Source organism: Humulus lupulus, chromosome 3 (genome assembly GCF_963169125.1).
Source record: "Humulus lupulus chromosome 3, drHumLupu1.1, whole genome shotgun sequence".
Taxonomy (NCBI): domain Eukaryota; kingdom Viridiplantae; phylum Streptophyta; class Magnoliopsida; order Rosales; family Cannabaceae; genus Humulus; species Humulus lupulus.
Window position 1 is genome coordinate 21,160,709 of NC_084795.1, and position 72,089 is coordinate 21,232,797.

The 72,089-nt window shown below is 38.4% G+C and overlaps 2 protein-coding genes and 2 long non-coding RNA genes across 6 annotated transcripts; 1 reads left to right on the forward strand and 3 right to left on the reverse strand.

Moving 5' to 3' along the window:
* Nucleotides 1–29,196: 29,196 nt before the first annotated feature.
* Nucleotides 29,197–30,073, reverse strand: LOC133820991 (ubiquitin carboxyl-terminal hydrolase 9-like). Its single transcript, XM_062253535.1, has 2 exons — nt 29,985–30,073; nt 29,197–29,622 (listed from the first exon to the last, which is right to left on the reverse strand). Exons 1-2 carry the CDS (start codon nt 30,056–30,058, stop codon nt 29,337–29,339), a joined length of 360 nt encoding a protein of 119 aa, XP_062109519.1. The 5' UTR covers nt 30,059–30,073; the 3' UTR covers nt 29,197–29,336.
* Nucleotides 30,074–30,205: 132 nt separating this feature from the next.
* Nucleotides 30,206–31,510, reverse strand: LOC133822295 (uncharacterized). The gene is made up of 5 exons (XR_009887841.1): nt 31,441–31,510; nt 31,264–31,323; nt 31,095–31,166; nt 30,611–30,689; nt 30,206–30,479 (listed from the first exon to the last, which is right to left on the reverse strand). It is a non-coding gene; the product is annotated as an uncharacterized LOC133822295 (long non-coding RNA).
* Nucleotides 31,511–32,144: 634 nt separating this feature from the next.
* On the reverse strand, nt 32,145–35,886 carry LOC133822294 (protein farnesyltransferase subunit beta-like). Its single transcript, XM_062254574.1, has 14 exons — nt 35,789–35,886; nt 35,639–35,692; nt 35,143–35,194; nt 34,903–34,967; nt 34,570–34,626; nt 34,237–34,309; nt 34,047–34,133; nt 33,852–33,969; nt 33,623–33,747; nt 33,287–33,330; nt 33,118–33,195; nt 32,668–32,733; nt 32,461–32,567; nt 32,145–32,253 (listed from the first exon to the last, which is right to left on the reverse strand). Exons 1-11 carry the CDS (start codon nt 35,869–35,871, stop codon nt 33,168–33,170), a joined length of 786 nt encoding a protein of 261 aa, XP_062110558.1. The 5' UTR covers nt 35,872–35,886; the 3' UTR covers nt 32,145–32,253; nt 32,461–32,567; nt 32,668–32,733; nt 33,118–33,167.
* Nucleotides 35,887–38,926: 3,040 nt separating this feature from the next.
* On the forward strand, nt 38,927–43,366 carry LOC133822296 (uncharacterized). 3 transcript variants are annotated; one of them, XR_009887843.1, is made up of 4 exons: nt 38,927–39,256; nt 39,480–39,600; nt 39,741–39,771; nt 40,385–43,366. It is a non-coding gene; the product is annotated as an uncharacterized LOC133822296 (long non-coding RNA). The 3 variants fall into 3 exon arrangements; XR_009887844.1 differs by lacking the exon at nt 39,741–39,771 and having other exon boundaries at nt 40,385–41,115; nt 41,186–43,365; XR_009887842.1 differs by lacking the exon at nt 39,741–39,771 and having other exon boundaries at nt 38,929–39,256; nt 40,385–43,365.
* Nucleotides 43,367–72,089: the final 28,723 nt, after the last annotated feature.

Here is a 72,089-nt window from a genome sequence, read left to right on the forward strand (position 1 = left end):
CAAGAAAACTCATATGCTCATAAACAGTCATATCATGATATCAAATCATATCTAGCATGCCTAGCAAACATAGCTTTATTCAAGCATGCAAATGAATTCAAACAATGCTGGGGTATCCAGGATAAGAAATCCTGCCCTTCTGATTGGAGGACTATCAAGTCAACCCTAATCAGATAAGTGTTTCGACACTTGAGGTTCTTGTAGACCATACTGAGTGACCAACAAGCGAGTCACCACGGGGCTCAGCACCCAAATCCATGCATATGATGATCAAAATGATCATACAGAGCTCATAGCTCTGATCAGATGAGTGAATATCACTTTGAGGTCCTGTTAAACCATAATGAGTGACTGCCAAAAAAGTCACTAAGGGGCTCAGTGCCCATAGCCGTGTAACGACACCGTTACCTGGGCTTTCCTGCAATGGCTCTAACCAAATGAGTGACTGATGGGTAGTCACTAGCTTAAACAGAAGAGTGGCTGCTGGGTAAGCCACTAGCCTAAAACAGATGAGAGACTGATGGGTAAGTCTCTAACTTAACAGATGAGTGACTGATGGGTAAGTCACACAAGCGCTTTTAGTTTTCATCGAACTTGAGGTCGGTCCGGCATTAATTCTCTTGTTGAGTCATCTAATGCAGATGTCGATTAGATCTAATCTTTGTTGGCTTGCGTGGAACACGCTAAGGCCGTCCTGACTTATGAGTTAGTACTGTGTGACCAGTGCCTAGTACCACTGCCGAACCTGACTAATAAGTCACAACTTCACAGTTGATACTAACACCTTTGCCAATTCTGACTAATGAGTTAGTACCATGCACAAGTAAGCGATGCTACCAAGCATATGTCATATGTCGAATATTCAAACGTCAGGCATTCAGCATGCTTACTTAACAGTTGCTAGCACAATTATGATCATGCACAGAGACTCAAGCTCTGATCAATCTCACAGTCAATATTCATGGCATGCCCTAATCACATGTTTCTCGTGCTTCACATGCATCACACTTAATCATCCAGCATGCCTCAACAATAACCATATGCAAATGAGCAAGATTTCTAAGCATTCAATATGCTATCAATGTTTACATTTAAACATCCAACATGCATCAAACATAACCATGCATGTCACATATGGGGTGCAGTTTTCTTACCTTTGGTCCAAGCATGGGTTACCAATAAATAAGCCACAAGCACGACCCTTAGGCAAAACAGAACCTCCACCTGTTTCTTCAAGCCTGGGCCGCGGCGCCCAAGAACAGGGCCGCGACCTGTTGACCCAGGATTTGGTCAACTGACACGGAGTCAGAATATGCTTGATATGAATGACTGAGTTGAAAAGAACATAATGACGAAAAGAATAAGAACACGATGTTTTATAGTGGTTCGGCCCCAGGATCTGGTAATGACCTAGGTCCACTTAGATTGTTATTGATATAAGAATCAAAGGGGTGATCAGAGAACTAGAGTTCAATGAGTTTCACTGACCTTTGAAGGACAATACAATATTCCAAGGAGAATTACTCTAGTCTAAAATAATTCAAAAGCCAAAAGTCCCTTCCTTGAGCTATCTTTCTCTATTTATAGGCTCAAAGGGGGATTACATGAATTAGTTGCCGATATTCTCTCCTAAATAACCGGATATCCAGGAGATTGTGTGAGTTAAATTTGGGATCTACAAAGATCTTTATAGTAATATTACATTGTATGCGGAACTATCGACCAGACTGGTCGCAGGTAAGACTGGGTTGCTTACTGCTTCTAATACGTCTTCTGGTCGATACGATAGCAGAGCTCTTCCAAGTGTCAGCCACGTGTCCAGGGATCACTTGCCACGTCATCAATGCCAATTTTTTGGATAACATTTGCCCCCCAAGTTTATTTATTACGAGCAATAAATAAACTTTTGAGCGAACGACTCTTCGGTAACCCCACCATACGTGTCAGAACCCTTCGTGTGTTCTTGGAGAAAGCAACCTACTCCTGTCTAATCATGACTTTTCGGCTCCCCAGTAATAATTCGACGGCCATTCCGCTTCCCCATACTTCGAAAAAAGGAAACTGATGATTACACCTTTTTAATTCCACAGACAAACTTATATAATACCTCAGAAATCTTCCTTTTCTTTTTACGCACGCCATTGTCTTCTCAAGAAACCCTAAAAACCAGAGCTTTAATCTTCTCCGGATACCGTTCTTCTGCATTTTCAAGATTTAGTCCGAGAGTTCCTTGATCTCCGAAGACCCTTTTCCCATCTCCACGATCATTTTCTTGGTAAGTTTTCGAATCCTTATGCTTCAAATTTTCATGATGCATGCTTTTGTATGTTGACTGTTTGAGTTCATCTGCTTCTGGTTTGAGATGCTTGTGAGTAGAATGTCTTGTAGGCAAAAAAGGGTTACGAGTTAGTTTAATAGCCAGGATCATATTTTTAGGACGTAAAATCGAAGTAAAATTTCGATCTTTAGGCCAGTTGGAAAATAGGTTTTTCCCGCCCTAAGGGGAGTTGAAAAAGCGTTTTTGAAAAACTTTTTACTTTCACCCTTTGATCCGTTTTTCAAACTGTTCGTGTGGAAAAATTTAGCTTTTTGTTAGAATGATGTTGTATAAAAGCTTGACTTTTATACTCGACCAGCGTTATTCTAAAAAGCCTTTAAAAATTCTTCATCCTCACCTCCCCATTCTTCTGTTTTTAGACATTGATGCCAGATTTGTGGGGAGGTGAATGGCCCATTGACGACGATCTTCTTGCCCAGTTGCTCGAAGGCGAAGAACAACCGGCCGACCGAATCCACGAGATTCCCTTCTCACGATCCTCTTCCAGATCTCGTCCTTCTCCATCACAAATGGCTCGTTCCAAATCTCTAGGCAAGAAAAGACCTGAATCCGACAATAGTCCAAACCTTCCTGCCTAGCCTGATTCGCAGGCTAGGGCCCCCTCGACCAGCGGTCGAGACAATCCTGTTCCTGACCCTAACATCCAAATTAGAGCCCGCCCTTGCCATCAGAATTTGCCTAATGTCGAGTGGTATACCTCCCCGACCAGCGTAGTGACCCTTCGAATGGTTGCTAACTATTTCAGGAAGTACCCTCTCACAGGGGTTTCCATTACAATTCCTACCGCACACCAAAGGGCTAACCTCCCCGGAGGTATATATAGCGCCTGGTCTCAGTATCACATAGAGGCAGAGGCTTTCCTCCCTCTACATCCTTTTTATCAGGGGGTGGCAAATTATTCCGACGTCGCCTCTTTCCAAATTACTCCAAACAGATATAGAATGCTGGGCGCACTCTATATCCTATACAAACTTAAAAAATGGCCAGAACCTACTCCCCACGAGGTCAATTATCTTTTTGACCTTAAATCCAACCCGCAACAATATGGAACGGGTTTCTTCCATCTTTGTCACCAGGAGACAAACCGGACATTCCTGAGTGACACTATGAACATATCCAACGCGGGGCAGTACAATAAGGAGTACTTCCTTACGCCGGAAATAACCAGCAACAACCTGGCCTTCGCTCGAGGAGGTAAGTGCTGTCTTTTACTGGTCGATACTTTAAATCAAAGAGTCTTCTTTCATTTTTCTCAAACTGTACTTTGTCTTTCAGGCCCATGGTTACGTTCGACCCCAACACCAGACATGGTGTTGAGGTCCAATACATTGGCCGGGATGACAGACATAGAAAATAGCGTCAAGTCCCTAGTTACTGATGAAAACTTGAGGTTGTCTGGCCTTTTGGCTCCTCACCATGAAACAAGAGGGTCCGTGGTAGCTGATGCCACTGCCGAGGGGGTTCCCGAGCAGCAACTATAGAGTCCAAGAACTTTACTTAGCTAATTGTTTAGTAGTATTATAGTATGTTTAGTATTATCTTTGTTACTGTGGATTTTTGGTTCAGATCGGGAATTATTTGGACACTCATAGTAGTACTTATAGATTTTCTAAGTTTAACCTATAGTTCAAGAATATTAAGTATAACCTAAGGTTTGATTATATGACTGATAATTAAGGATTATATTTATTATACTATAAGGTTTAGATATCAACCAATAGGATTTTAAGCACATGTTATGAATGGGTAATTAAGGATTAAGTATTTTTGAGGATTAAATTAAATAAGGGTAAAGTTTGAATGTTATAGGGTCAGTCAGCAGCTTTGAATATGTTGAAGGCTTAGTCAAGGCTGTTTACTCCATTCAAACTTAGCTAAAAATGTGTAATTTCGTGTTTAAATATTCAGCGTGTGCTGATATATCGCAGCTATAGGGGGCGATATATCGCAGCACGTAGATACGGAAAACACGAGACAATGCACGGTCGCCTCGGGCATACTGGCCCAGGCGATATATCGCCTACAGGGGACGATATATCGCCTCCTCCAGCATAAATTCAAACATTTTTGAATTCTTTTCCTTTCAGCCATTCAAACTTCTTCAAAAGTCCAGCATCTTTTGAACGAGTCTTCAGCCTCTGCTGAACGATTATTCAAATGATTTTCACCTAAAAAGCCATTATTTTTATTCAAGTAAAATCAAGATACTTTCATTCCCAAACTCTATAAATAGGACCTAGTACCCAGCCATTATTCACCTTTTGCTCTAAGTTCAGAAGCTGCTAGTGTTAAGTGAGTGTGAGAGTGTAAACACCTGGTTTGGGAAAATCATAAGCTTAAACATCATAAGCTTATCAAACACTTTGGGAAGTGAGGTTCTATAGTATTTCGGTTGTGGTGTAATTTGATCTTACAAGTATTTGAGGTAACCAAAACTCTAGTTCATTTGTTTTAAGTTATTTTCCCTTCTCTTAATCTTCTACTCAGTCTCCTAACCCCATTTTATTTTGGTTAGGAAATCTAAGCTCTTGAGCACATAAGTTTTGGTAAGTGTAACTTTCAATGGTTTAGTCTTTCCATCCCTTTCATTTCATCTCTTTTCTTCTTTAGACTCACTCTTTTTAATGGTTATTAGGAGTGTTCCAAAAAGTCCCAACTCAGTCCACATATTCCGGTAACTTTGGTAAGGAAAATAGGCTAGAATCAATATGTTATATGCTTATGTTATCTTATGTTTTATGTTATTAAATGTGTTATGAATATGTATGTTTGTAGGCTTGGGCTTATGCCCTATTTGACTAACAAGACCCCAAAAAGATTATGGGCATAAGCTTTTTTAGTCTATGGGACCCCAAGTAATAATGGCCATTATAATAAGTGTATGTATTAAGTGTTATGATATGTCTTTACGTTTATTATGAAATTTATGTGTATGACTATGTGTTAGATTTTCCTTGCTGGGCATTAGGCTCATTCCTTTTTGTTTTATGTGCAGGAAAATAGCTTTAGAGGCGGTAAGATTCGTGACGCTTAGAGGATGTGTATCGATGATGAATGGAGTCAAGGGGTCGAGCGTTATTCGATTTGAGGATGTAGTCTCATTTTACTTTTTTTTTTTTATGGTTTTACATGTATTTTCCGCATTTTCTATGTAACTCTTTTCATTTTAAGTTATTTTTTTTTAAAGACAATGGGTACCCATATCCTACTTATTTTTTTATGAAAGTAACTTTTGTTTCTACAAGTTTATAATAAATTATGGTATTTTCGCAAATGTATGTTTTAGTAAGAATTTGTATGTATAGTTCGATAATGGTCCATGAGTCTAGATTAGTGGGTCATTACAGCAACCTCCTGCATCTCCTCCTCGAAGGAGGACGACGGGGGTTACAATCAGGGAGGCCACGGGCAATCCTTCCGTAGAAAGGCTTTCTGCCCCCCAAGGCAAGGGGAAACAAAAGGCCAAAGAGCCGGTTGTGGACTTGGGGGAATCCTCTGATGAGAATGGTAAAATTATTTTACTTTTAAATAGCTTGCCAATTCCCTGTCACTTGTTTGACGGGGAGGGAAACTTTACATATACTCCAAATCTAGGGCCAGACTTCTTCATGCCAGATAGTGAGTGTGTGATTAATAGAGTCAATAGTATAGCGACCAGTAGTTGTAGCTCGGGTACTAACTTTGTGACCTTCTTTTTCGTTTTGATAAAGAGTCTTCATCTGCTTTTTATCTTTACCCTTTGCATGTTTTTACTTGTGTGCAGATATGGCCACTCCCAACGTCTTCGACTTATACTAGGCTGAGGAGGAAGAGGAAGTTCCTCAGCTTCGGCGAAAGTCGTCACAGAGACACAACGGCGAGATGAGCCAGGGGCCTACCAAAAAGAGTCGAACAGAAGACCCTCCTAGGGGCGTGCCAACTGGGAAAACTTCTGCTCATCCTCCGGCCCCTACTGAGAGGGAGACTCCTCCTGCTCCAATGAACCCTCCTCCGGCTGCGCCCAACAGGGAACAAGACAAGCGGGACGAAACTCTTGGGGCCAAACTCTCGAGTCGTGTCGTATGAGCAGCCAAAGACCGTATTGCACACATCGGGAAAAACGACCGCGTCAAGGATGCAATGGTTGAGGCAGAGAGTATGACGGTCGACCTAATTCTGAACAGGACCCTGAACGAAATAGCCAGCGTAAGTACTTCTTTATCTTTTTGTCCTCAGTTTTTTAGTCTTTGCCACAGGTTCTAACTTTATCCTCTATCCTCAGGCTTTGCTGTCTGCCACCACTGCTCGTATCCGCACCCAAGCCACCATCGAACAGGCTCGGGCAAAGGCTATCGTGAGGCACCAGGTGAAAGCGGCTGAGGAACTTTCGACTGTAGAGGCCAGGCATGCAAAGGAGTTGGAGGCGATGGCTCAGCAGAGGGATGCCGCAGTGACAAAGCTATCAGAGGTTGAAGCTATGAAGGTAGCTATAATAAAGTAGAGGGAGGAGTATTAAGATGCCAGCCGAACTCAGTTTCGCGAAGTCAAGAGGTTGGAAGGGGTGCTTAAGTCCAAGGACGATGCCATCGCTACTCTTGAGGGAAAAGTGGAGCAGCTGAAGCTCGACAACTCCAAGAATCTGGAAAGGTATAAGAAGACGACGCTCCGGTGTTTTTATAACTTCTGGAAACACAATCAGGGCGCCGATTTCAGCTATCTTTCAGAAGATGTCAGGACTGCTGAGCTGGCTCGCTGCACTGCTCAACTGGCTGATGAGGAGGCAAGAGCAAGGATCCCTGCTTCCCCAAGCCTGGCCGGTGCTGAAGAAGAAGGGGTCGTTGAGGACGCGACCAATCAGAATGCTGATAAAGACCCTCCTGCTCCCAACGCCTCTTGAGCTTTTTTATGTTTTTCTCTTTCTTTTGATTACACGACCCACGGGTCGTGATGTAAAGACAATATCTTTTATTTTAAACTTTGCTGCATGGGCAGCAAACTTTTCCTTTTATTTGAACAGTTACATCCAAGCAGTGATGCTTGCGGTGTAAAAGATTGCTTCATGATGCTATAACATTTTCATTTATTATAACATTTGTCCGTATGACCGAACTTAGCATAGTACTTTGGCTTGATTTAACAAAATATAAATTTTGAAAAAGACTCTAAGTACCTTAGCATGCTTTCACTCATTTTGTTCATGTGTTTACATACCTCATGGTACGCTTTGCTAATGATGTGCCTTATATGCCCCCCAAGTGATCGAGGAGCTTTAGGTCCTTGGTCACTTGCTTTGACCATGACCTGTTCGAACATTCCTGTTCGGGTGAAAAAATAATACTTGTAATACAGCAAAATAACACACGTAATGAACAAATACTTGTAAATATAAATTCACAAAGGTTGGCAAGAATGAATGGCTGCGCACAATCCCTTATAATCTCGTATTAAAAATGGACTAAACATGTCTTTACGAGTGATTCTGAAATAGAATCTTACATATACGAGCGATTAGCCATACAACGTGGCTAACCCTCTTTGCTAAACTTGTAATAAGAAAAAATTAATACAAGCCAGTCCTTTAAAAAGACTGTTCACTGATAATACTTGCGCAGGTGTTCTCCATTCCAATAACGTGGAATGAGATCTCCGTTTAAGCGTGCAAGTTTGTAGGTGCCCGGATAAAGGACTTCTTCAATCTGATAAGGTCCTTCCCAAATAGGTCTGAGTACTCCAGCAGTGGGGTCGCGAGTATTTAAGAAAACTCGTCGTAGCACCATGTCACCGACGTTGAATTTTCTTTCTTTAACTTTGGAGTTAAAGTACCGGGCGACTTTTTGCTGGTATGCAGTAACTCGAAGTTGGGCTTTCTCCCGTATCTCATCAATCGAGTCTAGGGATTCCATCATCAGTTGGCTGTTCTGGTCTTGGTCGTATGTTAAGCATCGATGTGAGGGGGGATCTAATTCGACAGGCAACATCGCCTCATATCCATAGGCTAAGGAAAATGGGGTATGCCCTGTCGCTGTTCGGTGAGACGTTCTATACGACCAGAGGACTTCAGGCAGTTGCTCTGGCCACGCTCCCTTAGCTTCTTCAAGTCTCTTCTTGAGGGTATCTTTAAGAGTTTTATTCATGGCTTCGACCTGCCCATTCGCTTGGGAGTGTGCAACTGAAGAAAAGCTTTTAATGACTCCATGTCTTTCGCAGAAATCGGTGAATAAGTCGCTGTCAAATTGGGTTCCGTTGTCTGAAACTATCTTTCTAGGCAAACCATATCGACAGACAATGTTCTTGATAACAAAGTCAAGGACTTTCTTGGTCGTGATGGTAGGGAGCGATTCAGCTTCGGCCCATTTGGTGAAGTAATCGACTGCTACGACTGCGTACTTTACTCCGCCTTTCCCTGTGGGTAGGGATCCAATCAAATCTATCCCCCATACTGCAAAAGGCCACAGGCTTTGCATCTGTTTTAATTCGTTTGGAGCTGCTCGTGGAATCTTGGAGAACCTTTGACATTTATCGCATCTTCGTACAAACTCCATCAAATCCTCGTTCATAGTTGGCCAGAAGTAGCCTTGCCTTAAAATCTTCTTTGCCAAACTCTGCCCCCCGGCGTGATCCCCGCAGAAGCCTTCATGCACCTCTTTCATGAGTTCCTTAGTTTTTTCTGGTGTAACGCATCTGAGTAGTGGCAAGGAATATCCTCTTCGGTACATAACACCATCGACCAGTATGTACCTAGCAGCTTACCTTTGTAGAGTTCTGGCTTTGTTTCTATCTATTGGTAGCGTACCGTTTGTCAGATACTCCAAATAAGGTGCCATCCATGTATCTTCCATTCGAATCTCCATACTGGATTCGATCGCTTGTATGCTTGGCTTACTTAGTCTTTCCACTGGCACAATGTTCAAAGTGTCAGCATCCTTCGCACTCGCGAGTTTGGCTAAGGCATCTGCGTTTGAATTCTGATCTCGCGGAATTTGCTGGAGGGTGTAATTCATGAACTGGGCTAGCAGCTCTTTTGTTTTATTTAAGTAGGCCACCATTTTTAAACCTCGCGCTTGATATTCTCCTAGAATTTGATTCACCACCAGCTGTGAATCACTGTAGATATCAAGCGTCTTTATGCTCATATCTTTCGCTATCCTCAATCCAGCGAGGAGTGCTTCGTATTCGGCTTCGTTATTTGGCGCGGTGAAGTCGAACCTAATAGTGCAGTGAAATCGATGCCCTTCTGGCGTTATCAATATCACTCCCGCTCCTGCGTGGGATTTCGGTGAACTCTGCAATAAGGTCGTCCAAGACTTGTCCCTTGACTGCTGCTCACGGTGAATAAGTTATATCGAACTGCCCCAGTTCGACTGCCCATTTTAATAATCGTCCAACCGCTTCTGGTTTTTGGAGGACTTGCTGAAGGGGCTGGTCAGTTAGAACTGTAATAGGATGGGCTTGAAAGTAAGGGCGTAGCTTCCTAGAGGCTAGGATTAAGCAATATGCTAACCTCTCGATTGGTGGATATCTCAATTCTGCCCCGATCAGTCTTTTGCTGACATAGTAGACTGCTTTTTGTGCGCCTTCTTCCTCTCGCACTAGTACCGCGCTAGCAGCAACTTCAGTAATCGTTAGGTAAATAAACAAAGTTTCTCCTTTGATTGGCTTTGATAAGATGGGAGGTTGTGCCATATGGGCTTTCAAGGTCTGGAAAGCTTGCTCGCAGTCTCCTGTCCATTCAAACTTCTTATTTCCTCTAAGTATATTGAAAAAAGGAACGCACCTGTCTGTTGATTTCGAAATAAATCTTCTTAGGGCTGCGATTCTCCCAGTTAAACTTTGTACATCTTTGATCCTTTCTGGCGATTTCATGTCGATCAGTGCTTTTATCTTGTGGGGGTTGGCCTCGATTCCTCTTGAATTTACAATGAAACCCAAAAACTTCCTTGATCCAACTCCGAAGGAACATTTGAGGGGATTTAACTTCATCTGGTATTTGTTCAATACATCAAAGCACTCTTGTAAATCCCTCACATGTCCTCCTGCCTTTTTAGACTTTACCAGCATGTCGTCCACGTATACCTCCATGTTTACTCCGATCAGCTCCTTAAACATGTGGTTGACTAGCCGTTGGTAAGTCGCACCTGCGTTTTTCAGTCTGAAGGGCATTACTTTGTAATAGCATAAGCCCCTATCGGTCCGAAAGTTGGTGTGATCCTCGTCAGGGGGGTGCATGCTAATCTGGTTGTAGCCCGAACATGCATCCATGAACGAGAGGATCTCGTGCCTTGCAGTTGCATCGACCAGCTGGTCGATTCTTAGGAGTGGGAAGCAGTCTTTTGGGCAGGCTTTATTAAGGTCTGTAAAATCCACGCAGGTTCGCCACTTGCCATTAGGCTTGGGAACCAGCACTGGATTGGAGACCCACGATGGATAAAACGCCACCCTGATGAACCCATTCTCCTTTAGTCTTTCAACTTTTTCTTTTAAGGCCTGCGATCTATCGTTATCGAGCAGCCTTCTCTTTTGTTGCACGGGTGGAAAGGTCTTGTCTATTTTCAGGACATGGCTGATAACTGCAGGATCTATCCCAATCATGTCTTTGTGTGACAAGGCGAAAACCTCCTGGTTCTTTCGCAAAAATTCCACCAGTGCGTGCTTCGTGGTAGGCTCTAAGTTTTTCCCAACCTTTACGACTCTGGTCGAGTTTTCTTTGTCGAGTTGGACCTCCTCCAGGTCCTCAACGGGTCCAACGTTTTCTTCAAAATCCCCAAAGCGAGGATCTAAGTCTCTATCCTCACTTTGGGCAACGCCCTATTTGGTGACTCCATCACCGGATTGGGCTTGTGTATCAACTGCCATCTGCAACCTATCTGAGGTAGTGCTCTTCAGCGTTCCATTCTTCGCCTTTGTGATTGAGGCGTTGTAGCACTCCCTGGCTTCCCTCTGGTTCCCCAACACGCGTCCTACTCCCGCGTCTGTTGGGAACTTCATGGCCAAGTGCCACATAGAGATGACGGCCCGCAGATCAACCAGTATAGGCCTTCCAATGACGGCATTGTACGCCGAAGGATAATCGACCACTACAAAAGTGGCGAGTAATGTCCATGTTGCAGGCGCTGTACCTGTCGTCACTGGTAGTTTGATCAATTCGGCGGGGGCGAGTCCTTCCCCTGAGAAGCCATATATCATTTGGTTGCAGGGCTCCAAGTCCTTAACAGATAGTTTCATGCGTTCCAGAGTAGACTTATACAGGATATTTACCGAACTTCCTGTATCGACCAGCACTCTTTTTACCATCATGTTAGCCATTTGGATGTCCACGACCAGCGGATCGGAATGTGGGAACCGGGCGTGTTGGGCATCGCCATCAGAGGAGGTTATCTAACCTTCCTCTGACCGAGCCTTGTTTTGTGCACGGTCTTCCACAGTCATCATCTCGATGTCCTGGTCGTGGCGCAGAGTCCGAGCATATCGTTCCCTGGCCTTTCCGCTATTTCCCGCGAGGTGCGGGCCTCCACAGATGGTTAAGAGTGTGCCAGTCACGGGGGCAGGCTGTAAGGATGGCGAACGTTGGCGCGTGGGCGCCTGTTCATTGCTACCCGGAGCTTCTCGTTGGGAATTTCCCGAGGCCCGTACGTATCTTTTCAAGTGTCCTTGTCTAATAAGGAACTCGATTTTGTCTTTCAACTGGTTGCATTCATTGGTGTCATGTCCGTAGTCGTTATGATAACGACAGAACTTGGTAGTGTCTCTCTTCGAAATATCCTTTCGAATGGGGCCAGGTTTTTTGTAAGGCACACTAGAACTTGTGGCCTGATAAACCTCTCCCCGAGACTCAATGAGGGCAGTGTAATTAGTGAACCGAGGTTCATAACGATTACCCCTGGCTCGTTTATTGTCGGAGGTGGAAGGCTCGTTATACGGCCGTTTTCCACCATTCTTGCCATTGCCGTTGCCATTCCTGTTGCCTTTGCCGTTGCCATTAGGTTTGGAACCATTGGCGGCTTTGGCAGGTTCGGAAGCCTTCTTATCCTTGCTTGAGGGCTTTCCATCGTCGGCAATGGATTCTTCGAGCTTGATGTAGCGATCAGCCCGGTCCAAAAATTCCTGGGTAGTTCTTACTCCTTCCTTTCGGAGACTTTTCCAGAGGGGAGAACGACGTTTAACCCCTGCAGTTATGGCCATCATTTTTCCTTCGTCCCCCACCGTTTTCGCTCTAGCCGCTGCTCGCATAAAGTGTTGGATGTAGTCCTTCACTGATTCTCCATCCTGCTGGCGAATTTCAACCAGCTAGTTTGCTTCGGTCGGATGCACGTGACCTGCATAGAACTGTCCGTAAAACTCCCTTACGAACATTTCCCAGGAAACTATGCTTGCGGGAGGGAACTTAAAAAACCATTCCTGCGTGGCTTCAGAAAGTGTTGCAAGGAAGATCCTGCACCGAGCGTCTTCGGACACTTTCTGAATGTCCATTTGTATCTCAAATTTATTGACATGAGATACTGGGTCTCCGTACCCGTAAAAATTTGGAAGTGTAGGCATTTTGAACTTGCTTGGAGTTTATGCATTAGCTATCCTCTGTACAAAAGGAGTGCCTTTCCTCCTATCGTGGTCGATATACGACGTCCTTCCCCCGACCAGCTGCTGCACTGCTTGGTTGAGGGCATCTATTTGGGCCTGTACAGAGGCAGGAATCGTTGTGGCCTCTGTTGCCGGGGGGATGTTCTCGCCATGCCGCTCGCGGCGATTTTTGAGTACGTCACACAAATCTTCGTCTCTTCTCCGCTGCTCGCTACCCCCGAGCCGGTTGAAGACATTATTTTGCTTGGGCTGCCCCCCAGCGTCCCGTCTATTGGGCTGGTCATCTTGACCTGGCTCCTGCCTTTACCTCTCTCTTCATTCCTTCGACCAACGTTTCCCTTGCCTGAGTCGGCTTCATTATATCCATGGCCATCTCTGAACCTTGATTGGCTATGGTGGGATTGACTGTTCCCTCGCTTTCCATCCCTGGCTGAAACGTCCCGAACGTTAGAGGGTGGCCTGCGCTGGTCATGGCGTCCCCGTGCATTATCGTGTCGTGGGGGACCCTGGACCACAGAGCCTAACTCTGAGTCCCTCCTGTTACCAGGGGGATACTGACCTCTATTCGGTAGGTTTGGCTCATCGCCCCTACGGCGTCTAGGACTACAAGGCTGATGCTCGGCCCTATTCTGCCTCTGTTGCGGGGGATTTCCGCGACCAGCTTGGGATGGTGGCTGCGCCTCAGGGTCCAGCGGGACATCGTCATGGGGCACCTGAGGCTGCTCGGGCCTTTGCGGACTTGAAGGCTGGATCGGTGGGCTGGGATTAGGACCCCTCTGGGGTGGCCCATTGACAAGTTGGTCATGTTGCGAATCCAGTGCGGCCTGATTCCTTGCCAGTTGCAAGGCCGCCTCGAGGGCTGCCATGGCTTCGCTCTGGCGGTGGTCCATCTCTGCCTGCCTTTCGCTCAACTCCGCGCGCTGCCATTCAATCTCCTGCTGCTGCCGTGCCACAACTTCGGCAGCAGTCTCTTGACTGGCTTTCAGACTAGCCAGCTCCTCCTGCAACGCCCCCAAGGTACTCTTCAGTGTTGCATCATCCATCTCTTCCTCCTTAAAGTCCAGATGTGGCTCATCCTCCGCCATGCTCGCAGGGGGAGGAGGAGGTGGGTTTGATGGCGCAGCAGCGGCCGCCTGTCCAGCTTTCCTTCCAGTTTTCGCCATTAGTTTTCTCAACAATGTTAAATCAAGCTCTCAATGAAAGCACCAGAATGTTGACCCAGGATTTGGTCAACTGACACGGAGTCGGAATATGCTTGATATGAATGACTGAGTTGAAAAGAACGTAATGACGAAAAGAATAAGAACACGATATTTTATAGTGGTTCGGCCCCAGGATCTGGTAATGACTTACGTCCACTTAGATTGTTATTGATATAAGAATCAAAGGGGTGATCAGAGAACTAGAGTTCAATGAGTTTCACTGACCTTTGAAGGACAATACAATATTCCAAGGAGAATTACTCTAGTCTAAAATAATTCAAAAGTCAAAAGTCCCTTCCTTGAGCTATCTTTCTCTATTTATAGGCTCAAAGGGGGATTACATGAATTAGTTGCCGATATTCTCTCCTAAATAACCGGATATCCAGGAGATTGTGTGAGTTAAATTCGGGATCTACAAAGATCTTTACAGTAATATTACATTGTATGCGGAACTATCGACCAGACTGGTCGCAGGTAAGACTGGGTTGCTTACTGCTTCTAATACGTCTTCTGGTCGATACGCTAGTAGAGCTCTTCCAGGTGTCAGCCACGTGTCCAGGGATCACTTGCCACATCATCAATGCCAATTTTTTGGATAACACGACCCTACCTCGAACCAGCCATTTTTCCTCGTTTTCAACCTTTTAAAACCTCCCAAAAACATATCCAAACATCTCCAAACTCAAAAATCAAAGTTCCCAAACATCCCCATCATCCAAACCAACAAAACCCAAGTCTCAAATCACCCAAAAACTCATCAAAACACAAATTCTAATTCAAGCTTAAAAACTTAGAACTTAAAACTTGAATTACCTCTGATTGAGTTGTTTCCAACTAAATCCTCTGGCTAATAAGCTTCTAATTCTCCTTAGGATTGCTATGCCTCGATCATCGCTTGAATCCGAGTCCTAAAACTCCAGATACCTTCGAAAACGCGATCGAGAGACGAAAATAGAACTTTTAGGGAGAGAGAACGTACATAACGTTCTTTTTATTTCTTAAAAGGTTAAATCAAGCTTAAGTAGCTTTCAATAAAACCTAGTGCTCGGGGTCCCAAAAACACCCCCGGGCATATTATAGTCAAAACTTCCAGAATTTCCCCCTGATCTTACTAACTCCCAATTTATCACCAAATATTAATTCTCATTACCCAATAACCCGGTAATGCTCTAAATACCCCTTGACTTACTCCAAGTCAAGCTTAAATCCCGTTGTGACTTTCCCACTAGCTTACCTCCTAGGATCGTCTTGTGCTGGGTAACCCTGGCATAACCAAATAATAACAAAGCACCACGCCCATTTCACATATATGCCAAAAATGCCTGAAACGACCAAAATATGAAAATCACCCAATTAATCACAAATGGGTTCACATGCATATTTAATACACCTAAACATGCATATTATCATTAAATAACAAAGTAAAGAAATTATGGCCCTCCCGACCTCCTAACCAAGGTCCTAAACCTTATTAGGAAATTTGGGGTATTACAGTGAACGTGTTCATAAGGATCTTCGGGAGAGGATTCTATCTAAGTCTCACTTCGGGAGGAAGTGAGCACTCGCTATTCTTTGAAGGGAGTTCAAGAGAATCAGCGTTTCATCAAAACCAGATTCGTAGAGAAGAGTACAACAAGATTGCGGCAATAGTTTAAGAATGAGTCTTACATTGTTTAAGTCAATGCTTTTGTACACATTGTTTCTTTACTAATTGATTTATTCTTTGGACGTGGCCCCGTGGATGTAGGTTATTTGAAAAGATTTCTGAACCACGTAAAAATTCTCGTGTGTTGAATTTTTACCTGTTTTTCTGTTTCTGTTTAAAAAGTTGCATAAGAAGTGTGAACAAAACTGAAATCTGTTTAAACAACTTAATCAGTATTCCACATTTAATTAAGTTGTTTATTTTAAATCACTTGGTAACATTAAAATACAAAATTTCAATTGGTATCAGAGCATGTCACTAAACTCCGTTTGTTTTGTGCCTGGTAAAATGTCTTTCTTTTCATAAGGTGGTTCTATAACTCGCTCTCTTTTACTGAATGATTCCAACTATCCTTCTTGGAAGGTTAGGATGAGAGCCTTTATTAAATATCAAGAAGAAAAGGCGTGGAGATCAATCTTAACTATTTGGACTCCTCCATCTGAATCAAATGATGTAACAAAGATAAAATATGAACTTAACTGGACCGATGCTGAAGATAAATTGTCTAGTTATAACAACAAAGCATTGCATGCTATCTTTAATGGAGTTGGTGAAGGAAACATAAAATTAATATCCTTGTGTGAATCTACCAAAGAAGCTTGGGAAATCATTCAAACTCAATTTGAAGGTACTGCTGATGCAAAACGTTCTAGGCTTGTTATGCTAACTACAAGATTTGAAAATCTTAGAATGACAGAAACTGAGTCTGTCACAAATTTCTATGAAAGACTATCTGATATAGCTAATGAATATTTTGCTTTGGGAGAAAAATTGGAAAATAATGTGTTAGTTCAAAAAATTGTTAGAGTGCTTCCTGACAGGTTTCAAACAAAGCTCAAAGAAATTGAGGAGGCAAAAGATCTTGACACAATGAAAGTAGAGGAGTTGATGGGTTCATTGCGAACGTTTGAACTCAATCAGCAAATTCGTCAAAAGGAAAAACCAAGTGCTCCCAAAGAAAAATCAGTTGCTCTCAAATCATCAAAAATGAAAGATTCAGATGAAAATGATGGTGAAGACGAAATGGCCTTGCTGACCAAAAAATTTCAAAAATACATGAAAAATATTGGTAACAAAAAATCCATGTTCAAATCTTCCAAAGGTAATCAATTCTCTAAACCTTTTGACAATAGTAATAAAAGAGGCGTGCAATGCAGGGAATGTGAAGGATTTGGTCATATTCAATCTGAATGTGCCAATACACTGAATAAAAATAAAAATGTAATGGCAGCTACTTGGATTGATCAGGACTCCGAAAGTAGCAATGAAGAAGATAACTCAAACCTTGCCTTAACCTCCGTTGAATATGGATTAACTTTAAATTCGCAAGTTAATAAAAGGGTTGTTTGTCTGAACAACACAGTTCATGAAGAAAATTCTGAATGTGAATCCGATGAGTCTGATCTAGATGTGGACTCATTAAAATAATCATACAAAGATATGTATGATCAATGGTTAAATGTTTGTTCTGATAATCGCTTAATGGCAAGCAATAACAGATCCTTACAGGAAAAGAGTGATGAACTTGAAAATACTGTGAAGAATCTTAAGGATAAAGTTATTGCCAAAGATTGTGAAACTAAGAGATTATCAAATGAAATTAACCACATGGTAAAAGGTGTTAAAATGCTTAATCCAAATTCTAGGATCTTGGATGATGTTATTGGTGCAGGACAAATGGCTGGTAATTTTTCTGGATTAGGATATGATGGTTTTAAATCGAAAGGAAAAACCATTTTTGTGAAATCTGGCATTCATTCTTGGTCAATCACTAATGTTTCTGCAGGTACATCTCAGACAGGTGATGCTACAAAAGTTCAATATGTTCCCACATCCATTAAATAGGCCAAGTTTCTCAAAAGAAATACAACAGATCGGTTTATTCCAATTTGTCATTTTTGTGGAGTGAAAGGGCACATCCGGCCCAGATGTTTTACTATGATGAATTTTTTTCAAAAACAATTATCTAAATCATTATTGTAAAACAAAACAGGTTGTAAAAAAACCTACAAAAAGTGTTTGGATTGAAAAGGCAAGAACAAATTGTTTTGCTGCTTTTACTTGTCATAAATCTCGTGCCTCTAACTCTTGGTATTTTGATAGTGGATGTTCTAGACATATGACAGGTGATGCAAATATACTCACTAATTTCAAATCTTTGAAATGTGGTGCTGTAACTTTCGGTGATGGTATGTCAGGTAATATTGTTGGAAAAGGTACCCTAAGTCTTGATGGATTACCAACATTGAGAAATGTTTTTCTTGTTGAAGGCCTTAAGGCTAATTTAATTAGTGTAAGTCAAATTTGTGATCAAGGCTTCAAAGTAAATTTTTCTCGTGATGATTGCAATGTTATTGATCAAAATGGTATGAGTGTATTGAAAGGATATAGATCTATTGATAATTGCTATACTCTTTCGCCAACCCTCACATGTCATTCGGCTATAGGTAATACCACTGACTTATGGCGTGAAATACTGGGTCACATAAATTTCAAAAGTTTGAAAAAGATTGCAAGTGCAAGGTTAGTTCATGGGTTACCCAAATTGGGTAAACAATCTACAGGTAAATGTGAACCACGTCAGTTGGGAAAACAATTAAAAAACTCCCACTCAAGCGTTACAAGAATTAATACTTCAAAAGTTCTTGAACTCTTGCATACGGATCTCATGGGTCCTATTCAAGTTGAAAGTATTAATGGAAAAAGGTACATCTTTGTGTGTGTTGATGATTTTTCTCGTTTTACTTGGGTTGACTTTTTAAGGTAAAAATCAGACACATTTCATGCCTTTAAAAATCTTTGCATTAAATTAAGAGTTGGTAAGGATTGTAATATAGGTAAAATTGTGAGAATCAGAAGTGATCATGGTAAGGAATTTGAGAATGTTGTTTATGATGATTTTTGTAAATCTCTAGGTATTTCTCGTGAGCTCTCAGCTCCCAAGACTCCTGAAAAAAATGGGGTTGTTGAGAGGAAAAATAGAATCTTGCAAGAGATGGCCAGAGTAATGCTAAACAGTAAGAAACTCTCCAAACGATTGTGGGCAGAGGCAATATTCACTGCTTGCTTGACAATCAATCAAGTGTTTCTTTGCCCAGGTACCTCCAAAACTCCCTACAAAATCTGGAAAGGTAAAAAGCACAATGTAAGTTATTTTCATGTTTTTGGGTGTATATGCTATATTCTTAGAGATCGTGAGAATATTGGAAAATTTGATTCAAAAAGGGATATAGGAGTTTTTCTTGGAAATTCTATGAATATTAGAGCTTATCGTGTTTATAACATGAGAACTCAAACTGTTATGGAATCGTCCAATGTTGTTGTTGATGATTTAAAAGATTTTTCTTAATATTCCAATGATGAAGAAATTGATAGGTTCATTGCTGAAACCTCTCAGACAGAATCTCCTACACTGACAATAGGTGATGTTGTGCCCTCTCATACAGAATCTGTTGCAACAGAAGCTGAATCTGTTCCCACATCATCTGAATGACCAACAAAGGAAGGGCAAGAAATCATCACAGATTCATTACAGAGAGAACCTTCTGCCAGAATTAAAAAGAATCATCCTTCAGATCTCATTCTTGGTGATATTGAAGAAGGCATGGTGACAAGAAAAAGGTATGTGAATTTGGTTAAATTTGTTTGCTTTACATCCATCTTTGAACCAAAAAATGTGAAAGAAGCCTTGAATGATGAATCATGGATAAAAGCAATGCAAGAGGAATTAGAACAATGCACAAGAAATGAGGTATGGACTCTTGTTCCTAGACCAAATCATATAAATGTTATTGGTACCAAATGGATCTTCAAAAATAAAACTGATGAATTTGGTACAATAATAAGAAATAAAGCTAGGCTAGTTGCCCAGGGGTATACTCAAATTGAAGGAGTTGATTTCGATGAAACTTCTGCCCCTGTCGCAAGACTTGAGTCAATAAGATTGCTATTGGTTGTTGCTTGTGTTGTTGGTTTCAAATTATTCCAAATGGATGTTAAATCTGCCTTTTTAAATGGAATTTTGAATGAAGAAGCATTGGTTGAACAACCAAAAGGATTTGAAGATCCACATAATCCTGATCATATTTTTCAACTTAAAAAGGCTCTCTACAATCTAAAACAGGCTCCTAGAGCTTGGTATGAAAGATTGACTCAATTTCTTGTTTTGAATGGTTATAAAAGATGAGGAGTCGATAAAACTCTTTTCATCAAAAATGTTGATTCTGATATTGTTTTTGGCTCTACTTCTAACACCTTTGTGCAGGAATTTGTCAAACAAATGACAGATGAGTCTGAAAGGAGCATGGTAGGTGAGTTAAACTATTTTCTAGGACTGCAAGTCAAACAGTTAGAAGATGGAACCTTTATTTCTCAAAGTAAGTATGCAAAAAATATGGTCAAGAAATTTGGGATGGAGTCTGCTAAACATGCCAAAACACCAATGGGAACCACGGTCAAACTAACCAAGGATGAAAATGGTGTCAAAGTAAATCCAACATTGTACAAAAGCATGATTGGAAGTCTTCTGTATCTCACAGCTAGTCGTCCTGGCATTAGCTACAGTGTTGGGGTATGTGCTCGATATCAAGGGGATCCTATGGAATCTCATGTGACAGCTGTAAAGCGAATCATTCGGTATGTGAATGGTACTCAGGAGTATGGAATTTGGTACTCAAAGGAAACAAATTCTAACCTTGTTTGTTTTAGTGATGCTGATTGGGTAGGCAATGCAGATGACAGAAAAAGTACAAGTGGTGGATGTTTTTTTCTGAGAAACAATCTGGTTTCTTGGCATAGTAAGAAACAAAATTCAATCTCCCTGTCAACTGCTGAGGCTGAGTACATAGCTGCAGGAAGCTGTTGTATGCAATTTTTATGGATGAAACAAATGATAACATATTATGGGTTTGATATTAAAACCTTGACTATTTTTTGTGATGACACTAGTGCTATTAATATCTCAAAAAATCCTATTCAACACTCTCGCACTAAACACATTGACATTCGTCATCATTTTATCAGGGAACTCATTGAAAATAAAACTTTGATGTTAGAATATATTGAGATTGACAAACAAATTGCAGATGTTTTTACAAAAGCCCTTGATACAGTCAGGTTTGATTCCCTCAGGAAATCCTTGGGGGTATGTCCTAATTAATTATTTTTTTGTGTTGTACCATATCCTTGTGCTAGAAAAAGTTGTGTGATTTCTTTTTTTCCTTGTTCACCGAAAAAGTCTCAATCATTATGTCAAAATACATTTTTTTACTTCAGGCTAGAATTTATAATTAATATATATCATGCACATATTTATAAAAATATAAAGAAATCAAAATAAATAGTCCCTCCAATTAATATTCTTTCAAATCAATCTGTGTTTATAGTGTATGAGCATTTGATCCTTGAAAAGTATTTCAGGCTCCATCTTAGAATATAGCTACCTACACTGTTGTGTAAAATGCTATCTTTGAGTAAGTTGAAACTATGTAACTAAAAATTATGTAGAAGATACTCTACCACTGTTAAATGCAGCCTTCAGTGTAGTGTGAAAGCGTCTAATTTGGGTACTCATTGAGAAAAAGGCTAAAAATTGCCACATAGGGAAATGTCCCTGCAAAAAGCTAAAATTGCCATACAGGGCAATGATCTCTGGTTTCACAATCACACACAAATGCTCAAGATATAATGTTGGAAAAATTGTAAGTCTCATACACACTCATTGATTTGAATAAAATATTTTTTGTGACAGGAGTAAATATTTTGTGATATTTTATTTTGAAAAAAAAAAAGTATAATTTATATTAAATATATTTTCTAACCTTATAGTAAAAATTTGTTTTGAAATAATGATTGTTTCTCTCTCCACATGCAAGGGCACAAATACTTTGAGCACTAATCAAAAAGGGATTTTTTTTTTGGTACATTTGGTTATATATATATATTAATTAAATAAATATATATATTCATTCAAAGGAAAAATTGTATCTGAGTGTGTCAAAAAGGGTATGTTGTATCATTTTTGTTTTTGTCTTTATCTCATATTTTCTAAGATCAAAAGTTTCCTATTTTGTGCTTGGTTCCCAATTTTGTGTTGTGTACATTTGTTGGTAGTTATTTTTGGGATACTACTATGTACTTTCCAAAAGTGTATATTCTATTTAATTCTCAAAAAATGGAATAAAAGTTCAAATCCCTATCTATCCTTTTCTTTATATCCAGACATCCTTGGGCCCAATATCTCAACCGTCTCCATCTTTCATCTTCTTCCTTTTTTCAGTTTCTTTTTCCTTGTGGCAGTTTCCTCTCTTTCTCGAGCAATCATGGTGAAAACTAGAGGAAGTGGATCTCGGTCTATCAAGGATTTGAAGGATGGTTCGTTGACTACATCTCCATCTCTCACCAAGAAAAAGGCTTGAAAGAGTACCTTGTCTCAACCTAGCCTCATTGACGGTTCCATCACCACGAGCAAAGCCGTGGTTATTCCTAACCTAGAAGCCCCCAAAGTACCATCTGGACTTCCTTCATCGGTGGCTCCACTCGCCTCTGTTCCTGGGTCTTCCAAAAATGTCTGAGCATCCCTCTCAGATGATATCTTTGATCATGACGGTGATTCGCCCAAAACCCATTCTGACTCCTCTGAATCCCCTGATGTTCTTGCACCCAAGAAAAAAAGCAAAGGGTGGTTCCAGGTCTCCTCTTCTCAAAAATCTCCTCGGTCCAAAGGTACTAATCCTTCAGATTCCACTCCAAATGTCTCTTCTCCCGTGGGTTCCACTCCACGTTCCAAGTTTCGGTCGAAGGTGAAGAAGATTCCTCCACCCTGTTCCTCTTCTGAAACTAATCCATCTGAAGCTTTGGTTCCCTCTGATGATGATCCCTTTGAAGATGATCGCTCTATTGGTGATGATGTTGCATCTGAAGCCGAGTCTGACCCATCAGAGGACCCTCTTGTTTCTCCAAAGGGCAAGAAAGCTGTGAAAATTCTTGAGATTCGCACAAAGTCACCAGTGGATCCTAAAGTCGCTCCAGGTTCATCTTTTAAAGCTCACTCTTTGAATTTCTGTTTCAATGACAATGAGAAAAATATGAAGCATTATGAGCACCGTGATTTTATCTGTGAGAATTTTTTTTCCTTTTCTACCCATAGAGTGTTTGGGGTCATTAAGAATATTGAGGATAGAGGGTGGCTAGGTTCTTTAACTGGGTTTGATGGTTTTGTTCCTCGGGTTGTTCAAGAATTCTATGTTAATCTTAATGATGATTTGTTTGATAGCAAGTCTTTTATGTTTGGTCAAGTTTATGTTCGGGGACATTGGTATTTGTTTAGTGCTGCTGAGATTACCAAGGTTCTCAATTTGCCTCATGTTGTTATCAATGTTAATGTGGAGTTCAACAAAGACAAGGTTCTATCTGAGTTGGTGGGACAGAATATGGTTTGGGAACAACACTCGATTCTCAAGGTGACCGATCTTACTCATTACTATGCTGTGCTTCACAAATTTGCCACCAACAACTGGATTCCCACCACTCATACCTGTAATGCCCCGAAATACCTAATATGGGTTAGGACCTTGTTAGGAGGCCGGGAGGGCCATAATTGATTTATTATGATATTAAATGACTATATGCATGTTAGTGTGAATTATATTATTATATGATGATAAATGCATGCATATGGGAGTATTTATAATTATAAGGGCATTTTGGCAATTTGGCCCGTTGTGGGCGTAATTGTGTATTTTGGTGCATGTTTGTGATTAATTAATATAGCCACATTATAAGGTGGATTGGTTTGAGCTATTCGGCATGAGACGATCGTGAAATGCAAGTGTTCGGTTTGGTCATAACAGGATTAGGCTCGGGGTGTCTCGGGGTGATTTTTAATGATTAGAGCGTTACAGAGAATTAAAGGGTAACGGGATATGATTTATTGGTATTTGAGATTATTGAGAATAATGGGAATTGGAAGATGTTAATTATGATTAACGAAATAGGTGCGAAAGGACGGTTTTACCCTTGGAAGTCTTTAGAGGGATTTATTTGGCCTAGGGGTATTTTAGTCTTTTCACCCGTAGGATTTTTTATAAGCCATTAGAAGGCTGTGGAATTGTAAAAAATAGAGCATCATCATCCTTCTTTCTCTCCTTCACCCGTTGTAGTGCACCAAAAAAAAATTTTTAGATTATTTAAAATTTTTGTGATTTATTTTATTTAAATGTTAAGTGTGATGAATTGTTTTATTTAAGTGTTGTTATTTTTATTTGGATGATTATTTGTTTTATTTGATTGTTTATTATTTTATTTAATTGTTAGAATTGTTTGGTTAATTAATTTAATAAGTGAATAATTGTGTAACATGTTATTTTACTATTAGTGTTACATTTTAATTAAGTGTGACAATTGAGGTAATTATGTGAGCTATAGTGGAATGCACTAAGGTGCATGATAGATAGTAATGCACCCTAGTGATTTAGTGTGTGCTAGTGCATGGTAGCATGGTACACATGTGTAGATTTTCTACACACTTTATATTTCCTTATTTTAGATTTTATTTGAGTTAATTTATAAAAAAAAAAGGAAAAGAAAAGGGAAATAGAGTGTTTGGGCGTGTGAACCTAGTGGGAAAGGAATTATTTCTTTTAAGTAATAAAAATCAAAAATTGAAGACAATAGTTATTTTGGGGATAGGCATGTGATCATTTTTATAAAAGAAAATAAAGAGAAATTAAGAGAAAATAAAATGGAGAAAGGAAACTTACCATTTTGTGTTGGTGAGGCTTTATGAGAGAATAATGATAAAGGGGAAAAGAAAGAGGAGAAGGGCCATTTGCTCTTGTGGCTGCCGTGACCTAGAGAGAGAGAGAGAGAGAGTGGCGTGTAGAGAGAGAGAGAGAGAGAGGAAGAAAGAAAGAAGGAGAAGGTGAAGAGGAACCCATCTTAGAGTATGTTCTCTTGTTTTTCTTGTTTGTATAATCTCTTTTTATTGATAATATGTTATTGACTTGTTTTATTGTTGTGTGTGTTTGGGTTCTTTCTTCTCCTCATGGTGGTTTTCCAATAAAAACCCTAGGCTTGAACAAGGGTGTGGAGTTTGGGTATTGATCTTATTGTGTTCTTGATTTTACAATCAAGAGAGGTAATGGTCTTTTCTTAGCCTTTATATTGGTTTTGGTGAGTTGTCTATGAGGTTTTGATGAGGATGTTAATGGTTGATTTTGGTAGGATTGGTGAATATGATTTGTATATTTTGAGAGTATGATGTGTTTTAAAAGGGTTGTGATGTTGACTTTGCTATGCATAAAAATTGGTGATAATCTATGAATGCATGCATGGAGATTTCGGCCTAGGCATACCTAAGTATGTTCTTGATATTTTTGTGTGATGTTGTGTGATTTTCAATATATTAGATCCATGTTTTAGGACTTATGTATTATGGGTAAGTTGATAATTGGCAATCTTGATATTTGGATCCATGAAATTTTGATAAGATGTATGTTATATTGAGAATGAATAAATTATAAGATGCATGAGAATAAGGATAGAAACATGTTAGGATAATATAAGGCATATGTGAATATGGTGCTTATGAATTACTATATGTTATTGTTATTGATAGTGTTTTGTTGGTTTTCATGAAATAGCAAAAAAATGGTTTTAAAAGAATTCATGTGAATATGTTGGTGATATTAGAAACATGCATATAATAAGAGTATGATGAGGTTTTGGACATGTATGATTTTATGTGATTTTTGGGATAAAAGTTGAGTATCATGAGGAATTAAGCTTGCTGTTTTTTTTGTAAATAGTTGGGTAAAAGTTGATAAAAAGATGACTTGCATGCATAAGTAATGTTCTTGATGTTATGTTAATTTTATGAAATTAAAAAAGGGATTTTAAGTCCCATTAAATGATATTTTACTCAATTATTTACCTACATAATTTTTATTGAATTTTAGAAAATATGAGCTTTTTAAATTGATTATGGTGATTTTTAATGATAAAAATAGTTGCTGGAATTTTTGTAAGAAAATATAAAGTGAGCTTCACTAAAATGAATTGAATAAGTTTTTGGATTAAATTATTTTTCCTAACTTGCATGGTTTTAAATAAGTCCCCCTGAGACTTTGATAATGAATGTTATTCTTTTATAAACTATGTTATGCGAATGTTTTGTAAGTATTAGTTTAGGGCGTTCTTTACACCCGTACACCATTTCTCCTCTTTCTTCCTTTGGAATTTTTGAAGCCAATTTGGGGTATTAAGCTAGGAAATCAAGGTTTGAGCTTAGGAACTTGATTCAGCTATTGAAGGGGATTTAAAATCCAGTTTGAGGTAAGGAATTCATCCATGAAAGTCTTGTTATACCCTGTTTTTCTTTTGGGTTTCAGCCTATAGATTTTGATGTGTTAGTTGGGAATTAATGGAAGTTTTGGTTGGTGTTTAACTTGGGTTTTGATGAGAGTGTATTGTAGATGAAGTTTAGGGGTTGAATTGGGTGTTTGGGTGATGTTTGGGATTGGTTTGGAAGGTTGGTTTCAAGGAAAAACGCAGGTGAGGAAATCTGGTCTTTTTGTTGAATTGCGGAAAAGAGTCGCGGCCCACGGTGGGTGCTGAGGAAGGGCCGCCTCTGTCCAAGGGTGTAATGACCCAACTATTTCTATGACCTTGGACCATTAGATCTACTATACATAACTACTATTTTGGGAAAGATACATAAGAAATAATATAACTTTATTAAATCTCAAAATATTGTATCAAATACATAATAATAGAAAATATGGCATGGGTACCCATTGTTTAAAAGAAAAACATAAACTTTAATTCAATTGTTTAAAAAAGCTAAATGCAGAAAAACATGATCTAAAAGACTAAATATAAATAACTTCATCCTCGATCGACACGCAGTCCACTCAGTCCGTTCATCCTCAACACACATGCCAAGCTTCCAAGAATCCTTCCGCCTTCGTATCTAGTTTCCTGCATCACACTAAAAAAATAAAGGAATGAGCCTAATGCCCAACAAGGAAAACCTAACACATAACTCATATACATAAAATTCATAACGTAGCATATAATAAAACATATCATAAACATATGTCACACATACTATAATGGCCATTATTACTTGGGGTCCCATAACTAAGCAAGTCATATGCCCATTAGATTTGTGGGGCTTGCTAGCTAAGCAAGTGATATGCCCATAAATTTATTGGGGCTTGTTAGTGTACAGGTCATATGCCCAAGTCTACAAACATACACAATATAACATTTCATAACACAACATAACATAAGATAACATATCACATATCATATAACATATAAAATCCTATCCTATTTTCCTTACTAATATACCGGGATGATGAGAACAATGTCGGGATTTTGGAACACTCCTAAAAACCATAATATAGAAGTGAGTATACTAAGGAAAAGAGATGGAAAGAATAAACTACACCATCGAAACGATACTTACCAATGAAAACCTTAAGTTCGAAGAACTTAGATGCCTAAGAATAGAAAAGACTGAGTTAGGATTTGAGTAGAGAAGAACTATAAGAATCAATACAGAAAGGAACTAGAAGTAGGAATACCTTGAATGCTTCTATGACCGAACTATACCTCGAAACCGAAATACACTATAACCTTACTTCCCAAGTGTTTATTAAGCTTATAACCCGAATCCAAGTTTTTATCACTCTATAGTCTCACTAGCACATGGAAGGGTCTGATCAATGCTTGAAGAATGAATGAAAAGGATTGGTGCTAGGTCCTATTTATAGAGTTCTAGGAATAAAAATCTTCTTTTTGGCTTTGAATAAAAATAATAAATTTAATTGAAAATATTTGAATATCCTTCAGCCAAAGGCTTAGGAATTGGTCAAATTTTTCAGAGAGATTTAAGGATTCAAAGCTTGATTTTTAAAATAATAAAAACAAATAGAATCCTAACTTCTAACTCCCTAAATCTCGTAACTCTAAACTCCCCTTCAGTAAAATCAACATATCTAGAGTTTTAGAACTCCGATTTGTACTCTCTTTATATCGTTAGATAGCTAATTAAATTATCTACAACTTTGTAGAAATACTATTTTTCGAAATTCATAACATAACTAGGTCAAAAATAGGTGGTAAGTTACAGTACCCTAAAGTTACGAAAAATCTATTTGCATCCTAATCCACAAATAAATAAAATTGTGACAAATATCATGCTCCTATCAGATTTTGGTGAAGACTAAGTCTTATATTTCTCTTATTTTATCATTAAAATAATAATTCCTTAATAATCATAACCTTAGGAATAACCATGCTCATGACAAGTGTCATATTCTTATTAGCTCTATCTAAACCTTAGGTTATAATAATTATCATATTAATAACCAGCAATATTAATCAAACCTTATGTTATAATTAATATTCTTAAACTATAGGTTAAACTTATAAAATCCATAACTATTGTTTCCAACTAAGTCCCGGCTTGAACCAAAATCCATAGTAATGAACATACTATAACTAATACTAGCTATTAGTACTACTACTACTACTACTACTACTACTACCACTACCACTACCACTACCACTACCACTACCACTACCACCACCACCACCACCACCACCACCACCACCACCACCACCACCACCACCACTACTACTATACTACTACTACTACTACTACTACTACTACTACTACTACTACTACTACTACTACTACTACTACTCCTACTGCTGCTGCTGCTGCTGCTGCTACTACTACTACTCCTACTACTGCTGCTGCTGCTGCTACTACTGCTGCTGCTGCTCCTACTCCTACTACTACTACTACTACTACTACTACTACTACTACTACTACTACTACTCACTACAAGAAAAAATGCTTTTAATAACACCAAAAATGTGTTATCAAAACCTACGATAACACTTTCTGATGTGTTAAGACAGACTATGTTATCGTAGGTCAAGGTACTTTACATAACACTTTATCAGTGTTATACAGATGTGTTATTGTACTGTCAACGATAACACAATTTCTGTGTTATTTTAATATATAGATAAGTGTTGAATTATGTTATTTATAGTCAATACTATAACACTTTTTTTGTATTATATTACACTTTAGCATAACACTTTTTTTGTGTTATACTACACTTTACTATAACACATTTTTTGTGTTATACTACACTTTAGTATAACACATTATTTGTGTTATATAATAAAGTTTCCATAACATAATTCTTTGCATAAAAAGTGTTATTGTAATATATATTATAACTCAATTTTCGTATTATTGTTATATTTAAATTCTCATTATATATTTTATTTATATTACACTAATTTATTCTATTATATTTTAATTTTTTTTATATAATTAAAATTAGCTTTCTAATATATACTAGCATTATCAAATGAACTTGATTTTCAAATAACAAAAAATAAAAACATTCTACATTGAATTAACAATCCACAATTTAATTTAAAACATGCAACATTGTCATCAACAACAAAATATTCTTTAAGTATTCAAGGAGTCTAAAATTTACTACTTTCAACACAGAAATAACGCTTCGCTGGATTTTTCCTCTACTTCTGCATCATCCATTGACAGGTTCTTAGAATTGTAGCTGTTTGATGGTTCTTCAATAACCTCTTTTTCAAATCCATTTTCCTTACCATTCTGGAGCTTAACTGAAGGACGCGTTCTCTTCAAAGGTGACAACAATCTAGTAACACCGGCTTCAACATTGGCTCCACATATTGGCTCTTTTAAATAAGTAACAAAAGGGGTACCGATAAGCTTTCCCTGACAACCCTTAACATTGTCTGACGGGCACCTGAAAAATCCAACTATCTAAGTTAGGAAATCCAGTAGAAGTCTAACAAGCAGTCTACGTAGATGATCCAAGACATAAAATGACTAGGATACAAAAAATTAAAACACATTTCTCAAAAGCAGATAATATAGCCAGTATTATCTAGTTAACACTTGACTTGGAGCGCTTGAACTTTATTCATACGGACTTCAGCTTCTTAATGAACAAGTAGCCAATAGTTATTTTAATTGATACTATAATCCCCTTCTGAAATTACTTAGTTAAAGCTATTTTTCAATAGATGGATTGGCAACACCGGTTTGTACATCACATGTTTGCCAGTGCTATTTACCAATTACATAAGGATAGGGATGCAAGCTTACTTTTCATGTGGTCGATGAATTATTTCAACTCTGGATCTTCCCACAACGTTTTTAGAAAGTCTATAAGTGGGCATCCTCCTTAATTGGAGCCAATAGCTCTGAGGGGTTTTCCAAATATCGAAAAATCTTATGTTCATAAACTTAGCAATCGAAATTACAGTTACTCAACCACTAGAACTAAAATTAAGGGAATAAATAAAATCAATTGTAGCAGATATCAATGGAAACCAAATTTACCTCTGCAAGCAGAAGAATCTCATCAACATTCAAGCAACAAGCAGTACTTAGTTGTTCACTAAGATCTTTACAGCAACCTTGCTTTAGCAAACTAACAGTGTATAGCATAGGAAGACCACTTCCATCGCCGTAAAACACAGTCACGGTTATTTGCCGAGTTGCAGTTGAAGGTAGCGGCAACGACAAATACATGAAGGGATCAAAAGTGATTGAAATCTTTCCACATGCTGGGCAAACCAGTGTCGACTTATATTGACCCTGACCATTAACATATAAACATTGTAAGAGAAGAAAATACTTTTGTACCAGTACAGGAAAAAATAAATGCTTATGGTTCAAGGAAAGAAGAAATATAGCTTTCAAGAAAGAAGACTTTAATTCCCACTCACCTGGCAAACATCCACTATCAATGAGTCATTTCGGGCCCTGTGATTTTGTAAATGATGAAGATCCAATGCCTACATCAATCTGCAAAATAGACAGTTAAGCTGTCATTTTCTACAATTTAGTATCCCATAGAGAAAAAAAAAAAGAGGTTTGAAAATTATCATATTACTTTAGTAGCCAAAGGGTAAAAGTAAATGTTTCTGTAAAACTGAAAACTTAACTTCTTTTTATTTAGTGTAACAATAAAAATAATTAAAGAAATAAATAATACTTAACGTGACATCTAGGCAAGTAAGATGTTTGACAAAAGAAAGTATTAAAAAAAGAAATACCCTGAACTATTAAAAAATAAAGTAATCACTATAGATTACTTGGACAAAAGAAAGATGAAACAATTAAAATATTATCTATTATTAAAAACAGTCAACAATATTCATAAGTCTAAAACAACTGTATGATCTTGTTATATTTGGAGTAGCAAATCACCTAAGATATCCATGGATTGAGCCGTTGGTGTACTTCATCCAGTACCGGACCTCGAACCATAGTTAGAGAAGCCTGGAACATAGGAGTGTTACCTTTAGGTACTCAATTCTATAAATTGACAGTTCATGATCATTTAAAAATTTTACACAAATTAAACGACTTTAGTTACCTGGCTATCGGATTTGATTGGAAATGTGCCATTTGGACGAAAGACATATGCTCCAGAAGCCTTCAACAGAAAAGACAAGACCACATTGATAACAGCTAAAACTACTCTAAACAATAGAAGTAATCTAGGAATTGACAAAGCATAGTAAATTTTTTAAGTGCATAGATAATTCACTACCTGTGGATCTTTATCAGTTCCATCATTTCCACTGTAATAACTGTATGACTGTTCTGCAGATGTTGTAATCTTCAATAGGAACATAACATAGTAAACACATCACCGTCTTTGTCCATCAATATAGAATTTTATAAAACCATGAGCAAATACATGAATGTACAAGGAAATTGGAAACCAAAAAAAGAAAAAGAGGAAAAAGATTAGCATCACTGTCCATGACATGTCTATGAGATAATTTACCCATATGTGTTAATTTTGAATTAAGATTGAATATTAGAAGATACATAAAAAAAACTCCATACAAAAACAAACCATATAAAATGAAGTGGAAAAGGTACTGGGAAACTAAATCTTCAACATAGCATACCAAATTTCTGTTGTTAGCATAGTGTGAAAGCTTTCCATCACGAGCTGAATAAATTAGCTTCAAACTTCCTTGTCCAACTTCTATAGTGTTGTCTATACTTTCTTCTGACCTGTACACAGAAGAAATGACTACACTAGAGCCTGTAAAGTAGAGCAATAATTAGATTATCAGGTCTAACTTGGAGAGCTCTTATATGTAACACCTTAAACATTACAATATGGCCAACCTGTTTGTTTAGTGGTAGAAATTATGTAAGTGGTGAAACCAATTGGCGGTACTGACACTGTAAATGCAAGCCAATATTTAATTGTTTCTCTCGGAGATTCACCCAAATATGCTCTCACATAATAATTTCTAACACTAAAAGTGGCATTCAATATAGGAAGAATTTGGGCTTCAACTTTCTTCCCACTAGAATCCTGAACACTAATTCTGTCAGTGGAAACCTACATAAAATTTCAGTTGCAAAGCCATTAGTAAACATGAATAAGTTAATATTAAACTTTTTGCAGTTTTCTCCAAGTCAATGATGGTTACTTCTTAAATTAAGAAAGTGTTTGACACAGATAGACATAGCGTTCTGTCCTCAAGTGTTCAATATTGGAACTCTTTTTGGTTGAAAGTGTGTAATAGAAATCATAGTTCAAGTAGACCTTTTCAAATTTATGTTGATCAGCATATGAAGTACAGTTTAGCTACTTACAGGAATTCGTATTACTTCTTCTCTCTTCCACCCTAGGGAATTGTAGATGACAACGACCTAGCAAGAAAATACATGATGATAAGATGACAAAAAAAAGGGAATTCTCTGATACTCAATTGAGTTGGATATTACAACTTACAAGTAAAAATGTACTTACCAAACTTTTCCCATCAGACAGGACAGCTTCTGATGGAGGACAATAACTTATGTTAAGAAGAGGACACTGCCAAGAAAAGCCAAAACATAAAACTGAATTGATGTACACTCTGTTACTGAGAAAAGTGTAATAATAATGGTGCTGAAGATTGAAGTTAGAGGTGCTTAAATAAATGCATCAACATTATAAAAGCCTAAACCAATCCCTTTTGAAATGAAAGCTAATAAAGAAAAGTTCAATTTACTCCCTTTCATGCCTCAATGGCATGTAGGTTCCCAAATTTCAATTGACTAAGATGCCTCATGCAACATGGGAAATGAAATAAAACCATTTATGCCCTATTTGTATATGACCAAAAAAAGGGTTCCAGTAGCAGGGTAAAAGAAAGAGTACATAAGGTCAAAACTCACAAGTGAGAAGGAAAATATTGTAAACCTAATGACAACTTGCCTGTTGAAAGTTTTCAACTCCAGAGCTTGAATCTGGTTATGTCAAGTATGCTAAAGAAGAGGCAACCACCTTCTCAGCCTACAAAAAAAAAAGTAAACAGAAATGATTCATATGAAATTTAATACATAAAAACTATTTTGAAGTTAACTTGGTTGTTGAAAATATGCACCTCCTTGTAGCCCAAAGAAAGTCTCTGAGTCCCCCCTCTTGCACCTGCATTGACTGAAGTAAAGGATTGTTTACTACTAAGGATGACGTTTAATTTCTGAAAGGTAACAATCTTCCACATGCAGCAGTCTATTTAACATAGTTTTCAGAACCTCAACATTTCAAATGCTGATTCACTAGTCTTCTATTGCATTTGCATAAAAGAAAACCATACTACTTTACATGTTTTAGCCAAAGAAACTATTAAACTAGGCCTAAGAGATGGGCATTCTAAACTCAAATCATTAAGAATCAAGTCAAGTTCTTAACGTTGTCAAATGACTAATGAAATCCAAACCTGTGTGCATAGAAGTATGTATTGCTGCAATGCATGGCTGTTGAAAAGGTGCTCCATTACTGGACATGTTGTGATAAAGTTATGACCAATATCATTGTAATTCACATGGAAAGAAGCATTTAGACCTGCAAATGAGAATGAGAAAGTAAAAGAATAAATATCACAACCTAACAAATGAAAAAAGCTCAAGTACAGGTACCATAACTTATACTCTGCTAAATTGGCCTACCTCCCTGTTCAGGTATATCAGATACTGTGGAAGTGCTGCAACGTCCAACATCATCTGGCCTCACCAGTTGTTCATCAATAAATGAGCCGACTCTTCGTAATAATGCAAAAGAACCTCCCTGGTCAGTGTGCTTTTCGTTAACCCCATTATAGTCCTGAAGGAATTGTAAAAAATGTGAAAAAGACAGAAAATGACCTGCCAAAAGGAATAGCATCCATCAACCAATTTATTGGTTCTCCCTTGAAATCCACACTCCCTTCCTTGACGAAATACCAGCCAATCCTAATAAAATAGGAAACATCATTCAAACACAGTAAAAAGTAAGATCAAGAATAATATTGCAATGGCTAGGTACTAAGAATGACAAGAAGACTACATATCTTACAATTAAACGAGACAAGTCCAAACGATGGACCTCATTGATCAAAATCATTGTAGCCAACCCACAAAAGGTGTACCTAATGTGCATCAAAGATATGCAACAATATCAGATATCCATAATTTAAGTTTCATTTCATTTGAATTGAATTAACAATGACAATAATTCACCTTATTGCTCATAATCAGGGAGCATTTGAACACCTAAATACCACAGAAGTAAACCTTACCACTTAGCACATACCACTAGAAGATGCTATTGATATATTATAGCCAATAGATTCTACAAAGATAACTTCATAGCAAAAACAAAACATAAAGTAGCGTGCTAAAAACATACCCACCATGAGCTTCAGAGTTAGGTTCTCCACCAATGCCACCTTCGCAAGTCTGACAGCTGCAGATTGACACTGCATAGGGAAGCTTTAATTATTTATAGAAATCAACAACTATATATAAGATGATTTCTGCAATTCATAATATTACTCCTATCATAATACAATATCACAATGTAAAAGACTTAACAGTGGAATCAAATGCATGCACAAGGGATGCTATAAAACATAATCTGGATGAGAATTGGGAACAATGTTTCACAAGACAAACAGCTCCTGAGTAGATGACGAGCATGCTTTGGAGCCGATTTATATTGAGAAGAGCAATCAAGACCAACCTTAATATGTAATTTCCAACATTCTGAACTAGTTCATCATCCAAAATGTTCAAAATACTTGCAACCTGGTAGAATAAGACTTTCATAATGATAATCATAAACTAAGCTACTTACAAAAATTAGAGTATACTGTACTGAGCATAAAGATTAAACAACCATTTGGGTTAATTTCACATAAGTGAATTAGGATGGAATACACATTGACGTGCTTGTATCACAAAGACAAGCACAGAGACTTACTGAAATGGCAGTATAGCAGGCCCAAACATCAATTTCTCCACCATCATGCATCCTGATGAATACATCCAAAAATGTTAAGAATTATGATGTAACGATGTTAAATTTTCAACATATAACATATATAAACCTTCCAAGAAAAAAAAATGGGTAAAGACATAATTCCTTGTTATATGCTAAAGCTTCTACATATAAACCTTTTTCCAAGAAGTTAAAAGGATGGGGAAATTATTTGTTATTTAAAATATCACAAAACATTGATTGAGGCCTAGAAGTGCAGATTCGTATAGATCATAACACCAAAATATCCTTTCATACAAATAAAAAAATTAAGATTGAGTGACAGAGAAAAGAAATTTGGAATGGCTTGGAAAAATACAGTTCAAAATACCAAATGCATCTCGTACAAGCCAGTTTAGAAGCATTAAAAATGAATTTCTCACATAAAGTGACACATTTTCTAATTTCAAACTACACACAATTGGACGTGATCTCATACCTGAAACCCCCACTTGGCTGTTTCATCCGCTGCAGAAACATGTATAATGTACTTCTGAAAAATATTAAGACAAACTGAGTTCAATCATTTCAAAAAGGCAACCTTATGTATAAAAATAAGTATCACAAAATAGAAGTATAAACTGACCACCTATTGATTGAAGACAAAGCTTCATGACCACCCATAGTAATAAGTGAATTGACAGCTGCATAAGCTGTTGCAAAATGTGGCATCTGAAAGAAACAATGATTGAATTGAATATTGACACCACCCTCAGATCAAAAAAAAATTACTAATATTATATTTGTATGTATACAAATACAACTTAATAAGTATGAGCTGATAAAGAATCAATTGCTCTCCTCACATCAAACGTTAAACAATTACAATTTGTAATGCTGACACAAGATATAATCTTAAGACTGGCTAAGCCACCTAGCCTCATACTACACTATTTTACTTGCCATCATCTATTAAAGAATCCATTAACATACCAAACCAGAACAACAAAATAAACATTGAGTGAGAAAAATGCAAAGAAAAAAGCTCAAACTAGAGCCATAATCATAGAGACTGAGTTCAGTTGGAAATTAAATATGATTTTTCAAGAGAATGCGAGTGAGGACGAGAGCTTAAGGATTGCAAAACATAGGTAGAGTGACAGTATGAGAGACAATTAAATTTGCAATACAAACAACCAGAAACTAACACAAGGATTCACCATTTGTATCGGCTAAATCCAAAGAATAACAAAGAAAACTAGAGAAAATATATAGAACAAGGATCTCCCTATATGTCTCCTTGGTTTTACTAAGACCATCCTTAAAGACTTCTATAATACCACTTCGCGATTGAGACCTCCACACATCCTCAACCCTGAGCCAAACAAAATATTCTAATAACAACTAATTTTTTTTACAAGATTATTAGTTTATTAAAGACAAGAAGAGCAAATAAAAATTAAGGTTACTTAAGTTGTTTCTTCATTCATATATGGTCTAATAGAATAAGTAAATATGTAGAAATTTTCATGAGATTATTATTTGATTCATATTTACTTGTAAGAGCAACATGAAAACAGTAAAGGTGCCTAATTTGTGTACCTGAGAATGAGTGAAACAGCTGGTGGGTTTGAGGTATTTCTCAGAATAGAAGAGGCTCCTCCATTGATAGAGCAAAGGAGAACTTGGGACAAAGAGAGGGCTGACCTGCAAGAGCAAGCTACGGGACCTGCAAGACTGAAGAAATGCATATTAGAAATGCAGAAGAAATGCCGGAAGAAATGCAGATTAGAAACAAACTGCAAGAGCAAGCTACGAACGGACCACGAACGGAAACCGAGAGACCGAGCCTACTGGAAACCGAGAGAGATAGACCACGAACGGAGAAAGACGAAGACCGATTGAAGATTGAAGGGAACGGGAGACCAGGAAGGGGAATAACGATTGAAGATTGAGGAAATGGGTATAGGGGGAAATGGGTACACGGGTTGAAAAAAGTTCAGTAAAAAAAAGTCAAGTAAAAAAAAGCTAAGTATTTTGGCGGTATCTTATTTTAAGTTGCTGCCTGAAATTTTTTTCGCCTACAATAACTCTTTTTCAATTCTATTATAATCATGTGTTATGGTAATGGGTATTTGGTGTAGTGACTACTACTACTACCACTACCACTACCACTACCACTACCACTACCACTACCACTACCACTACCACTACCACTACTACTACTACTACTACGACTACTACCACTACTACGACTACGACTACCACTACCACTACCACTACCACCACCACCACCACCACCACCACCACCACCACTACCACTACCACTACCACCACCACTACTACTACTACTACTACTACTACTACTACTATCTAACTAGCTAAGTAAATTCTGGGACTCTACAATTCTCCCCTACTACAAAGAATTTCGTCCCTGAAATTTACTTATCAAACAATTCCGGATACCGGGCTAACATGTCCTCCTCCACTCCCACTTTGCCTCTTGTTCAGAGCTATTACTCCATAGGACCTTGACTATCAGAAAACTCTTAGACCGTAACTTTTTCATCCCTCTATCTAGGATGCTAACCGGTCGTTCCTCGTAACTCAAGTATTTCTGGAGTGCTATCGTATCATACTTGAGGACGTGAGATGGGTCTGACACATACACTACTACAAAACTGGGCTTTCCCGACACCCAACCACGACAGTCAACTCTGTTGACTGTCGTAATTGCTTAGCAGGACTCTACGACAACAGTTAAAAACTGTAGGCATAGACACCAACGCCGACAGCTAATAACTGTCACCGTTGCTTTTGACTGTCGGTATTGACCCCAATGCCGACAGTTAATTCGAGACCAATGCCGACATCTAAAATGTGTCGTTATTGACCTCAACGCCAACAGTTAGTTCGAGACCAATGCTGACAGTTAAAATGTGTAGCTATTGACCCCAACGCCGACAGTTAATTCGAGACCAATGCCAACAGTTAAAAGGTGTCGCTATAGACCCCAACGCTGACAGTTAATAAAATTCCAATGCCGACAGTCATAAAATGTAGCCAAAATTCAAATAAACAATTTAAAATGATAATTAATGAATAATATAATTTTAAAAATAAACTAAATTATGTAAATATATATTTATAAAAATTATGTATTTATTAAAAAAAATTAAAACTAGATTTCTTTTGTTTCTAAATTTTTCATATTATTAACTTTTGTATTTATAATAAGTTTTATATCAAAATTTAAATTTATTATTCTTTAACATATTTATAAAATTAACTATATTATTCTTGAACATATTTATAAAATTTGTATTAGTTAAACAAAGAATTGTTTTATTAATTGGAAAAATATTGTAAAAAAATTGATGGATAGTATAATTTTAAAAATAAACTAAATTATGTACATATATATATTTATAAAAATTATGTATTTATTAAAAACTTTAAAAAAAAATTTGTTTCTAAATTTTTCATATTATTAACTTTTGTATTTATAATAATTTTTATATCGAAATTTAAATTTATTATTCTTTAACACATTTATAAAATTTGTATTAGTTAAAAAATAGTTGTTTTATTAAATTAAAAAATATTGTAAAAACATTTAATATATAAATTTATTAGTTATGATTTTTTTATTAATATATATGTTTAAATAATTTTTTATAAAAATATATTAGAGCAATTCTAATAGTTAAATTTTTTTTAATGAAGCAAGCTAATGAAGGCACAATAGCGACATCTATAAGCTGTCCGGGTATCTGCATTCAAAAAATTCAGCCGCTAATATTTCCCCCAACCTTCTTTTTCCCTCTTCCCTCTTTTTTATTTCTTTTTCCCGCTTCTCTTTTCCTGTCCGTGTCCTCCGACCTCCCTCTCTCTCTCTGACCCGCCCTCTCTCCTCTCCTTTCTATGCGACTCACTTTCTCTCCTCTCTTCATTTTTCATCTACACTACTAACTCTTTCACCTGTTCCATTTCTCTCTCTATCCCCTTGTAGATTCATATATACACATATAATCCTGATATATATAAATATATATATGGATAGAGTAACTAGATGCGCAAGCAGATTGCCGTAATGAGGCAGTCTCTCTTTGATCAGGTAATTAGATTTTCCTCTTCAGATTTATTTCACACAAGTATATATATATATATTCGTATTTGTATCTCTAGTACCCTCTATCTTTCTTTATGATCATGAAGAGTAATCATTAATCTATCAGAAAGAAAAATGATGATGCACCCTTTGAATTTGTAATAAAATTACTTATATATATGAGTATATAATATATTAATGTGATTTTATTTTAAACAATGATTTTCAGGGATTTCTAGATGAACAATTTATCAAGTTGGAGGATCAACAAGATGATGCTAACCCTAATTTTGTAGAGGAAGTGGCTACCGAGATTCATCTAGACTCATCTATAACCTGGACCAAGCATTGTCAGTTCCCTACCCAATCCTAATCAATTATAAACTAATTAGTATATATATATAAATGCATTACTTATTAATTCATCATTAAAAGTTTTATATATATATTCATGTGTTATTAACTTTGTTTTCTCTCTCTCTCTGATGAGCTACGAAGAAAAAACCAGTTTTGATTTTAAGGTATATATATTATTTGGTATTTATATATATGTTTATATATAATTCTGTATAGATTTAAAGATTTCAAAGTTTAAAATCCTAAAGTCTCAAAGTTTAGGGTTCAAATTTGTAGTAAATAATTATGTGTTTTTGTTTGGATTTTAAGTTGCACACAAAGTGTTTGATAAAATGCACTTAATGTGCTGCAGTACCAACTCTGCATTTCTATTAAACAGAGGGTACTGATTATGCATATTCCCCAAAGCACTTGAACTCAGAAAATTGATGAAGCACCTACTAAACCCTTTGCCAAAATGTCAAAAAGATTTATGGTCATCAACTATGTTTTGTTTACTATGCTATGGGTTATTTTCTATGTTAATTATTGGAAGAGATGACTTGGTTCATGTATCTACGAGAACCTTTACTATACAAGTCAAAAAGAAGCAATATTAAATCAGTCTTTTTTCAACATGAACCATGTTTTTTTTTCTGTGCAAATATTGTTTAAGTTTTTTAAGTCCTTGCAGTTTGTTTCATATTATATAAATGACTGGACCAAAATCTTTTGTGATGCATGTGGGTTGATTCATAGTTTTCAAGCTCATTTCCTTTTTTCTCTTTCTGTCTTCAGTTTATAGAACAACCCTTTAGGTCCTTGAAGTGGAAATATGGCTTCTTTAATTGATATAGCAGTTGGAGCAGCCATAAATATACTCAGTGCATTTTTTTTCTCCCTGATATTCGCCATACTTCGGATTCAACCGGTCAATCATATGGTCTACTATCCAAAGTGGTATCTTAAAGGGTTAAGGAATAGTCCGCTGCGCGCGGGTGCATTCATAAGCAAGTTTGTCAATTCATTACTAAAATAATCCCCAAGGAAAGGGTATTTGGTGCTAACTATTATATTAGCTTGTTTATGACATAGTACACTTACATATATTGCACTTACAATTGACATAGCACACTTACATTTATAACATGGAGCATCACTTTTGGTTCTTGTGATCACGTTTAGGTTCAATAGTATAAAATGCTATACAAAAGTTTGATATTATTAGTATATTGCTTGATAATTCATAGTTATATTGGACTCTAAGTTTCATTCTTTTGGACTAGCATTTATTTGAGCACAACACTTTTTGAGGTTCTCATTCATACTTGTATTACTTTTGAGTACAATATATTCCATGTAATAATATTTCAAGCAGTAATTTTATTTTTAGGTAGTGGAATTAGTGAGCAGGATTAGAAAAGCTTGCTATTGATTGGAAGAGGTATATTCTTTTATTATTTTTAATATTATACAAATGTCTGTTAGAGGAGTTTGAATATCTTAAATATTCATCCATAATGAAGTAGGTTATGGGATTATAATTGTGTGCTGCGGTGATAACGGAAGGTTGAAAACTTGCATGTTTTAGTGAAGTAGGTTCTGTGATATATATAATTGCGTGCTGGGGGAGATATAAGGAAGAAAATTTGTTAGTTGTTTGAATTGATATTGACAGATGGTTATGTTACAAATATAGAAGAAGTGTTGTCCGTTTTAAATTTAGCAATGATAAATAAAAATAATGGGGCAAGAGATAAAAATTGTTTTTTTTTTTGCTTGAAGAACTTAACTACACTAACTAAATCATAAAAAATAATATGAATGGTTTAGATTATGAAAGATTAATGTTTCACTTTCATTTATATTCAAATAGAGCTCAAGCAGTCATATATTGAATATGACAACAAAAAAAACTAGCTTTTGCAAGAGGGTTGTGGAATTGTAGCAAAATAGCTTTTGCATAGGGTTCCACCGTGGGGACGAAGATGCTCTCTTAAGTGTGTTTTTGAGCATGTTTGAATTTGAGAAATCACTATATAAATTTGAAACTAGATTATTGTTTCAAAATTCTGAGGCTCCAAGATGTGTTTCATTGTTTTGAGGCTTAATTTATTTTACGTTTAAAGATTATTTGCATTAATTTGAAGTTTTTTTCTAAAGCATAAATAATATCTTGATTTTTTTAGATTTGTTGATTTTAGTGTATATTATGTATTTATATTTTTTGTTGGATACTTTGCTTTTGATTTTGTTATGATCATTTAGATTCAGGGTATATATATATATATATATATATATAGATTCTTCTGTTGGTGCCTTTTGGTACCTTGTATATAATTTTATATTTGGTATTCTATGGCATATTTGTGTTGTGTCCACTCTATTAGTGCTGAAGACTTTGTTTATTATCATGTTATGTTAATCAACTTTAGGGTATATTTGTGTTTTGATGCTAGTGCTTAATTTTCTTTTAGATTGGTTGATTTTAGTATATATTATGTATATATATTTTCTGTTGGATACTTTGCCTTTGATTTTGTTATGTTTATTCAAATTTAGAGTATATATGTGTACTATTGTAATTAAGTTCTTTTTTTGTGATTCATTTTTACATTAATTGATTTTGGTGTATATATATATGTTTTTGTTGGATATTTTTTTATATATCATTGATTTTGGTATTATTATTGTTAATTATATTTGATATTCATTTTTTTTTGTCAATGATGTTAAAATAACGAGTATGTTTATTATGTTGATGATTATAGGAGTTATTGTGTTCTTATATTTTTAAAGGCATACAAAGTGTCATAAATGCCCATAATAAGTCATTTTTTTTTCTTTCTGAAATCCTTATTATGATTAAATTGGAGATATTCTATTATTAAATTGGAAATTTTGTTATACTTTAATTTACAACATCATTGGTCTCCCAACCGTCTCAAACCTTGTAGGCATTCTTACAAGGTCATCTTTTGTTTAATAATCTCTAAGAGGAATTAATCAACTAATTTTACATATTTTTATTGTTGGTTCTCATTCATTCATTAATATATTATGGTAAATGTTACACCCAGATTTCGAGCCATGATAATTGTGACCTCGAAAGCTGGATTCATAAGGAATGAATTCGTAAAGTCTGGAATATGTCCGAGATCTAAGCATCGAGCCTGCGAAGCAGAGACGACTTCAAAGATGATAGCCTCGAAATTCTCACAAGCTCGAAAGATAGACCCCGAGGTACATCTGTTCTCGGGATGGCCTCGGATCAGGACACTGAGCCTGACGCGCGTATGAGCTCGAAGTCATATAGCCTTGGGAAGATGCTATAGCTCGAAACTCAATAAGAAACCTGGGTGAATGGGGCCTTGGTGATATAGGATAATAACTTTGAATATCCTAGTGAATCACCAATAACAGATGCGGTCCACATTTATTACTAAAAAATCCCCTATAATCAAGGGATATTATTTGTTCAGTTATACGCCCCCTGATCTTCAGGGGACGTTTCTTTGTATATCAGATTGCAGGCTTTTAATGCCATTTAATTTATTTGCATATACAGAATAACTTCCTAAAATATGTGGGATAGTATTCTGAAATCTTCTCTATAAATAGAGAGGTCATGCACCATTGTAAATGACCGATTTTTTGTGATCTTGAGATAAAACTTTGGAAAATTCATTCTTGAAGAATTTTCAGAGGTCATCTTAAGTTTAATAACAAAGACTCGTGGACTAGGCAGATTTAACTGTTGAACCACGTAAAAAATATCGTTTGTATTATCGTATTTTTATTGGCCATTACTGATTATTGTTTTCGTGATCTTCTTTCACTGTTGACGAAAAACGGCGTCAACAGTTTGGTGCTTTCATTGAGAGCCTTAAGCATTCGGCCTTTGAATAAGTCATGGCCACTAATACTCAGAATGTTCCTGAAGAGAATTACCCAAGACGTCCTGGGAAACAGCCAATGGAAAACCCAGATGTCGAAGAAAGAAGTGGATCTTCCGATTCTCGGGGACCACCTGCTCCACCAAGGGATGAAGATATGTATTACAATCCTGAGCTGTATGTCCCCATTGTGGAACTTGAGAACCGGCAACTGAAACAGCAGTTGGCAGAGGCCAACAAACGGAATGAGGAGTTGGCAAGGATAGCCGCAGAGGCAGAGGTGGCTCAGCCCCCGCCTCTGCGTGAAAACCAAGCCCCTCCTCCGAGGGACGTGCACGTTCCTCCCCGCATGCCCCATGGGCGTCCATGGAAGGATGCTGCCACAAGAAGGTCGGCACAACCTCCGGCACCAGCAGAGCTATTCGCTCCCCCTAGGCCTCAGAGAAGTACCCGGGCTAGGGCCCCGGTTAATCCACCTGTGGAAGTACCTGCAGGAACTGAGAATAACCGAGTCCCTGCAGAGGCTCGGACTCAAGTCCCTGGGAGCGCACCGAATGCAACTAACCCATCTCGGGCAAACTCCGGACCGTCCAAGCTGCGGAATGGATGGCAGCCACCGTCACCCATACGGTTCCCTCCATCACCTATACGATATCCTTCACCCCCTCGCAGGAATGCTCAACCAGTTCGAGACCAGGGCGAGAGGCGTGCGGGGAGGAGACAAGGAAACGGGGAAGCTTTCCAAGAGCGGAAAGGCGTCCCATCAGAAAAAAGTCAAACATCTTGGTATTGACAGGACCATCCAAAAACTGGTTCGAAAAATATAAGAGACTCAATAACTTCTTGGGAGCAGATGTCTAAAGACTTCAAGAAGCAGTTCAGACCCATGATGGGGGTTAGATCTGAGGCATCAACTCTAACTAACGTTCGGCAACAACCGGGTGAAACGTTAAAAAGTTACCTCACAAGGTTTAATCTGGAAGTTGCCCGAGCTCAAAACGTAGATGATAGTGGACATCTAATGGCTGTCCAAGCTGGAGTAATGCCAGGGAGTGCCCTCTGGGACGATATGCAAAGAAAACCGGTGAGGTCCATAACCAAGTTTAACAGACGAGCGCAGAGGTTTGTCAATGTAGAGGAAGCGAGGTCGACACTTAATGTGACTTCCCAGCCCGAAACTACAACGACAAACGTCAACTCTGCCTCAACCTCAACGGACCCAGTAGCTTCAAAACCTGCTGTGGAAAACCCCTCCAAGAGAAAAAAGAACGAAGGGAGTAACCCCGAGGCCGAGGGAGGAAAGAAAAAGAAAGGGGAGAGATATTTCTCCGTGTACAGAGTGTACACCGAGCTCAACGAGTCTTGAGAGAACATATACCTGGCCAATGAAAACCAGGTCCCCTTTAGGCGTTCAGACCCGATGAGAAATCAAAAGTCCAAGAGGGACTCCAGCAAGTATTGTCGATTTCACAGAGACACCGGGCATACTACTGATGAATGTCGACAACTGAAAGACGAGATCGAAGGATTGATCTCAAGAGGTTACTTCAGACAATATGTCAAGAACTAGAGTGCTAGTCAGGTGGCTGCGAGCCAGAAAGTAGCCGTGCCACAATCCGCGCAAAACAATAATTCTCGAGCTCGGGAAGAAGATAGGCCCCCGCCGATAGATGGAGAGGATGTAATAACCATCTCTGGTGGGCCTCATCCCGCAGGAATGGGCAGAAATGCCCAAAAGAGATACGTTAACGAGCTAAAAACTGGGGACGGGTCTCCCTATGAACCCGAACCTAGAGCTCCAAAGAGTCAGAGGATTGAATCCCAACTAATAACCTTCACTGAGGAAGACGCGTCCCATGTCCAGTTTCCTCACCATGATTCGCTGGTCATCACTCTCCAGCTGGCAAATAAAAGGGTCCACCGAGTTCTCATAGACAATGGGATCTCAGTTAACATTCTCTATAAAGCAACCCTCGAGAAGATGGGACTCTCCCTTCGCGACCTGAAAGCGTGTGCAACTACTTTATATGGCTTTTCAGGAGAAGGGACCGCCTGCATGGGCTCCATCGAGCTCCCCGTAACCTTGGGAGACTACCCAGTCTCGGCAACTAAGATGATGGAGTTCGTGGTAGTGGATCTACCTTCAGCCTACAATGTGCTGCTCGGGAGACCTGCCCTGGTTGGGCTGGGGGCAGTCTCATCAGTAAGGCATCTGGCCCTTAAGTTCCCGACCCCTAGCGGTGTCGGAACATTAAAGGGAGATCAGTTAGTTGGGAGGGAATGCTACAGCATTTCCTTGAGAGGAAAGAAACAGACGAGCGCACAAGCACTCGTCATTATTCAAAGTAAAGACGGGACGATCTTAGAGATTGATGAGGAGATTGATCCAAGGATTGAGGAGAAAGCTGACCTCGAACCCTTAGAAGAGCTCGAAGAAATTCAGCTCGAGGAAACCGATCCCTCGAAAAAGGTGAAGGTTGGAAAACACCTCCAGGATGAGACAAAATAGCAACTAATTTGCTTTTTAAAGAAGAACCAGGATGTCTTCGCATGGTCACATTCGGACATGGTGGGAATAAGCCCGAATATAGCAAGTCACGCGCTAAATATAGACAAAAGCTTCCCTCCGAAGCAACAAAAGCGAAGACAGCTGGACGACGACAGAAAGAAGGCACTGAAGGAGGAGGTTGACAGGTTAAAAGCAAACCGATTCATTAGGGATGCCTTTTACCCTGACTGGGTAGCCAATCCGGTGTTCGTCCCGAAGCCTAATGGGACGTGGCGGACCTGTATTGACTATTCAGACCTCAACAAAGCTTGCCCGAAAGACTGTTTCCCATTACCAAGGATTGACCAGCTCGTGGATGCCATGGCAGGGCATGGCCTGATGTCGTTCATGGATGCCTATTCTAGATATAACTAAATTCCCATGCATGCCCCCGACCAGGAACATACGAGCTTCATAACAGATAAGGGGCTATACTGTTATAATGTCATGTCATTCGGGCTCAAAAATGTTGGGGCCACATACCAGCGGCTCGTGAACATGATGTTTTCAGAACAGATAGGAAATAACATGGAAGTTTATGTTGACGACATGCTTGTCAAGTCTCAACTTAACAATAACCATGTTGATGACCTCGAAGAGTGCTTTGGCGTGCTCCGCAAGTATAACATGAAACTGAATCCTCAGAAGTGCACTTTTGGAGTATCTTCAGGAAAATTCTTGGGCTTTATCGTGAACGCTCGTGGAATAGAAGCTAACCCCGACAAGATCCAGGCCCTGATTGACATGCCCTCACCTCGAAGAGACAAGGATGTCCAAAGTTTGACCGGCAGAATGGCGGCCCTAAGTAGGTTCATTTCAAAATCTACAGACTGTTGTCTCCCGTTTTTTAACCTTTTGAGGGGAGGTAAGAAATTCGAATGGACAGAGGAGTGCGAGCTGGCATTCCAGGAGCTTAAAAAGCACTTCGCCGAACCCCCCATCTTATCAAAACCTGAAACGGGAGAAGTACTGTACCTATACCTTTCCACCACCGAACACGCAATAAGCGCAGTACTCGTTTGAGAAGAAGAGAAGGTACAAAGACCCGTTTACTACATCAGTAAAAGATTACTGGGGGCAGAGTCAAGATACCCCCTGATGGAGAAGTTGACGCTTAGTGTATTTCATTCATCTCGTAAACTCCGCCCATACTTTCAAGCGCATCCCATTCATGTGTTGACTGATCAACCACTTAGGCAAGTCTTGTCTAAACCAGAAGTTTCAGGTCGACTCCTTAAATGGGCGGTTGAGCTCGGACAGTTCGAGATCACCTACCACCCGAGGACGACCATTATGGCACAGGCATTATCGGACTTTATAGTAGAATGTACTGGCATGACCAACGACGAAGTCATAACCCCGGCCCACGAGCTGTGGAAACTATACGTTGATGGCTCATCCAGTGAAAATGGATCGGGGGCAGGAATCATTTTGATTACCCCCGCAGGGAGCAGATTTCATTCTGCCTTAAGATTTAACTTCAAAGCATCGAACAATGAGGCCGAATACGAGGCTTTACTGGCAGGGCTTCGTATAGCCGGGGAACTCAAAGCTAAAGCAATACATTGCTACAGCGACTCCCAGCTCGTGGTTAATCAAATCCTGGGAGAATACCAAGCTTGTGGCACGAAAATGGCAGCTTATTTGGAGAAGGCAAAATCCGCATTGGAGCGTTTCGAATTTTATGCAATCGAACAGGTTCCCCGAGAACGGAACTCAAATGCTGATGCCTTGGCTTGGCTCGCCACCTCCGCTGAGAATAATGAGCTGAACGTTGTTCCGATAGAACACCTATCGGCACCTAGCATTAACGAGCCAGAGGAGGAAGATGTGTGTATGATTGAAACAGAGCCAACATGGATGACCCCAATAGTTGAATATCTCGAGAACGGAGTCCTTCCAAAAGATCGGAACCAGGCTCGAAAGTTAATGTATCAACTTCCCCGTTACACCATTTTGGACGAAAAGCTATACAGAAGGGGATATTCCATGCCATTACTTCGGTACGTAACTCCCCTCGAAGCTAAGAAGATCATTGAAGAAATTCATGAAGGGTTCTGCGGAGATCACACCGGGGGGCATAGCCTATCCAAGAAGATCATACGCCAAGGATATTTCTGGCCTACCATTGAAATGGATTCTTTCGAGTACGTGAAGAAATGCGACAAATGCCAGAGATTCACAACGATTCCCCGAGCTCCACCATTCGAGCTGACCATGTTGACTTCCCCATGGCCATTCGCGGTATGGGGAATCGACCTCATAGGTTCTCTCCCAACTGGCAAGGGCGGAGTAAAATATGTCATAGTTGCTGTGGATTACTTCACGAAGTGGACGGAGGCTGAACCATTGGCAACAATAACTTCTAAAAAGATCCTTGACTTCGTGGTAAAAAACATCGTGTGCCGATATGGGATGCCGAGGAAGATTGTATCCGACAACGGAACCCAGTTCGATTGCGACTTGTTCACCAACTTTTGTGAAAAGAACGGAATAATAAATAGTTTCTCATCAGTAGGTCATCCTCAAGCGAATGGCCAGGTCGAGGCTGTAAACAAAACTCTCAAGAGTTCACTAAAGAAAAAGTTGGAGGAGGCAAAGGGACGATGGCCCGAAGAATTGTCCCAAGTCCTATAGGGGTATAGGACCACAACTCGAACATCAACAGAGCATACCCCATTCTCTCTAGCATACGGTTGCGAGGCAATGTTGCCTATCGAGGTCGAAATCCCAACAATCTGAACTCAGATTTACGACCAAAACTCAAACCACACTTAACTCGAAGAAACCTTAGACTTGATTGAAGAAAAGAGAGACGAGGCTCAGCTGAGGAACGATGCCTACCAGCAATGAGCTACCAGGTATTTCAACAAGAGGGTTCGAGATCAAAAGTTCGGTATGGGAGATCTGGTGTTGAGACGCGTATTTTTGGCAACACGAGATCCGGCAGCTGGTGTACTCGGGCCGAATTGGGAAGGACCATACCAGATAGAGTGAGTAATTCGGCCCGGTATTTACAAGCTAGCAAGATTGGATGGGAGCCTGGTACCGCGAGCATGGAATGGCGAACACCTAAGACCTTACTACTAATAGTATGGGAAAAGTGTTGCTTGTAACCATGATTTTCTATCTGTATTAATTTGTCTGCTTTTGAATTCCATCAAATAAAGATCTATTTCGTTCAATATGTTATCTCTTATTATTTTTGCAATCTCTCTTAATTTAATAACCTATGGTCACACTCATAGGATATTAAGGGGGCATCATGGGTATATATACCATCAGCTTAAAAAATAAAATAACATGCACGAAATACATACAAGTGTTTGGATATAACTAGATGCGCGAGCTTAGATAGTTTGGACATAACCGAATTATCAAAAATATACAAGTGTTTGGATATAACCAGATGCGTGAGCTTAGATAGTTTGGACATAACTGAATTATAAAAAATATACAAGTATTTGGATGTAATCGGATACGCGAGCATAGATAGTTTGGACATAACCAAATTATCAAAAGATAAAAACGTTTGGATATAACCAAATGTGCGAACTTAACAGGTTTGGAGCAAACCAGCTAAAACTAATCGACGATAAGTGGGAACCTAAACATACTTCGAGATAAGTCGAGATCGAGGCTGGAATATCTTAGAGGAAAATAGTTTCGAACTCATAACCTCGGAGAAATAACCGAGGAAAAGAAAAAGTAACTAAGCAATAAGATATAACTAAACCATTCACATTACATACCATACAAGTACTTTCGGGTTCATGGTTAAAATAATATCTAACCTTGAAAAATAATGAGATTGGAAGCGGATAATTCAAACAAACGATGCATGAACGCGTCGAGTCTTGAGCCTAAATCCAAACTATGTTTGTATGAATAAATAAGCATAAATGATTCATTAATATAAAATATATGCAAAATATTTCAATCCAAGAAATGTAAGGCATATGTATTAATTTAAAAAGAAATTGTATCAGCCCTACGGGCATAAATTAAAGTAATTACAAAAATAAAGGGACGCAGCCCCGAGATAAGATTTCCTCGAGATCAGATTCAAGAAGGAGTCTCCTTGGCCTTCTCAACATCAGCAGCACTGGACCCCACAAGACGAATAACATGACTATCCTCCTGAGCACCTTCGGAGGCGGCCTCCTGAGCAGCCTCTTCCGCCTCGAGCCGAGCATTCCACTTATCCACAATCTTCGCCTCAAGAGGACCTAAGAAGCTGGTATCCAGGTCTTCGTTGTTGGCCCACATTCTGTACATGGCCGAATCAACTGCCTGGTCCTTCTTCTCCTTATACTCAGCAAGGAGACGAGCCTTCTCGCCCTCAGTTATGTCAAAGGTAGCAGCCTGATCTTCTTTGAGCTTTTTATTAGCCTCTTGGAGCTGAGTGTTCTCCTTCTCAAGCTCAGCGAGCCTGGCATTCTCTTTCTCGAGCTCCGCAAGCCTAGTGTTCAGCTTCTCAAGCTCGGACGCTTTGGCCTTAAGCTCCTCTGCTCCTGCCTCAAGCTTTTCATTCACCGCCTTCAGGTCGTCACTCGCTTTTAGTTGAAGATCCTTTGCCTCCTGAGCATAAGACTTGCTTGAGTGGATCTCATTGCTCAACCTATAGTTGAGTTGGGCAGTAAAGGCAAGAGACTGAAAAGAAAAAATCGTCATTAACATCAAGACTGTATAAATATAACCAAAAAGTAGAAGAAAACTCACCGCGGCAGCGAGCTCGATGCTCTTCTCATAAAGGGCAGTGCAGTCTCGGGCATTGTTCAAAACTTGCCATTGAGGAGCTTCGAGACTGCTGAAGCTCTGGCCGATCCGGGACATAACATCTGAACATAGCATGGACCCATGGGTTCCACCCGCGTTGTCAATTACATACTCCTCGACGTGAGTAGAAACTGACAGCTTGTGGGCTCGCGAAACAGAGGGCTTTCTGGGAGGAGGACCAAGTGATGGCTGGACCGCTACAGGAAGTTGGGGCTCAGCCACTGCAGAGGCACCAACCTGCGAGGTCGGTGCCGCTGGGGGAGCACCAACCTGTGAAGTCGCCGCCGCGACGGAGCTCGTAACAGGCGGAGCAGGAGGAGGAGTTTTCTCGGACCTCCTGGGGACTTTGGTGGGCCGATCCACCTTTCGCGACCCCGCCCTGGGACGCTTGCTCCTCTTGGCACCACCACTTTCGATGATGTTGTCAAGGTCGGAATCCATCTTGTCTGCAAAAGTCACGACACAAGGTGAATCATATCAAAAAGAGGGAACAGTATATAAAGTGATTCAGTATCGTATAGATATACGAAGCAATGATAAAAGAAACCTAACTGGAACTCTCCCTTGAGCTCGAGCTTGGGGACCATGAAATTCCCCCATCTTCAGAAGAGGCGGGGGGAGTACCTTCCCTATAGGTGGACGTCAACCTCGAAAGGTCCCTATAATCATTGGTCCCATATTGGACGACTATCTCGTCCCACACCTCGTTCAGACTATACATGGTGTCATACTTCCCGAGCCAACTATCAAACCTATGAACTCGGTCGTCTACCAAAGTCCATATGTAGAAGTGGTCCCTATCATCCGGGCATAAAACTAACCTATCGGGTTTGTGTTTTAATAAGGTGGGGGACCACATTCTCGAGCTAAGGATGACTTTACCTTCTTCATCCGAGTTTGAGCTCGAGGCTTCATCATTAGCCTTGTTCCCCGATGGTGGACTCCTTCGCCGAGCTGGAGGTGGAGGACTCACCTCTCTCCTTGGAGGGAGGATGCCTGTGGGCAAAGGCACCTGCTCCCAATAATCATACTTTTTATTGGACCAGTCCGAGGTGGACTGGCCATCTCCCAAAAGCCCGCAAGCTTGGAGCTTACTCTCATGTAAGAGGTATGAGAGGGACCTCCTGCCGTAAGGGAGTTGGAGCAGAGTCTCTCTATGCTCCTTCATTGCGTCGTTGGGAGTGGGACGGTGAAAATTGGCTGGAAAATAAGACACATTTCAACTAAGTACGGATTTACAAATAAAATTTCGAGCACAGAGATAAAGAAGGTTGGAATACTTACGAATCTGTCTGAATGAGTAGCATCGAGACGGGGACAAGCCATCTGTCCAGAAGAAGGCTTTCTTAAAATCAGGTAGATGATTAGGAAGATCCTCAAACACCTTCTTCTCTTTGGGGTAGCTTGAAAGATAGTAAAAGACGTCTCCTCCCCGAGCTTGAGAGGGGTTGCTTTTCAGACAGAAGAGGTATAGAATCTCCTGTGGTGAAGATCCTTCCCACTTCAGCTCGTGGTATAGCGACCTCAGGGCAGACAGAACCCTGTAAGAATTGGTGTTGAGCTGGAATAGAGCCAGCCCAACAAAATCTGTGAAGTCCTTGAAAAACGACTTCAAAGGCAGTAACGCTCCTGCCTTCATATGCTCTTGGCTCCAGGCCGCATACCTCAGCTTGGGATTTCCATCTCCCAGGGCGCGGCAACTTCGCTCACTGGGGGTAGGAGCTCGACACCTTAGGGTGCCTGACAGCCTAAGACTATGGAGAGCCAAGATATCAGTTATCTGGCCTAGTGAGGTAACCGAGCTCCAGTAGTGCTCGGCTTCGAAGAACTCCCTCCTTGGTTGCGAGGTAGAAGGCTCCCCCATGAGCGAGAATTGGAGCTCTCCCGGGCTATAAGCAATGGTCACTTTTAATTTAGGGTCGAGGGGAATCGGCCTGGGTCCAAAATCAGGTTCTGGATAAAGAGCCTCCCGAAGGGTTCTCTTTTTCCTCTCTATAACCTTGTCTATTTGGCGGCGATAATGAGCTTAAATCTCCTCCTGTTCGCGCGTGAGATCGTACTCGCAAATCAGACGTTGATTCCGAGCAAACAGAGACTCTGGGCTCGGGATTTTTTTGCGAGTAAGGGATTGCCAACAACGACCCCCACCGTCTTTCCAGATTCTGTGACATCTAGCGAGAAAGAAAAAATGGTGAGGGCCATGCATGCAAGGATTCAAGAATTACGAGCTTGACAGGATGAGCTCGGAGAATGCTTAAGAATGCAACGAGCTTGAAACTAAGACTCCGATTGAGAGTCAGAACGTGTATTCCACGAGAAAAATGAGGAGAGTGGACAAAATTTTTTAAAATCCCAAAAATCAGGGGAAAAAAGAGTGGCGGTTATCCAGAAAAGGTAATCTTGGGTATCGTGCGTTCTTTAAAACCAAGGTTTTATACCCGATATCTTGGTGTGCAAGATATGTCTTTTAAAATTTTGAAACCCAGAAAAAAGAGACCTTGTTCTACACAAAAACTGGATTTGAAACCAGAGATTTAAACCTAGTATGGGAACGTAAACGTAGAAGTTTATCGATAAAAAATTTCCTAGTATATCATACTAAGGAAATATATTAGTGCACTCCCAGAAATAACAAGAACAATATGGACAGAAACTGGCATAAGGGAAAGTAAAAATTGGACACTTAAACAATAATGGCGATTGTAGAGAAATCGTCGACTGAAGGAGAGGCTGCAGATATGAGCTCACGGTCTCGAACAAACTGGCGGTCCTCTGTTTCTTCGGTTGAGAAAATATGCACAAGCAAGAAATTCTCAGGGAGAGTTTCTGGTTTTGCTTTTCTTCTTTCCTATGATGAGCGAAAAATAAAAGGAAGATGATGAGTGGGGTCTTATATATATAGATGGAAAAAGGGGATTAATCTAAGCCATTGAACAATGCCCTTGCAAAATCCAATGGATAGGGATTAATGATAAGATGGTACCATAAAGGTGGCAGGCGAACGATCATGGGCAGATTTCCAAGGTACTCGAGTACCCTGAATAGGCAATACCCAACTGACACGTGTCCATTTTCAAGCATGTGACGATGCGGTTCTCGAAGAAAGTAGTTCAAAAAATTTCCTTCTCATAGGATTCGAACAAATACTTTTGAGGGAGCAAGATGTTACACCCAGATTTCGAGCCATGATAATTGTGACCTCGAAAGCTGGATTCATAAGGAATGAATTCGTAAAGTCTGGAATATGTCCGAGATCTAAGCATCGAGCCTGCGAAGCAGAGACGACTTCAAAGATGATAGCCTCGAAATCCTCACAAGCTCGAAAGATAGACCCCGAGGTACATCTGTTCTCGGGATGGCCTCGGATCAGGACACCGAGCCTGACGCGCGTATGAGCTCGAAGTCATATAGCCTCGGGAAGATGCTATAGCTCGAAATTCAATAAGAAACCTGGGTGAATGGGGCCTTGGTGATATAGGATAATAACTTTGAATATCCTAGTGAATCACCAATAACAGACACGGTCCACATTTATTACTAAAAATCCCCTATAATCAAGGGATATTATTTGTTCAGTTATACGCCCCCTGATCTTCAGGAGACGTTTCCTTGTATATCAGATTGCAGGCTTTTAATGCCATTTAATTTATTTGCATATACAGAATAACTTCCTAAAATATGTGGGATAGTATTATGAAATCTTCTCTATAAATAGAGAGGTCATGTACCATTGTAAAGGACCGATTTTTTGTGATCTTGAGAGAAAACTCTAGAAAATTCATCCTTGAAGAATTTTCAGAGGTCATCTTAAGTTTAATAACAAAGACTCGTGGACTAGACAGATTTAACTGCTGAACCACGTAAAAAATATCGTTTGTATTATCGTATTTTTATTGGCCATTACTGATTATTGTTTTCGTGCTCTTCTTTCACTGTTGACGAAAAACGGCGTCAACAGTAAAATATACTATTTAATTATAATTTGAAGTCTTTAATTCATTGGTGTAGGGAATATCATAGGACTGACTAAAGGTGGATGCCTAGATTTATTAGGAAGAATATTGAGAAAAGAAACATGATTGAGTTTGCAGTGATTTGGAGAAGAGAATTATGTTGTCTTGTTGAGATTTGTTGTATTATTTATTTTGAAGTTTATGGATTTATAATATTATAATGAATTTTTATTGAGAATTATTTTATCTCATGGTGATTTGATGTATTATTTACATTTTAATTGTATGAATAAATGTTGAATGTTTATGAATTATTATTATGATAAATATAATTTTTTTTATAAGTTATGGTAATAATAATTAATTATGTGAGTAATTTTTTTATTTAAATATATATCAAATTTCAATTGTTAAAAATATAATTAAAAGTTTTAAAAAATATTTATTGAAAAATTATTATTTATATATATAAATTTAATGTTACAGCGACACCTAATAATTGTCGGCATTTCTAGCAACGGCGACACTTAATAACTGTCGGTGTTTCCAGCAACGACGCACCTATTAACTGTCGGCGTTGCAAGCAACGGCGACACCTATTAACTGTCGGCGTTGCAAGCAACAATGACACATATTAACTGTCGGCGTTGTCAGCAATGGCGACACCTATTAACTGTCGGCGTAGCCAGCAACGACGACACCTATTAACTGTCGGCATAGCTACCCCTACGCCGGCATAGGCAAATACGACAGTTAGTCGACTGTCGTCATTGCTCAATAGCGATAGTTAAAAACTGTCGGGAAAGCCCGTTTTTGTAGTAGTGATACTTCCGTAGCATTGAAATGTGGAACATGTTGTGACTATCTACTAGGGCTGGTGGTAGGGCTAGTCTATACACAACTGCTCCCACTTTGTCCAATATCTCAAAAGGACCTATAAATTAGGGACTAAGTTTGCATTTTTTCCCAAACCGCTTCACACCTTTCATAGGAGATATTCTTAAGAAAACTTGATCTCCGACTTTGAATTCCACATCACGCGCTTGGCATTCGCATAACTTTTCTAACGGCTTTGAGCAGCGAGCATACACTTTCTAATCAGGGCTACTACATCATGAGCTCCTCTAACAGCTTCAGTTCCAAGTAGTTGCCTTTCTCCTACCTCGTCATAATGCAACGATGATCGACACCTTCTTCCATAAAAAAACTCATAAGGTGCCATCCCGATCGTTGACTGGTAGCTATTGTTGTAGGAGAATTCTATTAGCGGCAGATACTCACTCCCAGATCTCGATGTAAACACCGATCCTCTATCGAATACTATTGTCTTAGAGATTCTATGCAGTCGTACTATTTCTTGGACTTAAACGTCTCCATAAAGATCTGCTGTGTACGAAGTCTTAACAAACAGGAAATGAACTGACTTGGTTAATCTATCTATTACTATCCAAGCTGAATCATGTTGCTTACTTGTTCATGGTAAACCCATCACGAAATCTATGGCTATATCATCCCATTTCCATTTTGGAATGCTAAGTGGTTGCAATAAGCTTGCAGGCTGCTGATGTTCTGCTTTCACTTGCTGGCATACTAGACACTTAGACACAAATTCTGCTATGTCCTTCTTCATCCCTGGCCACCAATACATTGCCTTGATGTCGTGTGCCATCTTGGTCGACCCTAGGTGAACTGAGTACAGGGTATTGTGCGCTTCTTCTAGAATCTTCACCTTAATCCCTTGATCGCTTGGCACGCATACCCGATCCTTATATCTTAATAACCCTTGACTTTATATTGAGAAATCCGTGGCTTTCCCTTCTCTAACTCCATCTATATGTGTTACTAACGTGTCATCATGCACTTGCCCATTCCGTATATCTTCTAACAGACTTGACTAAATGGACAAGTTAGCCAGTTTACCAATGACTACTTCTATCATTGATCAACTCCTATTGTAGCGGCTTTTCTATTCCAGCTAACGTTGCTAAACTTCCATAATTCTTCCTACTTAGCACATCGGCATCTACATTTGCCTTGAGGTGTAGGTATCACCTTATCATTCTGCATCAGCACACAACCCCATCCTTACTTCGATGCATCGCAATAGACTACAAACTTATCATTGGGTGTCGGTACACAAAGTACTAATGCTGAGCATATCCTTGAGCAACTGGAAACTCTCTTCACACTTATCCGTTCAGTTGAACCTTTTCTATTTCCGGGTTAGGTTGGTAAATGGAGTGGCTATCTTAGAAAAGCCTTCTACGAACCTCCAATAATAACCTGCTAGTCCCAGAAAACTTCTTACCTTAGACGCATTCTTTGGTCTTGGCCAATTCTTTACAGCCTCTACCTTAGATGGGTCTACTGCAATCTCGTCATTGGATACTATGTGGCCGAGAAATGCTACTTGTGAAAGCCAAAATTCGCACTTCTTGAACTTGGCGTAAAGCTGATGCTCCTTTAGTCGCAACAAGATCAACCTCAAATGTTTCTCATGCTTGACTTTATCCTTTGAGTACACCAAGATATCGTCAATGAATACTACGACGAATTTATCCAAGTAGTCTTTAAAGACCCTATCCACTAAATCCATAAACGCGGCTGGAGCGTTGGTAAGACCAAAAGACATAACTAGAAACTCATAATGTCTATAACGAGTTCTAAAAGCTGTCTTGGGAATATCCTCTACAATGTGGAAGTCTCCAACTTTTAGTGGCGTTTCCTTTACCATATTCGTAACGTTGGCTAAGAATGCATGACATCCTTTTTCTATCATCCTCTGAGCTTTGAGAGATGAAATAAGCAACATACATAGTCTTGAAATTTTTCCCATATAGCATAGTCTTAGGCCATCATGAGTTTCGAACGTTACTTGCTTACATCTGCTATCGATTGCGCCATGCCTTGCTAGCCCGTCCATGGCTAATATCATGTCGAAGTCTTTGATCTCTATTTCTATCAGGTCTCCTTCTAGTTCTACGTCCTCAATTTTGATCGGTATGCCTCGTACTGATCGTGATGATAGAACTACTTCACCCGAAGGCAACTATGTCACAAACCTAGTTCTACAAGGTTTGTCTAATTTCTCTATCATTCCTAACGAGATATACAAGTATGTTGTTCCCAAATCAAACAATACTAGAACATATACTATCGAGGATAGGAATCTGACCTGTGACTGCTTGTTACTTGCATGGGCTTCTCCCTGGGTTAAGGCAAAGACTTTGGCAGGAATCATCTTGCTGTCCCTTTTCTCCACTGGCTTGAGCTGTGGACATTCCTTCTTTTGGTGACCTTCCTGACCACATTTGAAGCATCCTTTGGTGTTTGTACGGCACTCACCAGGATGTTTCTTTTGGCCCTTAGAGCATTGCAGATATTCTACATAACCCGACTTATTGCCTCCATTGTTTGTCCATGCTCTTTGATCACCATTGGGTTGCTTATCATCTAGATGCCTTCTCTAAAGACCATTACTATTATTATTGCTATGCTGACAGCTGTTGTTTTTTGACCATTTTGAGGTTGACCCTGCTCTTTAGGCTCAAGCCTACTAGCCTTCTCCTTACTAACATTCTCCTGAAGCCTTTCTACTTCTATTGTCGTTTCTAGAACATTGGCGTAGGTAGTATTTCCCGGGTTTGCTAGCTTAACCCCTAATTCAATCTTTGGTCTAAGTACTCTAACGAACTTGGTCACCCTCATAAAGTCAATTGGAACCAACTCTGGTGGCTAATCTGTTGAACTGCAGAACATATTCTACTACCGTTAAGTTGCCCTGCTTCAAACTAGCGAACTCCTCGACCCTTGTAGCGATGACTGCCGAGTTGTAATACTTCTTGTGGAACAGCTCCCCAAATCTTGTCCATATCATGGTGGCAACATCGTTTGTCTGCTGAACTAAGTCCCACCATATTCTAGCATCCTTCTTAAGCAGAGAAGAAACGCAGGATATGCGGTTCGCATTGCCGAGATTCATATGTGCTAGGATCGGCTCCACATTTCTGAGCCATTCTTCTACTTTAAAGGGTTATGTTGTCCCTTCAAAGTTTGGAGTGTGTTTCTTATGAAACCGCTCATAGATTGGCTCCATGTGTTGAGCTGGGTACGGCGCGTAGTTCGCCACCGGCCATCTCCCATATGGACCAACTTGTTGGGGTGTTGAGGCCATTTGTTGTGGCTGCGGCTGCGGCTGAGGCGGAGGCTGAGTTTGGGGCTAAGCCTGTTGTCGTTGCTGCTGCAAAAGTTCCTCGACTTGTTGTCATAGTCTGGTGATCTCCGTAGTGTTGTCAGCTGACGGTGCCGGCGCGTTGCGACTAGCAGTAGCACGCACTCCCCTTCTGCGAACTGGAGGGGCTTCATTGTTCACTGGAACAGCGTTGGAGGCGTTAGCTTTTGTTGCGAGCAGATCTTCTGAGCGACATCTTCACCAAAAGTTCTAACAGTCGAGAACATGTTAGAACTTACCCTAATAGGCTCTAAGGCAAAACTTAATCTAAGCAAACATAACTCGGACCTATTAATTATGACTTCTTATGAAAAAAATTATGTAAGCTTTCTTTATGATTAGGGTCTGTTTCTAAACTTAGAAAAATAAGCCATCTTTATAATTTACTAAGTCTGTTTCTAATCATCCTATATGACTTAATTCTCAGGCTCGAAACTCGTCGTTGTTCCAAAGTTAACCATACTGAGGGAGGGTTGAGATCAGTAAAATCGTTCCCACTACTTTGGCCTCCTAACTCTCAATATAGAAACTTGGTTCATTGATTTGTATCCACCTTCACTGAACTTAGTCATTAATTATTTTATTTATTATTTATTATGATTGTAAAAGAAAAATCAAACTCATACATGATAACAAAATAACCATGATATTTATTTGGAAAAAAAAGTTTTCACTATGTACAATCATAAATGCAAAGATAATAAATAAAGAAAATAAACTAATTTATAGGTATTCTTAACTAAAAACATAAGAGCTAAAACATTTTACTAACACATAATCATAACAACTATAACATAATCACTTACATTGGCGGTTAGATTCGGAGCTTGAGCGTGTGTATCAAGGAGAACTTCATGCAAATGGACCGTTGCTCTGATACCATCTGTAATGACCCAACTATTTCTATGACCTTGGACCATTAGATCTACTATACTACTACTACTGCTGCTGCTGCTACTACCTAACTAGCTAAGTAAATTCCGGGACTCTACAAAGGGGCGGGTCGCGACCCTTAGAGGCATTTTTGGCCAGAAATGAGTTTTTGGCTTGGGAATGCTAGCCTTAGGCCTCGGGATTGATCCTACTACCCGGTTTAGTTTGGATTGATGTCCCGGAGGCTAGATATTGGTTTGGGAACCTATGTTGATCATTTTTATTAATGGTGTCCCGTAGTTGGTTATGACTAGGTGACCGCTAACGAACTAAAAGTTGATCGTTCTCAAGGGTCGTTTCTTTATTCATTCTAGCTCGAATCTGAGGTAAGAAAACTGCATCCTGTGTATATGTGACATACATGGTTATTCTTGATGCATGTTGGTTGATTAAATGTGACATGCATGGTTATGATTGAGGCATGTCAAGTGATTAAAGGTGATGCATGTGCTGCACGAGAAACATGTGATTAGGGCATGCTATGTTTATTGAGTATGAGAATGTTTAGAGCTTGAGCCTCTGTTTATGCATGATCCTAATTACGCTAGCAGTTGTTAAGTAAGCATGATGAATGTCTTATACTTAGATATTTGATGTATGATATATGGTTGGTGGCATTGCTTGCTTGTGTGTGGCACCAACTGTTCAGAATCGACACTGGCCGCGTATTACTGACCCGAGAGTCAGAAACGACATAAGCGTCGAGGACGCAGGGCCGAATAAAGATTAGATCTAATCGATATCAGTGTTGAATGACTCATATGGGGTATTAATGCTGGACTGACCTGAAGGTCGATGAAAATTATAAGTGCTTGGCTAGTCTAGGACTAGTTACTCAGAGTCAGGGCCTAAGGCCTAGGTGACTGTTTGTCACATGGCTAAGGAACAGTGTTCCACAGTTATGACTCTAGGGTCATGAGGAAGGTTATGTTGGTGACTAATCATCATGCACCTATCCTACTTAAGCTAGTGAAAGGATCACTTATTTATAAAGGGAGTGGAACCCACCTTAGTGACTTGCACCACTGTCATTCTTTTATTTAGGCCTATCAGCCCGGTATGGTTACCGGAACCACCAGTGTTATATCACTTATCTGATTGAGATTGACTTGATAGTCATCCACTCAGGAGGGCAGGATTTCTTATCCTGGATACCCATATTACGTGAATTTGTTTGCCTGCTTGACTAAGGTTATATCTGCTAGGTGTGTGCCTTATGATTTGATGACATGTTATTACTGTTCATGAGCATATTGAGTTTTCTTGCTGGGCTTCGGCTCACGGGTGCTATGTGGTACAGGTAAAGGCAAAAGAAAGCTGGACCATCCTTGAGTTGGAGAGCTTAGGTGTCGATGTGTACATATGTAGTTGCTCAACCGCCACGGCTGAGGTTTGAAGGAAAGGAGCTAAGATTAAACCCTGTTTTGCCGCTTAGACCGGCTGGTTGTAAATATTTTCCTGTAATAGACCATTAAATTATATTTTTGGGATCTCAATGTATAAATTAAACGTTCTAATGAAACGTTACATCTTAACCAAAAATTTTAATACCTAAATCGCTAATCATACTTAGTTTCACGATTTTGGCCAAATGACTCGATTAGCGAGTTTAGCACTGTTTACAAGGCACACCGTAACGGTCCCTGGAGTTTAGGGCGTTACAATACCTCTACCATTACCTTTGACACAACCTTCTTTCTGTACAAAGTCGGGACTGGTCTCCAAGTTGATCTTGCCACTCATTTTTTATCACTGCCTTAGGAAAAGCCAAAAAGAAAGGCCAATATTTGGTGTTTCCTCATTTGATCTACAAGTTGCTTGATTCTCAAAACTCTCTCCAGTTGGAATATGAAATCGTGACACCTCCCACTGCCAGAGTAGATTACAAACTCAAGAAGGAATCCTCAACAGTCAATACAACTAAAGGGATTGCTTTCAAGGTTGGCGATGCTGATTCTGTCATTATTGAACTCGCTGGTGTCAAGGCCACTCGAGAATCTGTTCAGACAGAAGTTTTCAGTCTCAAGAATTGTCTCTTGACCATGATGTCTCAATTTGCTGCGGGTCCTTATAAATGGGGCCATCTATTTCTACTCTATTTTGTTTTTCTCTTTGTTGGTTTAAATAAATTGTAAAAGAACGTTGTTAAATGTCTTTTCATTTGGTTTCTTTTGTTTGTGTTGTTACTCATTTGGCTTATTGCTAGACAACAAGGGGGAGTAAGAAGGTTTATTTTGAACAGGTTTATTTTGTTTTCATGTTTGTGATCCTTGTTACAATTGAGACGCATTTCGCAGGGGGAGTAATTTCATTACTATTTGTTCTAACCTGGTTTGTCTTTGCAGGATCTTTCAAAATAAACTCTTAAAATATTTTTGTCTATCAAGTTGCTAAAGGGGGAGATTGTAAAATCTTTTATTGGCTATCTTTAATTTAGACAAAATATTTTAAAGTTTTTAAGGAAAATCAGTAGCATATCTCCTAGAAATGAAGGAGATTGCAATTATTTTGAGATTATTTTCAGGGATTATATTTATTCTGGAATAAAGAAGGTATCGAAAATGAACATGGTCAAAAGAAATGACCATGTTCGTTCTGCTAGATAAAACTGATTACATTGCTGACTCATCAGTTTCTTTTTCTGTCGACACAGAATTCATCTGGCTGGCTGATTTCCTAAATCAAAGGAATTCGCAAATTGATTTCAAAGATACCAGAAAATGATGGCCTTGAACAATTTCCTTGCCTATAAATATCTTGCCAAGGCCTTTGGAATTTTCATCTCTTCCATTTTGAAAATTTGTAAACATTATGTTATTTTGAAGAGTGTCTTTATTTGTTGAGATTAAGTTTGTTCACCTTAATCTTTGTGAGAGTGTTGAGTGTACTTGTGGATATCTATCTAGTCCATTGTAAACAGATAGTGTCTATTGTGAACGTGTTCATAAGGATCTTCGGGAGAGGATTCTATCTAAGTCTCACTTCGGGAGGAAGTGAGCACTTGCTATTATTTGAAGGGATTTCAAGAGAATCATCGTTTCATCAAAACCAGATTCGTAGAGAAGAGTACAACAAGATTGCGACAATAGTTTAAGAGAGAGTCTTACATTATTTAAGTCAATGCTTTTGTACACATTGTTTCTTTACTAATTGGTTTATTCTCTGGGCGTGGCCCCGTGGATGTAGGTTATCTAAAAAGATTTCTGAACCACGTAAAAATTCTCATGTGTTGAAATTTTACATGTTTTTCTGTTTCTGTTTAAACAGTTGCATAAGTAGTGTGAAGAAAACTAAAATTTGTCTAAACAACTTAATTAGTATTCCGCATTTAATTAAGTTGTTTATTTTAAATCACTTGGTAACATTAAAATACGGAATTTCAGTTATGTTGCCCATCCCTAATTTAGGGATGCTTAATTAATGCATACATTGTGATGCCAAATTGTAGTCATCTTCCATGGTTCAAATGGAGTTGAACTTGAACAGTGAAGAACCCATTATGAATGACTTGTTACTACATTCTATACCTTATTCTACTTAGTAAACACATGGTATTTTAGTTGCCCTTACACGAAGTGACTAACATATACAATTCCCTCTTACCAGTACACGTGTCACTGTTGTAATAGAGTTTCATTCCTATAAATATAAGTGGACTCAAACAGGGGTGTCACCCATAACCGCAACCTTGTGATTCATCCCACACAACCTTTACCATCCAATATTGAAAAGAAATGGCTAACTCGTGTAAAGTCCTCTTTTCAGAACTTATTAAGGCTTTTCTTATATTTTTAGATAAGAAAGGGAGATATTGGAGGAGTAAAGTAAACAATTTAGGAAAATGAATGTTACATAGGGAAGGAATTCCAAGGTTAATAGACTAAAGTACATCTAGTGCAAACCATGAATGCATAGAAGTAGGTCTGAGGATAGAGAAAGTGAATTTAATATTCCTTTTGGTTGTTTTGCCAATCTTACGGGAGAAGTTGATATTTCCAAGATGTGTGATGAGGTTTGTCATTTTAGGACTTATGATCCAATGATTACTGAGTCTGCAATGGTAAAGGAAAGTAACCAATACAAACTTCTCACAATTGATTATGTAGAAAATAAAACAAAGGATGAATATAGCAAAATAAAGATGATGAATGGTAGGAGAGATGGTGAGTCCAGTTTATTGACTAGACATAATAGTAGAATGGGCTTAACGTATAAGGGTAGTGGAGGTTTGAAAGTTGGTCCATTCAATTTATGTAATTGCTTGAGAGAAGAAGAGTTTTTTATGGCATTATACGTGTTTGATCCTCAGATGAGATTAAGGTATGTCACTAAACCTATGTAAATTAAAGTATATGTCTACATCATGTTATTCCTAGGCTTGGGAAGGATTTTACTTAAAAGAATATAACAATTTGGTAATAATCTTAAAATATAGTGAGGTGTTAGTGGAGACCCCAAATTATGTTTTGGAAAGGGTGCATGTGCTAAGACCAGAATTTCTATTTATAAGTGGAGTAATTTTGGTTGGGTGTTAAAAGTGTGGAAAATCGGATTTATTAAAGTATTTTTGGTTTAAATTTCATAGATAATTGATGTCTATTGTGGATTGTTATCATTTAATACTCTAAAAAATTTAGAGTTGGAGAAATGTAATGGATGTTTGTTTCTCCTCAATTTTTTCCAAGACAGGTAATTGGAATATTTTTAGAAGCCCGTTATTTTAATATCATATTTGTTTTTCATTATTCAATATTACTCTACAATGAATGAAGTTGTAGGTTTCCCGCAATTCTTTGTTTGCAAAATTTGGTAAGAGTTGGGAATCAATAGAAGACTTGTGTTGGAGAAAAGTGATTTTCCAGCTTGAGCAAGTTGTTATTTGTTAAATCAATTGTGAAATTTGAAAATGGATTTGTTAATGTTTGTTGTATTTTAAGGTAAATTAATTGGGATGTTTGTAACTAATGTAGATTGTTGGTCCGGTGATGGACGTAGTTCATAGTCACTGGATCTTGGTTATATTGAATTTAAGAAAAGCTTTGGCCATGATTTGGGATTCTGGGGAATTTTTGTCACAACTTATAGAAAAGCAAAAAATAGTGTTCGAAGTGGTAAATTTGATCGGCTTCACTAAAACTTCAGTTAGATCTAATTAGTCTTTAACATGTTATTAATTTAGGGGATTTCACATGTACTGATATGGTTAATGGTGTTTTGTTAATAGTTAAGATGGCTTGATGATTTTTTTCCTTAGAAATTGCGGATGACTTTCCTACTGGATGGAAGTTTTGGAAATTCAAATTAATTCCTAGTCCATCCACGACCCGTTTCACTATGAGAGAAAGTGATTGTGGTGTTTTGCTAATTGTGTACGTGAAAAAGCATTGCGGAAGGAAAATTTTTCTGTGATGAGGTGGTGTGTATTTTTTATTATTTCAAGTTTATATTATTGCTTTGAATTTATTTTCCTCCTCCCATGTGAGGTTCTACGTTTATGTAGGTTCACCTTCATTCTTAGCAGTTTGGCATTGCACTAGATTTGTTGGTTGGAGACAACAACCTTATAAGATGTAGTGCACTTCAATGTGGTAGGCATCATCACCAGAACATATTAAACAACGAGTATGTTACTGGTCGCAAAATAGACTGATGTCGATCTCGTAAGAAACCTTCACCTTGTCTACAATTCTCTACCAAGGCAAATGTTGAGTCCAAGAACTTTACTTAGCTAGTTAGATAGTAGTATAATAGTAATAATAGTAGTATTTTTATGACTGTGGATTTTGGTTCAGACCGGGATTTAATTGGACACTCATAGTGGCACTTGTAGATTTTCTAAGTTTAACCTATAGTTTAAGAATATTAATTTTAACCTAAGGTTTGATTAATATTGCTGGTTATTAATATGATAATTATTATAACCTAAGGTTTAGATAGAGCTAATAAGAATATGACACTTGTCATGAGCATGGTTATTCCTAAGGTTTAGATAGAGCCAATAGGATTATGTCATTTGTCGTATGCATGATTATTAAGAAATTATTATTTTAATGATAAAATAAGGGAAATATAAGACTTGTCTTCACCAAAATATATTAGGAGCATGACATTTATCACAATTTTATTTATTTGTGTTATTTAGATAATTAAATAGATTTTTCGTAACTTTAGGGTACTGTAACTTCCGACCTATTTTTGACCCAGTTATGTTATGAACTTTGAAAAATAATATTCTAGACAGTTGTAGATAATTTAATTAGCTTTCTAAAGGTATAAAGAGAGTCCAAATTGGAGTTCTAATGCTCCAGATATGTTAATTTTACTGCAGGGGAGTTTAGAGTTACGAGATTTATGGAGTTAGAAGTTAGGATTCTATTTGTTTTTATTATTTTTGTTTTAAAAATCAAGCTTTTAATCCTTAAATCTCTCTAAACAATTTGACCAATTCCTAAGCCTTTGACTGAAGGATATTTAAATATTTTCAATTAAATTTATTATTTTTATTCAAAGCCAAAAAGAAGATTTTTATTCCTAGAACTCTATAAATAGGACCTAGCACCAAGTATTTTTCATTCATTCATCAAGCTAAGTTCAGAGGCTACAAGTTGCTAGGTTATTGTGAGAGGGTAAACACTTGGGTTGGGGATTATAAGCTTAATCATTTTTAAGCTTACCAAACAGTTGGGAAGTAAGGTTTATAACATATTTCAGTTCAAGGTTTAGATTGGTCATAAAGCATTCAAGGTATTCCAAAACTCTAGTTCATTTGGTATTATTTTCTTCAAGTTCTTATAGTTTTCTACTCAGCCCCTAACTTTATTATTTATTCTTGGATAGGAAATCTAAGTTCTTGAACATAAGGTTTTCTGGTAAGTATATTCGTAATGGTATAGTTCTTCCATTCTTTTCATCTTATTCTCTTTAGTATACTCACCCTTCCATTTATGGTTTTTAGGAGTGTTCCAAAGTCCCAAAACTGTTCTCATATCCCGGTAGTTTTGGTAAGGAAAATAGGATAGGATTTATGTGTTATATGATTTATATGTTATGATAAATGTTATCTTATGATTATGTGTTATGTAATATGCTATAATATGTATAATTGCAGACTTGGGCATATGACCCGTACAACTAACAAGCCCCAATAAATTATGGGCATATGACTTGCTTAGCTAGCAAGCCCCACTAATCTAATGGGCATATGACTTGTTTAGTTTATGGGACCCCAAGTAATAATGGCCATTATAGTATGTATGTGACATATGTCTTATGATATGTTTTATGTTACATTATGAACTTTATGTATATGGTTTATGTGTTAGATTTTCCTTGCTGGGCATTAGGCTCACTCCTTTTATGTTTATATGTGCAGGAAATAGCTTTGATGGCGGGAAATGTTCTTGGTAGTTTGGGCATGTGTATTGAGGCGGAATGAAATCGAAGGGCCGAGAGTTTGATTCGAGGATGAAGTTTCTTTACTTATGGTTTTATGTGTATTTTTCCGCACTTTATTATGTAATCCATTTTAATTGCAATTATGTTATGTTTTGATTTTAAAACAATGGGATTCCATATCCTACTTTAAATTTTAAGTAAGTTTAACATTTATTTTTACAAGTTTTTAATAAAGTTATGATCATTTCACTTGTAAGTTTTATTAAGGATTAGTGTCTATGGATAGTTTTCGTTAATGGTCCAAAGTCTAGAGTAGTTGGGTCATTACAGCAAAACGACGAAAAATATTGGCTTACGGTAAATAAATATAAAAGAAATAGAGTAATGTATCAAGATACCAGTTAACATCAGTTAAGGTATCTAAATTTTTTTTGGGCTTATCTTGGCTTGATATACCCAGCATGTCGATGGCAATGGCTATGTTTTAAACAACTATTGTGTTCTTCTAACCTTATTTATATAATGCAAATTTGTTAGGTTATTCAAAATTTCAATCATTTGTCAGTTTTAAGAAGTTTTGGGATTGTAATCGATGTTTAATAGTGCAAATAGATATGGGTTGTGTACAAAAATACAGTTGCATGAGGACCTAACCTAGGTGAAATGTGTACAAATGGATCGTGCATTTAGGGATGTTGCACTCTTATGGATCGTGAAGTGCCATATATAATGAATAAACAATTGAACAACAATTTAAATGACTACAAAAATAGTTATTTTGATCGACACATGTAAAAATAGTTTTTTTTATATGTCAAACTCTACACACGCAACACCAGCTATGCTTGGGAACAAGAAGCATGTTGCAAGGAGACCTATATGTAAAGGTGGGTCATATTCCACGCTGACACTCCCACAATTTAAGCACAATATCATTCTACATTTGCTAATCCTACATGTAATTGGACCACCATGTGGCAAGTCAACTGATAGCCTTAGTTAAACGAAAGGAATACATACAAATAATTTGGCTCGACTAGTATTGGCGGAAATGATATGATGGAAATAAGATTCTAATATGTTACTTATGAATGAAGTGAGCCGAAGAGGCTAGCACCACAATGAAACTACTATAAATAGGAAGACAATTACTGATCGAACAATCACATCCACACCCACCATACAACAAAGTTATTTCCATCCATTCCATTACCAACATGTCAAACTCATCACATGTCCTTTTCCCATCTTAGCTAATGAAGAATGAATCATCTAGTTCTGAAGATGTGCTACCTAATGACTACCCAACACTTTACCCACCACATAGGACTTTTGACAGCTCCCCGTCACCAGTGAAACCAACTTCAACCATTCCTAAGAAAGAAAAAAGTTCACCGAAATCTCCATCTGCACTGAAGAAATAACCCAAATCACCAGCCTCCTCTGTTGGAAGTAAGTCTAGGACAAGCAGATCTACAAAGAAACACATATGCAAAGGTTGTATTGCCAAGGATGCTCATATTTTAAAGCTTAAATTAATGAGAAGGAATGCTACCACAAAGTCGGAGGAGCTATGCACATTTACACTAGATGCCCGCACTATCAATTTCAAGATTCGCCAACTTTTGGATCAATCCAGAGTTATACTCAATGGAATGCAAAGTATGAGTGGAGATATTTATATTAATGTTGTGCAATAAAAACAGGCTAATGAGGTCATCCCCATTGATTGACCAATTCAAAGGGATAACTATCTATATATAACCACTACTTTATTGTCTAAGTAACTTTTATAATCTATGCCAGTACTTAGTCATCAATTATGTTCCCAATATGACGAATGTTAATCAAGATTGGCTGGACAGTTTTTCTTGTAACTTGCACTCATTGTAAGGAAGAATGTATCATCTTCTTGTGTAGTACGTGAAAACACCCCCTCCACCCCTATCTCATGAATGTGAACCCATATTCTAGACTAACATGCATGTTGTAATGGGGAGAACCCATCATAATATATGTAGCAATGAAACTCCAGTTTTGGTTTACTTATTATGAATGAAATGAGCTTATTTATGCTTTCTTGTAGAATTATATTTACTTCCAATGAAAGCTACATTTGAATCTCTTTCACATGGGTTTATTACAAGTAGGGTAATGTGGAACATCAAATTGAGGAGGAAATCATTTGTAATGACATAACTAATTCTAGACTTTGGACCATTAAAACTACTATACATAGACACTAGTCTTAAGAAAACATACATACAAAATAGTCATAACTTTATTAAAAACTATAAAGCAAAGGTTAAAATACATAAAATTTGGGGTATGATAGGGGATCCCATTGTTTCAAAATAAAACATAACTTAAATCTTAAATAAATTCGTTACAAAATCAGGTGCGGAAAATACATAGAAAACATAATTGAAATAACTAAAAACAACTTCGTCTTCAAATCGTTCACGTAGTCCACCGAATCCATTCTCCCTCAATACACAATCCCAAGCCGCTAAGAATCTTTCTGCCGCCATAAGTATTTTCCTGCACATATAAAATAAAGGAATGTGCCTAATGCCCAGCAAGGAAAATCTATTAAAACATATAAACATAAACATATAACATATACCACAATTCTAACCCATGTACATGGTAATCATTGGGGTTTGCTAGCTAAGCAACTATAAGCCCCAAGAACATAAAAGTGTTGGGGTTTGCTATTTAAGCAACTATAAACCCCAAAACATATATATCATAACATATAAAAACATATCATAACATAACATATTATAGCACAATCATATAGGAATATAATAACTATCCTATTTTCCTTACCAATACCGGGATGTGAGAACAAGGACATGATTTTGGAACACTCCTAAAACCAATAATAGAAGGTGAGTATTTCTAAAAGAAAGGAGATGAAACGAAATGAACTAAAACCACCGAGAAGATACTTACCGACAAGAAACCTCAAGTTCAAAGAACTTAGATGCCTAACCAAGAATTGAAAACAACGAGTTAGGATTTGAGTAGACAAAAACTATAAAAACTAATGAAACAATACAGAAAGGAACTAGGAATAGGAATACCTTTAAATGCACTATAACCTAACTACACCTCGATATCAAAAAAAACAAAATATTTACCTTACATCCCAAGTGTTTAATAAGCTTAAGATGATAAAGATTATAACCCTAACCCAAGTGTTTAACACTCTAAAGTAAACCTAGCTGCTTGAAGGCTCTGAACTCAGCTTGAAGAATGAAAGAAATGGCTGGGTACTAGGTCCTATTTATAGAGTTCAAGAATGAAAATATCTTTCTTTTAGCTTGAATAAAATAATGACTATTTAATTGAAAAACATTTGAATATTCGTTCAGCAAAGGCTTGAGACTCAGTCAAAAAGATTCTGAGGCTAGCTAAGAGGTTATGGGTTGAATTGAGCTCGGTTTCAAAATTATTCAAAAATATTGCCCTAGAGCCGATATATCGCCCATGGTAGGCAATATATTGTCTGGGCTTATATTCCCGAGGCTCGTCGAAGTGTTCGTGCGAAGTTATGTGTTTTTTGAATTCCTCGAGTGGCGATATATCACCCCCTAGAGCTACGATATATCGGCATACGCTGAAATATTATACATGTAATTGCACTTTTTCAGCCTAATTTGAATTGAGTAAACAGCTTTGACTGAGTCCTATAACGATTTCAAAGCTGCTGGAAGACTCTAGGGTTTTCAAATATTCCTCTTATAAATCTATTCCTCAAAAATAATTAATTTCTCAATAAACATGCACATGACAAGTGTCATGACCTTATTAGTTCTATCTAAACCTTATAGTATAATAAATATCATTTTTATAATCAGCTATATTAATCAAACCTTATGTTATAATTAATATTCTTAAACTATAGGATAAACTTATAAAATCTATAAGTGTTGCTACGAGTGTCCAACTAAGTCCCGGCTTGAACCAAAATCCACTGTAATAAACATACTACTACTAGCTATTACTACTACTATCTGACTAGCTAAGTACAATTCTTGGACTCTACAATTCTCCCCTACAAAAAAGAATTTCATCCTTGAAATTTACTTACCAAATAATTCTGGATACCAGGCTAACATGTCCTCCTCCAACTCCCACGTTGCCTCCCGTTCAGAACTATTACTCCATAGGACTTTGACTATCGGAATACTCTTGGACCGTATCTGCTTCATCTCTCTATCTAGGATGCTAACCTATCGTTCCTCGTAACTCAAGTCTTTCTGGAGTGCTATCATATCGTACTTGAGGACGTGAGATGGGTCTGACACATACTTTCGTAGCATTAAGATGTGGAACACGTTGTGGCTATCTGCTAGGGCTGGCGGTAGGGCTAATCTATATGCAACTGCTCCCACTTTGTCCAATATCTCAAAAGGACCTATAAACCGAGGACTAAGCTTGCCTTTCTTCCCAAACCACTTCACACCTTTCATAGGCGATATCTTTAGGAAGACTTGATCTCTGACTTTGAATTCCACATCACATCGCTTGGCATCCGCATAGCTTTTCTGACGGCTTTGAGCAACGAGCATACGCTTTCTAATCAGCGCTGCTGCTTCATGAGCTTTTCTAACAGCTTCGGGACCAAGAATCTACCTTTCTCCTACCTCGTCCCAATGCAACGACGATCTGCACCTTCTTCCACAAAGTAACTCATAAGGTGCCATCCCAATCGTTGACTGGTAGCTATTGTTGTAGGAGAATTCTTTCAACGGTAAAT

Excerpts from the sequence above, each read along its gene's own strand:
- LOC133820991 (XM_062253535.1), bottom strand. The coding sequence starts at position 30,058 with ATGCCCACTTATAGACTTTCTAAAAACGTTGTGGGAAGATCCAGAGTT. Across the intron at positions 29,623-29,984 it reads ATTCATCGACCACATGAAAA|GTGCCCGTCAGACAATGTTA; the intron begins GTAAGCTTGCAT and ends TGGATTTTTCAG.
- LOC133822294 (XM_062254574.1), bottom strand. The coding sequence starts at position 35,871 with ATGCCACATTTTGCAACAGCTTATGCAGCTGTCAATTCACTTATTACT. Across the intron at positions 33,970-34,046 it reads GATGCTATTCCTTTTGGCAG|GGAGGTTCTTTTGCATTATT; the intron begins GTCATTTTCTGT and ends CACACTGACCAG. Across the intron at positions 33,331-33,622 it reads ACATACTTCTATGCACACAG|GTGCAAGAGGGGGGACTCAG; the intron begins GTTTGGATTTCA and ends CAGTCAATGCAG.